General features: G+C 41.8%; 1 protein-coding gene and 2 long non-coding RNA genes across 3 annotated transcripts; all 3 read left to right on the forward strand.

Annotated features, from left to right (window-relative positions):
• Nucleotides 1-31,984: 31,984 nt before the first annotated feature.
• LOC308103959 (mitochondrial ornithine transporter 1-like) lies at nucleotides 31,985-35,214 on the forward strand (the record flags this gene model as incomplete). The annotated part of the gene is made up of 6 exons (XM_080454185.1): nucleotides 31,985-32,066; nucleotides 32,963-33,221; nucleotides 33,545-33,685; nucleotides 33,867-34,042; nucleotides 34,731-34,889; nucleotides 35,093-35,214. The coding sequence occupies exons 1-6, from the start codon at nucleotides 32,012-32,014 to the stop codon at nucleotides 35,212-35,214; spliced, it is 912 nt and encodes a 303-aa protein (XP_080310311.1). The 5' UTR covers nucleotides 31,985-32,011.
• A 737-nt stretch (nucleotides 35,215-35,951) lies between these two features.
• On the forward strand, nucleotides 35,952-36,848 carry LOC308103416. Its single transcript, XR_013934737.1, has 3 exons — nucleotides 35,952-36,059; nucleotides 36,547-36,650; nucleotides 36,776-36,848. It is a non-coding gene; the product is annotated as an uncharacterized lncRNA (long non-coding RNA).
• A 15,554-nt stretch (nucleotides 36,849-52,402) lies between these two features.
• LOC308103197 lies at nucleotides 52,403-54,149 on the forward strand. Its single transcript, XR_013934710.1, has 3 exons — nucleotides 52,403-52,572; nucleotides 52,807-52,863; nucleotides 53,255-54,149. It is a non-coding gene; the product is annotated as an uncharacterized lncRNA (long non-coding RNA).
• Nucleotides 54,150-68,096: the final 13,947 nt, after the last annotated feature.

Here is a 68,096-nt window from a genome sequence, read left to right on the forward strand (position 1 = left end):
ATACACCTGTACAAAATGTGATAATAAACTTGAGGTTGAAGTTAGGATGGGATAGGATATAGGATAGGATAATACTTTTATAAATCCCCCAAGGAGGACGTTGGAGTTGAATCACACAGCAACTCTGCTGTTGGTGGCTAAGCAGCTCCAGGAGGAGAGCAACTGCCTTGCTGAAAGGTACCTCGAACACAGTGGTTGTTGAAGAATAGGAGAGCGTTTACTAATGGTCTTTCCCTACGTTTTGCCGACTTTCCCATACCGTAGTGCCTTCCCGTAACGTATTTTCCCTTCATACTCTGGAATTCTACCCTCCGTGTACCCATAGCACCATAGCCTCCTCTCTCTCTCTCTCTCTCTCTCTCTTCTAAACAGTCTGAATAGAGAGCAAAATAATACAAAAGGGGAGTGGAGAGTGTTCACTTGCAAAATAAATAAACTTTACTGGTCTTACTGTAAGTTCCCTTTACACAAGTCAGAACACATAAACAACATGGTCCCGCCAAAACACCAGACCATGTATGTCTTACGTAACACGCTTGTCCCATCCAGAGAGAGAGAGAGAGGGTGACTCAGAGTCACCACAGGGAATTTAGGACTGGCTCTCATTTCGCTTTATCCTTCCCTCTTTTCTCCACCCGTCCCATTCCTCTCTTCCTCTCATCCGTCTCTCTTTCTCCTCCTTTCCAATGCCTCTCTCCATCCCTCCCTCTCTCTTCTATTGCATCCTTCTCTCCATCCTGCCTTTTCTCCGCTGCCTCAATTTCAGCCCTGTCATTTCTCCATTCCAATCTTCTCCACCCCTCTCTTTCTCTCTCTCTCTCCATCACTCTTCTCCTCTCTTCTTGCCCCCTTCTCCCCATCCCTCCTTCTCTCTTATACAACAGTGGGAGAGGCTGGAGAGGAAAACAAAGAGAGAAACGAGAAGGAACCCCAGTGCCAAAATAAAGAGGGAGAAGGAGAAACAGAGAAAAACTGAAATAGAGGGAGTAAGAGAGCAACAGAAAAAGAGAAAAAGAGTACAGTACAGTTTGTGCTTTTTTTTTAAGGGGAGAAAAGGAAATACGGAAAAGGAACAAGTGACAGGCAGGAGAAATATGAGTTAACATGTCAGCTACGTTCAACGTCTGCATCAGACACACTGTAAAGTCCCTGAGAGGGTAGAAATTGACCCATAAGTTAACGTTCAGTATTTTGCTGTGAGTGTGCGCCCGTCCGTCCACACATTGAACTACACACTTGATAGATTCAAACTCTGTTTTAGTGCTGCAGTGGACAACATTGCAGATGTGTCTATGCCAGGGGTCTTCAACCTTTTCAGGCCAGGGACCCCCAAACTGATGGGGAGATGGAGCAGGGACCCCCTACCTCGTAGGGTAGGGGGGGCTACCACATATATTGTATATTTATGTATACAATTGTGTTTTATATTGCCTGCTCCTATACGCACCTGCCCCAGTAGGTGTGCAAAATAAAAATTCTCTACAAAATATGAATAAACATACCATGTTATTGTGCATAGTGCCTCCATTTATCTGTTTGCTATGGATTCATGTTATGTTTAAAGACGATTTGACATTTTGGGGGAAAAATTTATTTTTCCCCAAACAAAAATATTTTTTTCCCAAACAAAAATATTGTTTAATCAAACAACAATTTCGCGGACCCCCTGCAGTACCTCTGCGGACCCCCTAGGGGTCGCGGACCCCCTGTTGAAGACCTCTGGTCTATGCCATAACCCTCGTCTTGTGTTCACAATCATTTTAACATCTTCATCAGACATTATTTTAACAATGCCCCCAAAATATCATGAGGGCAGTTTAACCCATTAAAACCGGAACGCATCTGTGTAACCACTTTAAAGCATTATTTTATACTTTGGCTATTTAAAAATAGCAGATATACAAGCTCATAAGTGCCACGCTATGAGCTTGTAGATCTGCTATTTTTGAAAAATCTTGAAGATTTGTGCAATATATGTATATTTTTAAAGCAAACATTTTTAACTCAAATCTTTGCTTCTAGGGGGTCCCTGGAACAACATTTTTTGAGATGGGGGTCCGTGGCCAAATACATATCATTTGGGGGGTCCTTGACATGAAAAATATTGAGAACCACTGATTACAGCAACATACGTTTTTTTTTTAAACTGTTAGGATTTAGGAGACATTTGAAGAATCCCCAGAAGGAAAGATTTGAGTTACAAAGGTTCGCTTAAAAAAAATATATATATATATATATATATATAATATATATATAAGATTTGCACAAATTTTCACGATTTTTCAAAAAAATCTGATCTACAAATGACACACAGATGCGTTCCCGGTCTTAATGGGTTAAATAGAAACCACTTGCTTTTTTTTTGTCATTCCAACCGAATCACAAAATGCATATAATAAAGTAATAAAGGCATCCAGCCGTTCAACCCGCAGCAATTTTATGTAGCCGTGTAAAACACGGGTGATAGATCTCGTGTCAGGAAAGGCTCTCACAGCGAAGCTCGGTTCTGCACATATGAAGCCCTGCATGCAGAGGGCCCGCCGTGCACACACAGACACCCGTAGGGCTACAAGCTGCACTAAATGAGGTTTAGTCGGAGACCCAGACATAATAGTTCATTCCTAACCCCCCTGTGCACCCTTGAGCAAAGTGCAGCAGGACATGTACACCCCGTAGGGCTACATAACTGTTAAATGATTATGAGACAACACACATCGCTCCCCGTGCTAGGCGCTTTGTGCACTTGAATCCCAGTTCATCTGTGAAAATCCGGGTGGAAGAAGTAAATGAGAGACGAAGGGCTCTCCACTTTGGAGGCTGTTCTCACTCGCCGTTCTTACTTCTACCAAATGAAACGCACATTTATATTCGTTTCACATTTACAAAGGCTGGTTTAAAGGTTTGTTTGAAAAATATTCGGGAGCAGAAATAAGTTTAATATATAAAAATGTCTAGATGCGGACGTCGCCGATTTTGTCTCGTTTACTTACAGTACATTCTCAATTACTATACTGTATGTGCAATTTTGAAATAGATTATTATAAGTGATTACCACCCTATCGGCAAATCAGATGGTCCATAGCACAGCCATCGCACCACTCAGCTTGGCACTGTCTCGGGTGTCGCCTTGCTCATGATCACGTTCACAAAGTTTTACCAAACTATTTTTGTTGTACTAAAGAACTGATGGTCGTCCATCCATGGTTGTCTTCCGGTTTTGACTATACCTAGCTAAGTTCAGTCCCTTTGGGGAATAATATGGTTATTTCGTAGAATTATGCACAAAAACTGTACTTAACCTTTTATGAAAATAAAAATGTTGCCCCTCTATCTCTATCTATAGACAAGCTAGGAAGAGCGCATGAATTCAATTAGTTTTTGATTTGACCACAATAGGAGGTCTGGATGAACAGGATGTGTCTTTTGGGACGGGTGGAGAAAACAGGATATGAACAATTTGAACAAATCCACTTAAGAAGGAAATTAATGTTGGGACTGTGTTATTCGTGCATTATCTACCACTGGGGGGGACATAATTCATAACAACAGTATAATAATAGCAAAATGATTGTTTGTATTTGCTTTAACATGAAATATTGTACTATGGTTTTGAGCACACGCACACACACACACACACACACACACACACACACACACACACACACACACACACACACACACACACACACAAGGAGGTTCATGCGTGTTCTCTCACATTAGACTGGACTGTGATCGTGTGACCGACGTCAGCAAGGATCATTTGTGGGAGCCAGTAACGAGGAACAGGGACACACAAAGAAAAGAGACATATTAAGTGAAAGAGAGAGTAGAAATATAGTGAAATAGAGTGAGTGAGGAAGAAAAGAAAAACAGAGAGAGAGAGATTGAGCGAGGGAGGGAGACTAAAGCCTAATTTATATTTCCCAGTACGATGGTGTTGCGCGCTGAAAATAGCCGACTTATACTCAAGCTCACAAAGCGTTGCATCCGCGGTGCTTTGACAGCTTGTAGGTCGGCTATATTTTCGGCGTGCGGCACCGTGGTACAGTGGTGTAAAGTAGCTAAGTACATTTACTCAAGTACTGTACTTAAGTAGGTACTTTTACTTTACTGGAGTATTTCCAGTTTTCACTACTTTTACTTCTACTCCACTACATCTCAGAGGCAAATATTGTACTTTTACTCCACTACAATTATTTGAAAACTTAAGTTACTAGTTACTTTGAAGATTTTGATTATTATTACAAAACATACATTACCCACTTCAGCCCTATATACATTTCGGCCATTAGAAAATAGCCGATCTACTCTAAATGGGACATTCTGCATAATGAGTATACTTTCTACTTTCAGTACTTTAAATACATTTTGATACCACTACTTTTGCACTTTTACTCAAGTACATTTTGAATTCCGGACTTTTACTTGTAACAGAGTATTTCTGCATTGAATAGTATCGATACTTTTACTTAAGTAAAAAATGTGAGTACTTCTTCCACCACTGGCGACGGAGCATACATACATTTGGCTGAGGCAATAATAATAATAATGAGAAGCAGATGTTAGAGGAGGAATAGGAATACATCAGGTCCTGCAGGGAGACGCTGGGAACGGCCTGGTTGTGACATCGTCAGCCAACTAGCCTGATGATGATGATGTCATCGGCCAACAAGGAAGGACACTGCAGCTTTTTAGAACACTAAACTTCAATTGCCTTTATTTTACAGCCATTTAAGTATAGGGCTATCACGATTATTAGGACATTTTACTTGACGATTAATTGTCACTCAAACAAATAAACAATTGCGATTAACGATTTCATTGTTGAACGTTATTAATGAAAATTACATTTATGTTTGGCTTTTAGGGCAGATATAAGAAATGACACTTATTTAATTACTTTATAGTTAAAAAATAAACATTAATAGTGGAAATAGCCAATCTACAAGCTTAAAACGTGTCGCATCGCGACACGTTTTAAGCTTGTAGATCTGCTATTTCCACTATTTTAGAAAATTTAGAAAATATATTGACATTTTTAACATGGAAATGATTATGATGATTATGACAATTATAAAAATCCATGCCTCTGCTTTTGATATCCCCCTCTCTGGTCATTAATTTTTTATGGCCGGTGAGGATATGCTTCATCCCGGCTTCTGGTCTGGACTGAATTAAACATATTTATTTATTTCATTTAGAAATTTCACTAGAGGATAAGCCCCTTGAGGTGCAGCATCACGTTTTCTAGGGGGTCCTCATCCTGTCTGATATGTACAGTAGATCGGCTATTTTTGCTATTTGCCATACGACGAAGTAAAGTTTACAGGTGTAAAACAGTGGGTGAAATTAGTTGTGACAATGATTCTGATTCTGATTCTGAAGCTTAAATGGTTAAGAAATTGCCACCCCACCCTCTGTTTTTCTTCCCCCAAATCAAACCCTGGCCTGGTTAAAGGTGTTTTCAGTGAATGTATAGTTCACACCGGACCACACCGGTCTTTAACTGGACCACACTAGGGCTTTAACTGGACCAGACTGGGCCTTTAACTGAACCACACCGGGCCTGGGCTGCTGATAAGATCGACTGTGAAACGGCATCAGACAAGTCCCTGGGCTCCATGGTGGAGTGTGTGGTCGCTATTTTCCACCGCCGTCAGGGAAACAAATACCCCCTTAGAAAACCCTGCACTGTGCCACACACGCACACACGCACACACACACACACACACACACACTCACACTCACACACTCACACACACACACACACACACACACACACACACACACACACACACACACACACTTACCCATACTCTGCCACCACTCATGCATGCACAGACCCCCACCCCCTTACAACACGAGCATGCATACATATACAAACACAGACACGTGTGCATGTGCGCGCGCACACACAAACACACACACACACACGCACACGCACACACACACACACACACACACACACACACACACACACACACACACAAGCCTCCACGATCACACACACCCAGACCCTGTCTTTCAGCCGCAGATTTCCAGCGCAGACCATTTGGTCCGGCGGTGGAGACAGAGGTTCCGAAAATTACAGCTGCGAAGTCGACGTTATGTACTGTAGGGCTTCATTGAGGGCATGTATACACAAAAGGAATGTATGCATTTATCAGTGTGTGTGTGTGTGTGTGTGTGTGTGTGTGTGTGTGTGTGTGTGTGTGTGTGTGTGTGTGTGTGTGTGTGTGTGTGTGCGTGTGCGTGTGCGTGTGCGTTTGTGTGTGTGTGCGTTTGTGTGCGTGAGTGTGTTTTTTGCTGATGTTGCAGGATTATCTTGTGGATATAAGGCATTGCTACTGATTGCACTCACATGCTGATCTAGTAGAAATCAAGGTCGATTCTACACGACTCACTGTAAAAAACAGCATGTGCTATAGGCTTTTATATAGGCCTACAAATGGGTTACAAATTACAGAAAAACCCTGACTAAAATGTAAACGAGTGGAGAAACATGATTAATACAGATGATTCCATACAGGTGTACTGCTTGGCACAATTAAGCAATTAACATCTTATACTTTTATGAGGCATGTAATCATTCTGAGCAGGCCCAGTTGACCTCGAAATTAGAGGAAAATATCTGAGTGACTATGAAAGAGGTCTTGTTACTGGGGCGGAGATGGCGAGAGCTTCGGTCACAAAGTCCCAATAGGAACAGTGACTTAAGTCAAGTGACATCTGCACTTCAATATATGGAAATTGGGAAAGACATCAGAAGACACACATTGTGGTTGAAAGCGCACATTCGATGGACAGTGCTCGCTAATACTTGTGCATCGAAGTGATATATGAGGACAAACAGAAGGCAATCTCTTCCACGGGCGACTGAGAAAATCAATGCAGGCCACGATCGGACAATCAGACTGCAAGAACAGCCTGTCGACAGGAGTCAGGACAGCTACATAAAGAAGGATTGTATAGTAGGGGTAGCAGTGCATAAACCCCTCATCGTGCTGCGTTTACACTGGCAGCTACAAAGATACAGGCTACCATTCATTTCCAATGGAAGCCGGCGACATGAAGATACAAAGACACATCCAACTTGTGTAGCTGCTACAAAAGCTACAACAGGTACAAAGCTACAAAAAAGTTGAGCTGGTTTCAACTTCAGCAAACAAAGAAGCTACAAAGATACAAAGCAACAAATATACTGTGTATCTTTGTATCTGCCAGACAGTACTAAGAACATTTGAGAGTTCAGTTGCGCAAAAAGGCAACTGTGTGGCCAAATCACAACTGGGTGAGTGCATGTGTGGTACACCAAAGCGGCACTAAAAGCGAGGAGGCAGAAATTTGGGTATTGGAATTCAGCTCAAGAGAACGGTGCAGGTCTGAATACTAAATCCCCTACAGTGAGGGGGTCTGGTGGCTCTGTATTATGCTGTGCGGGCATTTTCCTGGAATTATTTGGGTCCACTTGACCCCTTAGAGAGGGAAGGGTCACTGCAAAATCAATACAAAGTTATTCCGAGTCATCATCTTTATCCTTATGGGAGGGTGCCATGCAATTAGTCCGTCGTAATAATGGGAAGCCCCCAATGGAAGTGCTCTCTCGTCTAGGATGACATTGCCCTCAACGATCCACAGGGAATGAGGGGGTCACTGAATGGTTTGAAAATCATGTGAATTATATTTTATAGCCTTCATAGTCACCAGACCTCAACCCAGTTGTACAAGGAGGATTTTGAACCAACGTTTCAGTAAGCGCTCTCTCCAGCACCATCATCACCAAGACACCAAATTAGGGAATACAGTATCTTTTGTTAGAATGGCGTTCCAGTCCATCCCTCCTGTAGAGGGATGGAACACCCTATGAGTTGTACAATCTATATCATGAGTCTTCAACAGGGGGTCGGTCAGAGTAACTACAGGGGTCCGCCAAAATATTTGTGTGATGGGGAATATTTGCCGAAAATAGCAGATCCACAAGCTGCGAGGCGTTGTGAGCTTGTAGATCGTCTATTTTCGGAGAGTTGGTGTAGAGGGGAAGAAGAAAAAGCCAACGGTCAAGTTGACTAAATATTGACGGTTTAAAAGGTTAACTGTATGAAAATACACATTAACACGAATCAAATGTATTAACAGAAAAGATAATGTATGTCAAACAAGTCTATGAAGCTATGAAAACTATTAAAAGGTGCACTGAAGCTGTGTTCTGGCAGCTCGTAGTGGCCCAACAACACCTTACTAAGACAGTTTTTTCTTTCATTTGTCACCATTTGTCTGTACATTCAATGCTGGATAAAGCTGGAGAGTAAAAAGATATCACACCAACCACCAGATAACCTTGTTAAAAACAACTCTGATTCCTATCACGCTCTGCACATGACTCTGTCACTGCAGGACAAAGAAAAACAACTCAATTTAACCCTAAAGTGTATCTCTCGCACACACACACACACACACACACACACACACACACACACACACACACACACACACACACACACACACACACACACACACACACACACACACACACACACACACACACACACACACACACACACACACACACACACACACACACACGGCCGCCAACAATGAAAACTCTATAACTGCCCAGATGGGATCCAATTAACTTTATTGGCCAGAAGGCATTTTAAATGGTGCTGCTGCCATAATGAAGTTACACTCCAGTGAGGTAGACTATGTCAGGTCACTCCCTTTACATTTTAGGCATTTAGCCGAAGAATAAAGGTTTACAGCGTCGTTAGCACGCTCAGCGTAAATTCAATTCACCCTTCTCAAATCACCAGGAATTGTTATTTAGACCGTTTTAATGACTTACAATGAGTGAACGGTACTAGGAGGGTCATTGTCTTTTCATATTGGCTTTATTAACCACTTTAAGTCTGATTTATACTTCATCGTACGGCGGAGTCGCATGGCGAAAATGGCCGATTTACAAGCTCACAGCGCAGCAGGTGATGCAACAGGTGGTGAGCTCGATCGGCTATGTTCGCTGGCCAACTGCGTTGTGCGACTGATTCCGGTATTATTGAACATTTTCAACGATGTTTCACCTATAGTGGACATGTCCAAAATAGGGATGCCAGGTTGAAAGTGGTTAAGGCAGAAGGAGAGCTCAAGGTTCAAGTTTTCAAAGAGTTTTATTGTCATTCCATACAAGTGCAGAACGAAATGTGTTACCCAGGTCCTTGGTCATGGCAGAATAAAATAAATTACACCTAAACACTACATAAGAACGCTGCATAATACCTATAGTGCAATAAAGAGCTTTAGGAGAGAACGCTGGTAATATTTCAACCAAGCCCCCTTACGGGTGAATTCTCACACTCTCAAATCTTTGTTGAACCTTTAGAATTTAAACGATTCCGGTTCCTTAACGCTTCCCTCTATAGCAGTCCGATTCCTTAACGGTTCCCCCGTTAACGATTCCTAAAGGGGGGTTCCAAATGGACCCTTACAGGTCTGTAACTCTGAGAGTGTACAAATGGAACCAAATGGACCCTTACGGGTCCATTTGGTTCCATTTGTACACTGAGAGTGTACAAATGAGAGTGTACAAATGGAACCAAATGGACCCGTAAGGGTCCATTTGGTTCCATTTGTACACTCTCAAGAGTTATGGCGGTCCTTGAACTAAAGTCCACACACCAGCTCTGACAGTGGGATGAAAACCGGTTCTGGAAAGAAACTGGTTTCAAATGTGATGGAACCGATTTCCTGGTTCCTCAACGGTGGATCCGGTTCCTCCAGTTCCTCCGGTTTCCGGAACCCAACCCTAAGCACTAATAGGGCATGATGATGGGACGGTTTACGGGGGATTGGACCTGTGACCTTGCAGTGATGGACACGGTCACTCCGACCACTATGGCCAACACACCTCGTTGCACTCTCAAACACCTCAAACACAAAGCCGGGGCGTCAACCCGGGATTAGATGGTCCTCTTTTGAACGCTTGGCTAACGCTGTTAAGACTTTGTGTGCGCTGGACGGCTTAAAGAGTCAAAACAACACAGGACCCCGGGAGCGGCTAAGCCCTATCGCATTTTTCCATCGCGCAAAAAGAAAATAAGTGCTGGCCCGCGGCTCGCGGGAGAGAAAATAGAGAGTTAATTAGGTAGAAAATCCATTGGCGCATTCCTAGACGGGAGCTGCTTGTGACAGCTGAACAGAAGGTCTGTTCTTCTGCGCTTGGAACCACAAGACATCAAGGAACCTCCAACACACTGGACCAGCAGCTCTGAGCTGGAGGTGTGTGTGTGTGTGCGTGTGTGTGTGTGTGTGTGTGTGTGTGTGTGTGTGTGTGTGTGTGCGACGGGGGGGGGGTAATGGTGTGGATGTTGGCACTATAGGTATTGGAAGTTGGGGTGTGTGTGTGTGTGTGTGTGTGGGTGTGTGCACGTGCGTGCGTGCATGTGCGTGCATGTGTGTGTGTGTGTGTGCATGTGTGTGTGTGTGTGTGTGTGTGTGTGCGTGCAAGGGTGCGTTTGTGCGTGCATGTGTGTGTGTCTGGGCAAGGAGCCCGTGATGACTGCTACCAGTGGAAAAACAAACTGCTGGATTCCTCCTCTTGGCTTGGCTTCTTGTGCTTATACCCACAGCTGAGGTAAAGTAATATTTTGCAAAAAACGATTATTAGCACTGGGAGTGCCAGATGGTTGGTGTTTTGCAGTACCAGGGACAATTTGGTAATGGTCAAGTAATGTGTGAATTCATGAAGAACTGAGCTCCATCCAGTTCAGTCCCATGCTGGTTGCAGTGAACTCCCACAGACTTGATTTTTATCTCATCTTTTTCACTTTCTTTTCATGCTGAGTGTAAAAATGGGCTAGTACTTTAAACCTGGTGGACCTATCTATGGGCATGTCAATATACGCCTAGTCACAAAGGGTGATCGGGCTTTTGCCGTGCAAGCACCTAGACCAGGGGTCTTCGACAGGGGGTCCGGGACCCCTAGGGGGTCCTCAGAGTTACTACAGGGGGTCCGCCAAATCTTTGTGTGATAGGATCTTATTTTTTACATGAACAACTTGAACCCTAGAATCCCTGTTCTGAGGGGAACATTCGCCGAAAATAGCTGATCTACAAGCTCACAACGCCTCGCAGATTTTCGGCCAAGAGGTTTGGTGTAGAGGGGCGAAAAGAGCCATGTATAGAGCCAAAGGTCAAGTTTACTATTGACGGTTTAAGTGGTTAAATGTCTGAAAATACAGTATATGAAGCTATCTATGAAATCTATGGAGAATTTTAATCTGCAACACAATTTTATACAATATGTACTGTAGTGAGGGTCCCTACTTCATCTCTCTCTCAGCTAAGGGGTCCTTGGCCTGAAAACGTTGAAGACCCCTGACCTAGGCTATGGAACGCCCTACCCGTGGCAATCAGAAAAGCCAATTCTCTGGCATCTTTTAAATCACTTCTAAAAACACATCTGTTCAGGAAAGCCTTCCCCTAGATCACCTCATTTGCCATAATTGTGTTACGTATGTCTGTATCTGTTTGTTTGTTGATGTGGGCAACGAGACCAAAGTTCTTATGGTCTCCTTTTAGTTTGCTTAAATGTGTTTTCTTTATTGCTTGTCAGAATTAACTTACTTGTTAACTAAGTTATTGACGAAGATTTAGAATGTTTTTGTAAAAAAAAAAACGATCTATACGTTCACGAAGCAATTTTTGAATAGCCGAAATATAAAATGTGGTTAAACTGATTTTGATGCTGTATTAGCTAATTTTGCCGGGCACCCCCTGGAATCCCCTGAAGGACCCCTGGGGGTCCCCGGACCCCACTTTGAGAACCACTGGGTTATGGGACGTGCTGCCATAGTGTTAGGAGTGTAATTGGCGTTGCCTCTTTCCTCCTAAAAGGCCTAAGGAAGTGAACTTAACTGATGCTTTTTACAGACTGAGGGGTAAACAATCACAGAGGTGATTAACATTGTCACCATTTGTTGTCACACCTCCAGCACAGCATGCTGGCGTGTCCCTGTTAAACGTTAAACGTTGTTAACTCCTTCTCCAAACCTAACAAACAGCTCTCTGTTTAAAGCAACCATGGCTTTCAACTACCTGTTCCAACAACAACAACTGGCCAGCGTTTAACGCCTACCGATGAAGCCACTGTCGAATTCACGCTTTCCGCTGAATGCACGGTCGTTAAAGACTATATACTGCAATTTAGTTCCAAGAGGAAATGTTTGGAAAATTCTATACTTTTGCTCTCCTTTTAGGTGCTCAATGGGGACTTTCAACTTTTTGGGAATATGGCTCAAGTGGTTAAAATGTTTTAGTTCAGCTTGTGTTCATTTTGTTTATCAATCAAGTTATTTGTGTTACTTTTGTTTATTTGCTTGTTAAATGGTCTCAAATAGACACTTTAATCAAATCTAAGTTTTTCTAATTGAATAGAAACTTTTGCACGTCTTGACAAAATATCGGTCAAGACAGCAGTAATCAATGGTCTAGGACACTGGTTCTCAACCAGTGGTCCGGGGACCACCAGTGGTCCTTGGGGGGGGTACCAGGGGGTCCCCAGCGTAATTAGTTAACATAGCATCACAATCATTTTAACCACTTAGCTTTGGCTATTCAAAAATAGCAGATATACAAGCTCATAGCGCGGCACGAGCTTGCAGGTCTGCTATTTTTGAAAAATCTTGATAATGTGTGCATATCTTTGAATACATGTTAACTAAAATCTTTGCTTCTGGGGGTTCCTGGCACAAAACATTTTCAGATGGGGGTCCGCGGCCAAATGGATATCAATTTAGGGGTCCTTGGCATGAAAAAGGTTAAAAACCATTGGTCTAGGACTATCCAAAATCGTTGTTGGCATCGGTCCCATAAACTCTGCCATCGGTCTAAACGGCGGCCTAAACGTCTTTGATCGCTGGCATCACGAAGCAGACGATGAATGCTCCTTTGGTAGGCTCATTAGCACACAACTGACAGTAATGAAGGGCCAGTCATGGATCAATTAACTCTCTATTCAGTAGCTTGCAGCAGGCTGTTAAGTCATTAAGAAGACATATGGCAAAGCAAGGCTTCACACATGACTGAAGGAGCCTCTCTTTCTTCCCTGACCACTTACAAGAAGCTGCCATTGTTTAACAAACTAGACAAACGTGGCATTGTTTATTAGGACCAATAAGGTCTAATGTGCCATCTTCTTCCTCACTCAATCTTTGATCTTTTTATAACCTTTATATTCTCCCGGGGAGAGTTGAATGATGCAGGCATGTTGTTTTACAGCCTATAGTATCATAACACAACTTAATAGATGTACAGTACACAGATACAACATTGTTTCTTCTTATGTCCCATTATAATAAGTAAAAAGACATTTCTTGGGTCTTGACTAGGCAGGATTATGAGAAAGTTGAAAAACAGTATGAAAAAAATAACAATAGATTAAAAGAAGAAGTACTAAAGACAAACAATAGCAATATTATAAGACAAGCCAGAGGTCTTGCATTTAAAAAAGTGGTTACAATGCCAACACAGAAAACACAACGTAGACTACATCACACACACACATCCATTCATACTGTATGGTACTAGACCGTCACAATAGTATCTGATCACCAGGGGCGTAGCACCAAATTCTGGGCCCTGGGGACAAAGATTCACTGTGGGCCCCCCTATGATCAGTGGTGTGTTCTAGGTTTTTTCGGAGGGCATACGATAATCATTCCCTGCACGACATGCGTGGCCAATCGATGAAATGGTTAGTAGAGGGCCACGCTTTTTTTCAAAAAAATCGGCACGTCAAACTACATATACAGCGTAACACGGTCATTACAAACAACTTTAAACATAAAAACACAGTGATTGATGCTGGTTGTCCGGTTTAGGTCTGGAGTTCACAAACTTTTTCATGCCAAGAAGCCACCCAAAAACTACACATGAAAGCTGGGTCTGCACTTAATCAAAGTTCACAGAGATCACTCTCTCTCTCTCTCTCTCTCTCTCTCTCTCTCTCTCTCTCTCTCTCTCTCTCTCTCTCTCTCTCTCTCTCTCTCTCTCTCTCTCTCTCTCTCTCTCTCTCTCTCTCTCGTCTCTCCTCTCCCTCTCCTCTCTCTCTCTCTCTCTCTCTCTCTCTCTCTCTCTGTCTCTCTCTCTCGCTTCAAATTTCACCATAATATTTATATTTATTTGCTTTGAAGCAAAATGCAGTCAAAATAGAAAATGTGTGTGTACATGCATACCTGTGGGGGATGTGTGTGTGTGTGTGTGTGTGTGTGTGTGTGTGTGTGTGTGTGTGTGTGTGTGTGTGTGTGTGTGTGTGTGTGTGTGTGTGTGTGTGTGTGTGTGTGTGTGTGTGTGTGTGTGTGTGTGTGTGTACATATGCATACATGTGTTTCTGGGTAGGAAAATGGGTCTAATTTTCATACAACAATAACAGCTATTGACATAAATGTTAAAAGTCAACCACAGCACTTCCAGCTGAAAGCCTGCCAGGCCCAAAACAAACACACACCTCCACGGCCACTTGGATACAAGTCACTAGTGTAATGATGTGTGTTGGACCAGGTGGGCATGCTGTGGCTACCCGCTACACCAGGGGCCTTCAACAGGGGGTCCGGGACCCCTACCTAGGGGGTCCTCAGAGTTACTACAAGGGGTCCACCAAATCGTTGTGTAATGGGGAACATGAGCTGAAAATAGCAGATCTACAAGCTCACAACGTGAGGCGTTGTGAGCTTGTTTTTTGGTGGCTATTTTTGGAGATGGAAAAAGAGCAGACCAAGTACAGAGCCAACGGTCAAGTTGACCAAATATTGAGTGTTTAAAAGGTTAGTTGTCTGAAAATATACATTAACATGAATCCAACATATTAATAGAAAATATAAACAAGTCAAACAAGTCTATGAAATCTATGAAAAAGTTTAATCTGCAACACAATTTTATATAATATGCAGTGGGGGTCCCTGCTTCATCGCTCTCTCAGTTAAGGGGTCCTTGGGCTGAAAAACGTTGAAGACCCCTGCAAAGACGCAGGGATCCCGGATTGAATGGGTTTGAACCCCCATGAGTCATTTTAGATTCAAGCTATAACCATTATTTTATACTTTGGCTATTCAAAAAAAGCTTGTCGCGCTATGAGCTTTTATATCTGCTATTTTTGAATAGCCAAAGAAATCTAAAATGACACAGATGCTTTCCGGGATTGCATGGGTTAATACTAGTCATACTTGGTTACTATACTTGGAGGTAGGGACCAAAATAATTGGTGGTTATAATGATTGGACGAGCGTGTCAGTCTTTAATTAAACAAAGACAGGCTGTATAATGATCTGCTGTCATGCTAAACTGAAGCTACGACGCCTGAACTCCACGACCTGCAATCAACTTTACACCAAAACAAAACAATTTTCAAAGCTTGGTTTTATCAAGGGAAATCTGAGTGAATATGGAGGCTCTTATTCAGCCAGGCAAAGCTCTGTTTCCACATTCACATGGATTAAAGCAAAAATAAAATCTCACGATTGAAAAAAAATTGCGTCCTCCAATGTGCGATTTGTGAAACAGTATGAAAGGAGCGCCCCCCACACTAGCGCTGTTTCCTAAACAATTAGCACAATGTGTAAAATTATGATGTTTTGGCAATATTGTTCCTGCTGTTCTACATACTGCCAACCAGGTGAAGAAATCACAGACTGAGGCTTTAACATTACATTTTGCTTTTATGAAATATCCCAGACCATTAGGATTTTGATGCTTCTGCTTCACTTCAAATGCTCTAATCTTAAAATATTAACCTAAAATAGCCTGTCTACAAGCTCTCAATGCATTAGCAGACGCATTGAGAGCTTGTAGATCGGCTACTTTCGCTGCGCAACATGCTTCCATAGAAGACATGCTGACTTTTATGGAAGTTCCAAATGACTAATCAGTGGTGGCGACTGAATACTTTAATCCATGCATTCATACCTGGGAGCAGAGAGGTGTTTTGAGCTTGTAGATCTGCTATTTTCACACTACTTTTGACAGTTTTAGGGACGCTGCAGTTGATGTGGTTAAATGCCTTGCTCAAGGACACTTTGACTATTCAGGGAAGAGACTAGCTGGTCTGGGATTGAAACCAACAATACTCCAGCCTGTGTTCACACTACAAGAATCCAACATTCAACAATCGCCGGATAAAACCCAATAAACCCCTCATTCTCAACTGCTGTACCACCTATCCAAGAAAAAAATATTTATTTAAATTATTATTATAAAGAAATGTTTGCATAGAAATATGATTCATGGTGGCTTATTTGCTCAAAAGGCAGAGCGATTTGCATCTCACACACACACACACACACACACACACACACACACACACACACACACACACACACACACACACACACACACACACACACACACACACACACACACACACACACACACACACACACACACACACACACACACACACACACAGGCATTCAGAGAGACCTGGCTGTGGGTGTTGTATTGATGCTGTAATTAGAAGCTCCATTCAGACAGACCTCCAGTTAAAGGGTTAAAGGAACGTCTCTATGTTCAAAGAGGATGCAATAATAACACAACTACAACAACGGGAAACAACGTGCGTGTACATTACTATACTTGCGAGGGCCAAATACCGCCACAAGTAAGTAGTATTTGAGAAATGTATATTGTTTTATGGTCAGAATAAAAACTGTTATGGTAAAGATTACAGTGAGGAAATTATTCAGGTTGGTTTTAAGGTTACAGTAGGTATTTAAAGGTTAGGGTTGGAGTTACGATAATAATTAGTTTCTGTGCCACTGTGTCATGTACCAAAAATAGCCAAACTACAAGCTCAGCGCGTCACGCTGCGTAAATCAGCTATTTGGGGGTTTGGGGTTAGGATTAAAAATGGCAAACATATTGTGAAAATGGCCGTAGTAATACAAACGTGTGTGTGTGTGTGTGTGTGTGTGTGTGTGTGTGTGTGTGTGTGTGTGTGTGTGTGTGTGTGTGTGTGTGTGTGTGTGTGTGTTTGTTCATGTGAATTAGGGGGGCAGAGCATCAAACCAAATCCCACTGAACGAACAGAAGATAATAATTAGCCTGCTATTGGCTTGGGGGTTACTATGACAACAGAGACACCGCGCCCAGTCACTCAGATTATTATACCACCATCTCCTTGCAACAGCAGTGTTTAGATCTGCCCTCCGACACACTCCAGGACACCACTTATCCTTTTGTCTGCTGCTCTTTTACCACACACACACACACACACACACACACACACACACACACACACACACACACACACACACACACACACACACACACACACACACACACACACACACACACCTCCCATTGTCTAATTGTAGTGGCAGTGGTGCACATCTGTGTGTGTGTGTGTGTGTGTGTGTGTGTGTGTGTGTGTGTGTGTGTGTGTGTGTGTGTGTGTGTGTGTGTGTGTGTGTGTGTGTGTGTGTGTGTGTGTGTGTGTGTGTGTGTGTGTGTGTGTGTGTGTGTGTGTGTGTGTGTGTGTGCACGCGCGCACTTCTGTATCCCAGCATAATAAAAGGCTGAGGAAAGACCGCTTCAGTGCGAAAGATTTCACAGTGGATTCTCCCGGCTCTGTGAATGGACAGAAATATGTGCTGTGTTTACTGTACGATGACGCACGCGCGGATCAAATTCACTCAAACAATCGACTTCAAAAAGACAAGTTTCACAGCATCAGCAACATCGGTTCTCAGTGTGTGAATCAAGACAGCAGAAGAAAACCATTTGATGAAAACTAAGTTTGGCATAGGAGGAATATTTGAAAACCTAACTAGTTCTTGTCTTTGTTCTTCTATATACAGCATCATAGTAATATGTTCTTAAACCCACAGTGGTTTCTTATCATCTCCCAACCTTCATATATACAGGAGGACACCAGAATCTTACAAATAACCTTTAGAGTCGGTTGGTGGCACACGACGGACGGGTGTTCTGTGGCCAGCGAGCCATCACAAGATGCTTGAAGTCAGTGATTCTATGAACCCCTAGTCAGTGGTGGAAAAAGTACTACATTTCTTTACTTGAGTAAAAGTATCAATACTGCAAAAGTATCAATACTGCAATGTAGCTATATACTCTATACTCAACGCCTCACGCTGCGAGGTGTTGTGTGCTTGTAGATCGGCAATTTTCGTAGAGTTGGTGTAGAGGGAAAAAGAGCGGACCAAGTACGGACCAAGGACAGAGCCAACGGTGAAGTTGACTAAATATTGAGGGTTTGAAAGGTTAACTGTCGGAAAATACAAGCAACTCTATGAAGCTATCTATGAAATCTATGAAAAAGTTTCATCTGCAACACAATTTTCTACAATATGTAGTGGGGGTCCCCGCTTCATCTCTCTCTCAGCAAAGGGGTCCTTGGCCTGAAAAGGGTTGAAGACCCCTGCCCTACATACCATAGGATAGAGATAGTCCAAGTTCAAAGTCTGCAGCATGCAGGCTATTCTACCGAATATGGTCACCTTGTCCTGTTGCTGGGGTAATGCTTCAAAAGTCTAAACAGAGTGGGAATTAGTCAAACATATCATACACACAATGGTGTAAAAAAGTAACTAAGTACATGTACTCAAGTACTGTATGTTGAAAACTTAAGTTACTACTAGTTATAGATATAAATGATTATATTATAAAACATACGTTTAACCACTTTAGCCCTTTTTTATACATAGGCTATTTTCGAACATTTTAGTACTTTTACTTTTGATACCATTACCTTTGTACTTTTACTCAAGTAACATTTTGAACACAGGCCCTTTTACTTGTAACAGAGCATTTCTACATTGTGGTATTGCTATACTTTTACTTAAGTAAAATATCTGAGTACATCTTCCGCCACTGCATACACATCATCAATAATCATGTAATTTCCTCACTATGTAATTGGGTTTATTATTATGGGGGCTGGTGGACTGGTGCTGTTGAACTAATGATGCCATGACAACAAGGAGACATGGGGAAGATGAGGCATTTACTACCAGTGGTGTAAAGTAACTAAAGTACATGTACTCAAGTACTGTACTTGACAATTTTTTGCTTTAGGTATTTTTTACTTTACTGGAGTATTTCCAGTTTTCAGTACTTTTACTTCTACTCCACTACATCTCAGAGGCAAATATTGTACTTTTACTCCACTACAATTATTTGAAAACTTTAGTTACTAGTTACTTTGTAGATTTAGATTACTATTTACAAAACATACATTAACCACTTCAGCCCTATGTACATTTCGGCCATTTGAAAATAGCAGACTTAGTATTTCTATATAATATTGCAGTATTGATACTTTTACTTAAGTAAAACATGTGAGTACTTTTTCCACCACTGTTTACTACTCTGTCTGTCTGTCTGTCTGTCTGTATATTCATTAATTAATTAATTAATTAATCAATTAATTAATAGCACCTGCGATAACGATGCTCATCATAACATGTGTGTAAAAGCGGCAGCAGTCGCATATAGTCTACTTTTTTAAAGTAATACGGTCAAGACATTAAATTCAAACACAACCATTAAGAGACAAAATGAAAACAAAAACAAAACAAAACAATTAATTAGAGAAAAGAACAAAACGCAGATGCACATGCACATTAATTATGCATGCAGTGTGAAACGTAAAAAAAAACGTTAGAAACACTCACTCACTCACCAACAGGTTGCTCAGACAGCAAAGCAGTTAGTTCTCGTTCAGAAAGATGTTTCCTTCTCTTCTCTCCGTACGGTAGATGTTTTCTCTTAATAATGGACTATTGTTAGTAGTTTTATCATCTTTATCAATGTGATTCTGTCTGTTCCACGTCTTCTTTACAATGTTACAGTTGTCTACTCTTCATCCTCACTGGGCGGAGCGGATTCTATACAGTAGAAACCTTTCGGGCTATGGCAACTCTGTGGCGTACTGTACTGCACCCGTCTACTACATCCCATAGTTTGGAAGGACGATCGCGCTGTGACTGGTTCGTTGGTTGCCAGTGGCAACCGCTCACATGCGTAAACCATGGCGTAAACATCATGGTAAAGGGCAATATTATGATGTTTAAGAAGTGAGACCACCTGGCTAACACAAGCAATAAACAATAAACAAACAAACAAAAAATAAGTACGTACGTACATAAATAATAATAATATTTTTTAAGTTAAAGGGATACTTCACTTTCACATAAAATAAACATTAAAAATATATATTAAAAAAAAATGAAAGAAGTTATGGCAAAATAAAGGCCCCCTCACACATTAGTAGGACACTCTAATGCGTGAGGGGGCCATGAATTTTCCATTACTTTTTTCATTTATTTTTAATATATTTTTTAAATGTTTCCCCCTGCCGGGGGTGAAGTATCCCTTTAATAAGTTTTAAAAACAAAAGCAGACCATTGCATTTCTGAATAAAATGGTGCTCAAGTTTGAAGTTGCCTGCAAATCATTTCATGATGATCATGATCCTTGATAGAATAGAATCTATTCTATCAAGGATCTATTCATCAAGTTCATCTCGCCTGCCTAGTGCGACAGCGAACAGCAGGTAACATACTGTACAATGGAACCACTGTAAGTTATAATTGACCGTCGAGGAACTCACGTTTCTGTCACCAAATTTCACAGCTTGTGACCGATCAGAAAGATGACTCCAGAATCACTCCACTGCACCATCACCACAAGCCACAGTAATGTGCCACTGAATGGTCCGCAGTATCAAAAACCTTACTGAGATCAATAAACATAATCTAAAACCTTACGAGTAACAGTTACTGTACTGTACTGTGCTTAGTTCTAAAACCCAAAGTATGTTATATGATCTATTAGTCTAGGACCAGCTCACTTTTTTTTTATCAATAAGAAACCAAACTATTACCATCATTGTAGCATTTTGGAAAAGTATCACCTTTTTAAGTGTTGATAATTTTAAGGCTTTTAAAAGTCTCTGCTTTGTCTATAAGTGTCTACATGGACGGGCTCCTCTGTGTGTGATTTTTTATCCACAGGAAGAGAGACACACTGGACGTGGCACTAGGTCAGACACCAGAGGGGACTGTGAGGTCCATCATAGGCAGACCACTTTTGGACAGAATGTCCTCTCCAACATGGGAAGCCTACAATGGAATAGCCTCCCAGTCACTCTAAGGGAAAGCCCCACCTTGTGTAGCCTACTTTTAAAACACAACTAAAACGATGGTTAAAAATGTCTCAAACATGTGACCATTGATACTTTTTAAATCTTAGATATTTCAAATTAGGCTTTAGATATTCTATTGTTTAGGTATTAGACTTTGGTAGGTATGCTGATTTTTTGTTGGGTTTAAACTGTATGGCATTCTTAAAATTCGTTTTTAAGCAGTTGTATGTTCTCTCTGTTTTGTCATGTTGTAGCTGTAGTGTATGTTTATGTGGAACTACGGATGTAAATTAACTTATACTGTAGCTATATTCGGCATATTTACATTATATCATTTTTATTGATTGAAATGTTCATTAATGTGCACTGTCCCGAAAATAAATAAATAAAGTAAATTGCTTGAAAGCATCAAACACATCCACAACTTGAAATGATTCAAGTTCAAAGCTGGGAAATGGGGAGAGGGGCCTATGTAGTACATCGCTAAGTCATTAGCTGTACGGTTTGCTGGAATAATGTCCCACCCTCTGACACTTAGTCTGCATTATTGTTACAGGAAATCAATAAGTAAGTGAGAAAGCCCCCCCCCCCCACCCCCCCTTCCCCCATTGATTAGTGTTATTTCATTAATGTGTCCTATTCGTCCATAACGCACCCCAAAAATGTATCCTCCTATAATTAGAGTAACCTCTGTCTGTCCGTCCGTCTTGGGGTGTCTTCGTCTGTGTCGCGCCTGTGTTGCGCATGCGTCGCATCCACAGAGGGTGGAACTGCGCATGCGTCGCATCCAATCCAACACACTGCGACACACTGTTGCCCGTGTGTGTGCGCACACGCTGGCTCTGTGTGTGCGTGTGCGCGCACGAGACGACTCGCGCTAAACGTTGTGTGTGTGTGTGTGTGTGTTTGCGACGGGACCCGGGGGTTTCCGCGACGGGGGGGTGTGTGGGGGGTTGCCCGTGGGGGTTGCCCGTGGGGAGGGGTGACCGCGGGGGGTGCCGCGGGGGGACCCGCGGGGGGACCGCGCTACAGGACGTGCAATAACCTTCACCGGGTATGGTCTAGTTACAATAATTCTCCTTTCCTTGTTTCGTTTTTTTCATTCATGATGCATCTATGTGTAGGCCTACTGGCATAATTGTATTGCTGATATATTGCTGATATGATGAATACAAACAATTGATAACAAACCAAAATAAAACTTTCCTCTTCTCCTTTTTCATTTATCATTTATAGACTACAAAGCACCAGCAGGTATTATGAATTAAGGTACCTACGACCAGGTACCAGAAAGTTGATGAGAGAAGAGAAGAGAAGAGAAGAGAAGAGAAGAGAAGAGAAGAGAAGAGAAGAGAAGAGAAGAGAAGGTTTTTTTTAAGGAGATACGTTTTAATTAGAGAGGAACATTAGGGCCAATTCATGGTGGTTATACATTACTCAGGGCTAAGAAAAGCAGGGAAAGTCCACACCACACTTAAGACTGCAGTGTCAGTCTGAAAATGAATCATGAATCAAGTCAAGAACCTCTCGTAATCTGCTAACTAGAGAAGCCTGACCTCAATGCAGCTTTTGTCCTCAACCCTCAATTCCCACCTTCTACAATATCCATGGTCTGTTCTCTGTTCTGTTCAGAGGCAAATACAGAAAAGATACCCCAAAACATAAAAATAATTATATTATAATTTGATTCTCATGATAATGTGTGTGTATTAGTGGATGATGACTGAAGGAAGCATTAGTAAACCAGTTCTAACGGTCAAATTTACAGCTCAGATGTACAGCTCATATACATGATCGCAAGTTTACCAGCTGTTCCTAATGATTTGTAAAAAAAATACTCCAAAATCCATGTTCTTTGGGGATGCTTTTCATAGGTGAGCCATGCAACACTGCATTACTAGATTTAGGTATCAGTCTAGCTGTTCTTTAGACAGCAACAACAATAACTAAGTATCTAAGCTAATACTAGTTTGCATTAATTGCTATAGAAAATCAACAAGCTTTCAGATTATTATTTCGCAGAATGTTTGCCCTCGGAATAGGGATGCTACGGTACATAGCTAAAAAGGCTGGGCTGGATGTCAATTCCATCTGACTTTTGTCCTTCACTAAACCTGGTCTTGTATAAGTCATACCATCTGTGATGGCGGAGAAATGTGCCCGTCAAAAAATCCCAATGGATTCACAAAATTCCTCAAAGAAAGTTTTGTGAAAGAAGGCAATGGAAAGAGAGTAGCTTGAAGATGCAGATGATTTTCCGCCATCTGTCGCCTGCCTTTTGTTGTCAGAACGCACAAAGAGGATTTCTCCCCCTTGTCTGATCTGAATGACAATGGGAAAGAGAAGTTCTCATAATCATAGCATCCCTATTCTGGGATGTACATTCGGCGAGAATAGCAGATCTACAAAGTTATGATGTGTTGTGAGCTTGTAGATGGGCTATTTCCAGCGAATATAGCCTTTTTATTGTAGAGCGAAAACAGGAGAGTGCCTGGTATAAAGCTCTGTTGGACTCCGGTCAACCAAGGATCCAAATGGACCCTTACGAGTCCATTTGGTTCTATTTGAGTTAAATTAACACTGAGGATTCTTCAGCGTAGACTGGGGTCCAAAGATAAACAATGGCATTAAATTGAGGATCCTTGAAATTAAAAACGTTGAGAATCACAGTCACTGGTTTAAGTGGTTGAGAAGATTTTACACTCTTTTGACTTTACCCATGATGCATTATAATATTCCTATGAAGTTCTCTTCAAAGCAAATGACAGTGCAAACAAACCTAGATCTTTCTGAAAACACTCCTTCAGCCCCACTTTGAACCTGTTCTTTATACCAGAGTCCTATTACTTTTTTTTTTACCTGAGGCTATGAGTGCACTGTGCTTTCTGTGGAGGATAATTCTGTTTACTAGGCCCTAGTAAACAGAATTAGCCCCTAGTAACTAGGGGACCAGTGACATCTATGGGTGTGCGTGTGCATGTGTGCATGCACGTGTGTGTGTGTGTGTGTGTGTGTGTGTGTGTGTGTGTGTGTGTGTGTGTGTGTGTGTGTGTGTGTGTGTGTGTGTGTGTGTGTGTGTGTGTGTGTGTGTGTGTGTGTGTGCACGCTTGTGTGTAAGTGTGTGTGAGTTGTCTCTGGATTATGGTCCTGTGTGTTACACGCTGAGGTCAAACTGAGAGCAGAGACAGGGAAAAAGACAGAGAGAGATAGAATGAAAGAACAATATAAAATAGATGCAATTTAGAGAGAACATACAAAGTGCATACAATTAAAAAGACACTGTAAAAAGCAGGTTTTTTATCAGGTTTACAACATATGGGATAAGTATAACAACTATAATAATGGCAGTACAATAATTTTGTATTTATATTGGTTTAGAACTTGTCTCTACACTGTCTCCACTTAACTCTGTTGCCTTGCCTATAATCCTCCTACTAGCATAATGCCAGTCTGTAGAGAACCATTGTGTTCGTACATTACATAAAAAAAACACTTGTTTTGTCTAGTCTGAACGTAAGCTTAAGACAGAGACTGCTGTTTGTTCACATTAGCACATTCACATTCACATTCTTGAATTGAAAAGGTGATTTTTTAATAAAATAAAATAATTGACTACCAGTAAAAGTCATATTAAAAGATTTTTTTTTTTATTATACGAATTTCTGACTTTTTCCAAAAGGCAAAATAATTTCCATACATTTTCAGAAAACAGGTAGTGGAAACAGCCTACAAACTCACAACTTTGAAAGTTGAACTTTGAACGTAGTGAACTCAACTTGAAATAGGGCTTCATAATAATATTTTTGCCCGTCTGGGCCCCGGGGAGAACCCAAATTTATCTTTTGGGTCTCAAGCTGGTCTGACATAAAATCTCCCCCCTCCCCTGATGACAATGTCTCCTCACTCCCCGTCTCGTCTGTGGTTTATGTCTGTCCCTGCCATCCTATCACCACCACTGTTGAGGTCAAGACAAACTATGCTTCCCGCTTGGAGGCAGAACAGAGGCACAATAAAGACACTCTTCATCTACATTCCATGACTTTGAGCAACATTCCAGAAGCTCCAATAAAAGTATATGAGTAACCAGTCTGCCAGAAATCCACCATCTTGGATAGTTTCAACTACAGCATTTTGTCAAGAGTGTGGAGAATGAGAGACTACAGTTTTGATGAAAATAATGATCATTCTGTGTCATTGCTTTAACCACATGAACCCTAGCATCCCTATACACTATACAGTATACTAGGCATGAGAAAATAGACAAACATTTGGCGAAAATAATATATGCGAATATCCAATAGCCAAAAAATAAGCTGATCTACAAGCTCACGTATCACGTAGATCAGCTTATTATTTGGCTATTGACATAACAAAGTTTGTGTTATGGTTTGAGTGTTAAGTGCCTTTGTTTTTTTTATTAAAATATATGAATGTAATATTATTTTCACTCTGTCATCATGTAACTACATCTGATCGCTTGTGCACACTTTTCATAAAACATGTATTATATTAGAGCTTATATTCCCTCTGGTAGACTGACCTCTCCAGTAAAAGTAAGCATTGCAGAGCCATGAGGCCCATAGGGTAGGAGTCTATCTCCTGCTTCCTTAGCGTGAGGCAGGTTGATGTACAAGTTCACCCCCTGGACATGAGGCTAGTATGTCGCAAGGACTTAACACCAATTCAACCCTTGATGCTGAATGCCAAGCAGGGAGGCACTGGGTCTTTGGTGTGACCCGGCCGGAGATCGAACCCCGACCTCCCAGTCTCAAGGTGGACACTCTAACCACACAAGGCCACTGAGCGTGACAGCCTGACCTCTCCCAGGCTGTCCCAAAATCCTCGAGAGACCTCATTCTGGTCTCATCCTCTGAAACAGTATCGCCTCTGGCTCTGATGCTGTTTAAATGCTTGACACATGTATATAAATGTGGGTTGTTTCTCCGCTTCGTTTGCCAACGGGCAGTCCTCACTCCCCACCCGCACCAGACACATTTCATGCCCCACAATTTGTAGATCTAAAACAAGATTGTATTGCCTGCCTTGTTTGGCCCCCAGGGTGCCTGCCACGTTTTCTCTTCAATCTGAACGTTACAGCTCCAGCTCTCACTCTGCAGTGTGTGTGTCAGCCTTGAACCCAGGTCCAGCACTACTAAACATAGGGAACCTCATTAGACAATTGGGAACACCTGCCAATAAGCCCTGGCACTGCTCCTGTGAGCCACTAGCCTCGGAAACCCAGGCTTTTTTTTTTGTTAGTGAGCCACTGACCCCATCTCCAGCCACAGCAGAGCCCTCACAACCCACTACCATGGGATTTTACAAACAGTGGGTTAGTGTGATAATTGTGCTTTGAATATAAACTGATACATGAGTTCTGAAAACTTCCATAGATGGACTGATATTATTAATGACTGATTGGATTCAGGCAATTGTTTCCTTAGGTTTAGGAGATAGTATCAAGATAGGCTGACAAGGAGACTCGCTCACTGCACGAAATTATAGGAAATACTCCTTAGACGAGACTTAAAGAAAAAGTTTTTCTTTATTTTGTGATGCCCATCATGTGCTCGGTGCTCAGTGAATTAAAAAAGCAAAACGTTTTCGGTCCTCCTAGGACCTTCGTCAGTGCTATAATGGTCGACACAGACAAAGACACTGCTTATGTATGGTGCTTGATCACCTCAGCTCAGGTGCTGAGGATCACTACTCAGGTTCATCACCATGGTTACCATAGGGCATGGACAGATCAATTGCAGACAGGAAAAAAACAGGATTATACATTTGTGTTACATTTGAATCATGGAGTACACTTTGCAAGCAGTTTATGCATCCTATCCAGTCATGTCAGCATTCTTTTGATACACATTTTTGAAAAACATTTGTTAAAACAGTCACATTAGTAACAATTAAGGATTTTTTTAAAAATAAATTATACAAAATTAGTACAGAATACTATATGCAGGGTTCCTATAGGTAGCATTGGAGGGAAAGGTCTTCATTCATGCCACCCGGATTAACAGATTGCAAGTGAAAAATCCATCTGGATTCAGTTTGTAAGAGTTTGGTGTCTAAATCACCACCTCTTCTGGATTTTTTGACTTGGTCTATCACTGAAAATGACAGATCTGCTACAGAGTGACCGGCTTCCATAAAGTGTCTGGCAATAGGAGATTTAATGTCCTTGCGTCTGATGGCACTCATGTGTTCTATAATGCGTGTGCGGACTGGTCTGGATGTTTTGCCTACATACTGGAGATTACATTTACAGGAAATCATATAGACTACATTGGAAGAACTACAGTTGACAAACTGTCTGATCGTGTATTGTTTGTTAGTGACTGCACTTTTAAATGTGTTCATTTTCTTAGAATATTTACATGCTACACAGTGTAGACAAGGGTAGAAGCCGGTGACTCCATCAAGCCGCCCGTGTGTTGTTGGGGGGGTATGTAGCAGTCTGCTTTCACCATATAGTCCCTGATGCTTCGAGATCTATAGTGGGAGAAGAGAGGAGGGTCAGTGAACAGTTTGGCCCCTTCAGGATCAGCTGACAAAACATGCCAGTGTTTCTCTATAATACTGCGTACATCGTTACTCGATGGATTGTAAGTGGTGATGCAGGCACATGAATGTTTCTTTTTGGTCTGCATAACCTGGTTCTGGTTGTTTAATTTAGTTAAGGCAGAGTCCAGCCACTTTTGAGGGTAACCTCTCTCAATAAAGTGTGCGTACATGATATCTCTTTCTTTCTCAAAATCAGTAGGACTACTGCAAATTCGTTTTAGTCTAAGGAATTGAGAATATGGTTGGCCTTTTTTCAAAGCAGGGGGGTGTGCACTAGTGGCATGCAACAGGCTGTTCTTGTCTGTAGGTTTGGTGTACAAAGTAGTGGACAATTTACCTTCCTGTAAAAGTACCCGGGTGTCTAGAAAAGGAATATCACTTTTGCTGAACTCCATGGTGAATTTGAGGGTGGGGGTCAGATTGTTTAGGTAAGACACAAATTTGTGTAACTCCTCCTCAGTTCCCTGCCAGATGAGAAAAATATCATCAATATATCTCTTAAATAACAGCATGTTATGAGTAAATTGATTGTTGTGCCACACTGAATTATGCTCTAGAAAGCCCAAGGCAATGCCTGCATAATCTGGACTGAATACTGAGCCCATTGGAGCCCCCTGCAGTTGGAGATAGAAGGAGTTTTCAAACAGAAAAAAGTTTTTCTGTAGAATCATGGATGTCATTTCCACCAAAAAGTTGGTTGTAGGTGTTGGTGTAAAGGGAGACCACATCAAGGGTAACCAAATAAATGTTGGTGGTGGAATTGGGAATATTTACCTCTGAAAGCTGTTGAATGAAGTCTCCTGTGTCTTTTAAATAGGAGGGTAATTTGATTACAATGGGTCTCATGTGGCGATCAACAAACAGAGAGAGGCTCTGTGAGGCTATCATTAGAGGCCACTATGGGTCTACCTGGAGGGTGAGAGAGATTCTAATTTATTTTTTGAATTGATTTATCAAGCAAATAATAGTACATGTTAACAAAGAAGCCCAGAAAAAAAAGAGACAGATATCTAATCTAACCCAAATCACTGTGATACAGCAGCTTCATTAAAACCCTAGGGCGGTCTAGGCTCGCTGATTCTATGAGGCGAGTTATGGAGTGGGCTGACACCTAAAGGTGATTGCATGACACTACATCATACGAATATGTACGTATGTAGTCAGTGTATGTATATGAACTACTATGAAACATACTAGCTCTGAGAAAGCTCTGAGAAAGTTCCCCTTTCATGACTTTTCCTAAATATTTGTTTCAAATCATCTCCTTTTTTCTTTTCTTCTGAAACGTATTATAAATATGAAATATATACCATATATACCATCCCAACCGTTATATTTCGGCTAAATTGACCGCTCTCCGCCTCTCCCCCAGGCAAGAGCAGTTGACACCTCTAGACCCCCCGCAGAGCGGCCCGTAGACGAGCTGCGAAGCGAGTCTATGCAAGTCTATGTTGCCATGTCTGCTTATTATAAGCGACTTTGGGCTTGTTTTTCACGTCTTTCTATTATTATTAATATTATAATTATATATATAATTACATTATAATGGTAATACTTTTCTACTCCACTACAGCTCAGAGGCAAATCTTGTACTTTTACTTCACTACAATTATTTGAAAACTAGTTACTAGTTACTTTGCAGATATAAATATCTTTTCATACTTGTTTAGATTAGAACTTATGCATTTTTATTAGGTATATATTTATATAGAAAGGTCTAACCAGGGACTGGTGTTGCAAATTAGCCTCGGCATGCAGTATGCAGTAACATTTTCATAGACCTGCTTATTTCTCTCGCAAAATTTGGCGACCCATTTTCCACTTTCCCTTTCACTGCAAAGCGGTGGAAAAAGATAGGATCTACAAGCATACAGCTTGTCACGCAGCAACTGTTTTATGCTTGAAGATCAGATATTTTGCGCAGGATTGAGCACATTTGTGGAACATAGCATTGTGTTCACTTGTTGCACTGAGGGAGGAGGAGAGAATCAGAATCAGAGGAGACGCGTTTGTCAGCGACGTGGACAGCTTTACGCTCAGACAATAATGTGAATATTATTATTATGAATAATAATAATATAGGTTTGTCACTGGGTTGTTTACAAGTTACTATAGTTCGCTTGCTGCTACTAAATTTAAAGCAGCATCACATGACGGTCATATTATGACAGTCATGACGAAACTTCAACCTGTTTTTTGCACTTTCTCCATTTACAGCCCGTACATCTACATAAACGTTCGGATTTCAAATATAAAGTTTTTATTCCGTGGCCACGGATGTTACAATTGACTTCGGGTGGGTATAAGTAACCGTAACTTCTGTATTGTTCAATAAAAAGCATTCTAATCCGATTGGCGGTCATTTTCTCATAGAGTTATAGTGTATCAGGGTGCAATTACACCTACCAACCGATAGGGTCACGTAGTTGAAAGCATGGAGAAAATACGGAGAAAATGGCCACCGATCGGATTAAAATGTTTTTTATTGGACAATACGGAAAATATGGGTACTTATGGGTTACCCGAATATAATTGTAACATCCCTGGCCATGAGGTAAGCACTTTATATTTGAAATCTGAACGTTTGTGTAGATGTACGGGCTGTAAATGGAGAAAGTGCAAACACCAGGTGTAAGTTTATCGCTACATGCTAAGAAGCTAATGTAAGTTCGTCAGCATTAGTTTGGGCACTTTGGGGTCGGATTAGTGTTTTTGTTGGAACATTAAGCCGACACGCAACACCACGTTTAATGTTACGTTGTAAACAACCACCACCAAACCTTTTGTTAACTTATAACTCGATCTCTTTGTGGTGAACGCTTGTGTCTCTTCAAGTTGTTGTGTTTTCCCCACATTGCTTGCCTTAGGATAAAATCAAGCATTGTGTTTTGTTCTCCACATCGATGTAGCGAAAATGTGTCCATCCATATCACCTCTTCTCTTTCTCCCGAGCCCCGTGCAAAGCATTTTACCGTTTTATTTTGTAAAGTTTCGCTCTGAAATCTGAATCCTCCTGCCATTCATTTGACGGTGGTGTGACTGTGTGTGTGCGTGCGCGGCTGCAACTTTAAAAGGGGGTGTGTGTGTGAGTGTGCACAACGCATGCAGTAACACTTTCATAGACCTGCCTGCTTATTTCTCTCTCAAAATTTGGCAACCCATTTTCAACTCTCAGCTGAATTAGGTGAGTTGGCATTTACAGTATTACTCTGTTTTAAAATTATATGACCATACGGTAACTGAAAACAAGTCTAAACTACAACCGGTTGGGTCGCTTTGTTTACCTGGAATTTTGATTAAAAATACAAATTAAACGTAAACAAACTAAAAGAAACAAATCAGATTAATCTATCTGCTGGATCTATGAATTGGTCTGTTAAATTCACAATGGGTGGGCATAAATAACCTGGTGCATGGTAGTCCAAGTTATGAGCAGGAGAGATAGGCATACAACCTTGTGACCTGCAGTGACAAATGAGTTGACAATGTTCCACTTACATGACTCATTCCAATTACTCATTCCAATTACTCATTCCGTCATACAGTCTGTGTAACGGAAGTGCTGAAAATCATTCTGTGGTAAAGCTCACAATGTGTCACATCACGAGCTTCTAGATTGGCTATTTAAAAAAAATCTTGAATACTTTTTAAATATTTAACACAAATTGTGTATCGGGGTCCCTATAGCGCAGAATATTTTCATGAATTTGGGGGTCCCTGGGAAATTACATATTCATTTGGGGGTCCTTGATATGAAAAAGTTTGAAAACCACTGATTTAGGTGACTTATGTTGCAGTTCTGAACAATATGTGAGTTATTATAGAATAGCCCTCTATATGTGTGTGTGTGTGTGTGTGTGTGTGTGTGTGTGTGTGTGTGTGTGTGTGTGTGTGTGTGTGTGTGTGTGTGTGTGTGTGTGTGTGTGTGTGTGTGTGTGTGTGTGTGTGTGTGTGTGTGTGTGTGTGTGTGTGTGTGTGCGCCTGTCTGTCTGTCTGTCTGTATTGTATGAGTATCTGTAAGTATTTTGCAGAGCCTGAACGCCAAGATAAAATATATCCACACTTGTATTCACATTCTATTATAAAATATTGGTTCATTCTATTCACGAGTTATCTGACTGAACTTATACTAACAAATTCACTTTGACACATTGTGACAACCAACCCCATCACGGGGTTGCTTGTCACAGTGTAGGGGGTTGGTTGTCCCTATAGTTATCAATCGGGTTTCAGTGAACAAATGTCATATTTTGTTGTCTTTATCAACAGGTTCACCAAATCTGTTGAGTCATCATGGCTCCAAATCCTGTCATTCAGTCAATCATCGATTTCTCGGCTGGGGCAATAGGTAGGATAACTTTGTTTATGTCCTTATGCAGGGCTGGGGGACAACAGTCAGAGACCTCTGCACCTCCCCCCCCTCATATGTTAATTCAGAAACGCCATGACAAATTAGTATTACTAATGTGACTTTAACTGAAAGCACATTCTTTTACATACATTAATATTAGGCAGTTAGGCACACATGAGGTGGTGTACTGCTTTAGATTTCCATGTTATAGAGTACAGAAGTCCTGACATCACGCGTTCATCGCCTGGTTCGTAAAGTAATTTCTCTATGGAGAGTAACATTGGGTCATCATAGAATCGTCTCATATAAGAATTGTGGTCCAAAAATAAACAAACTGTCTCGGCGATATTGTCAAGGAGGTGGCTCTGTATCGTTTATGATAGTCAGTCACTTATATTTAAAACAGTCCGTTTCTGGCAAAAATTTATTAACTAATTTGGCGGAAGTAACATTAGCGTTTTCTCACCGTCAGTTGATGCTTCATATCCATAAGAGTCAAACCGCCGGGGTCATTTGTTTATTTTTGGAACACAGTTCTTATTTGACGCGATATATATTACGTCAGACTTCGGTGCTCTATAAAATCGCATGCTACCACAGAAAATAAACATAACTCAATAGCCAATACAGTAGCGTTCACCTTTCATCATAATTTGGTTTCTTAAAAACTCAGGAAGTGGCAAGTTGTCATAAATAAATTGAGCACAGATCCCAGTTGACAAAATATAGCTTCTTACCAGATTTCTCATGGGCCCAGTTATACCATCAACATCCATGCCAAAGTCTCCACATACCACCAAATTGGGGCTACTTGTGCCCAGGGATTGTTGCTTACTATGGTAGTCACAATGTGAAATGTTCACTCTTGTATACTGCACTTCTGCTGCTCACAGGTGGCACAGCTTGTGTGCTGAGCGGTCAACGCTTTGACGCTGTAAAAGTGAAGATGCAGACATTCCCTTCTATGTACCGGAACTTCGTCCACTGCTTTGCATCAACCTACAGACAGGTGGGGCTACGTGGCTTCTACCAAGGCACCACGCCAGCCCTCATGGCCAGCATAGCTGAGAACACTGTATTGTTCTTTAGCTATGGTTGGTGTCAAAAAGTTGTCCGCAAGCTGTGGAGGATGGATAGAGGTGCCGCCCTAAGGTTAGAAAATTGTGCTCACTTCTCTGCAAAATGAGACACATTAGCTATCATTTACTGTGTGATGTTGTGTAAGCTATAACTGAACACACACACACACGCGCGCGCACGCACGCACGCGCACACACACACACACACACACACACACACACACACACACACACACACACACACACACACACACACACACACACACACACACACACACACACACACACACACACACACACACACACACACACACACACACACACACACACACACACACACACGTGATGTTAAGCGTGACATTTTGTTTCCCGTCTCTTGTTGTTCCTCTTCATCAGTGATCTACAGAAGGCCTGTGCAGGGTCCCTTGCCTCCATCTTCTCCTCCTTCGCAGTGTGCCCCACTGGGCTGGTCAAATGTCGCATGCAGGCCATGCATGAAATGACGGCATCTGGCATGATAGCAAGCGGGCAGAGGAGGTCAGTGAGCTCAGAATGAGAGACTGGAAGTGTTCATATGAGTGAACATATGTACATATGAGTGAACATATGTACATATGTGCCCATATACATATACAGTATATGGTCAGGGATGTAGATGTCCAGTTCCAAACAATGTTGTTGTGCTAATTCTGTTTTGATTCCCTGGTTTTCACTTCAGCACAGTGTGGACAGTAGTAAAGACAGTGCTGAAGAACGACGGCCCTCTGGGTTTCTACCGAGGTCTGACCCCCAACATTGTGAGGGATGTACCAGGGTACTTTTTCTTCTTCGGAGGATATGAAGTTAGCCGCTCTGCATTCGCCCAGTACCTGGACACCGACAAGGATGGAATAGGTACTGTTTATTTCTTTATTCAGATCCCTATTAGCTTCCACAAAGTGGTCGCTAGTCTTGCTGGGGTCCACACAAAAACAACAATAAAAACAAACAATAATAAAAATCGCACTATATCAATAAAACAAAAAAAGCAAAGCAATCCAAATATAAAGATCAGTAAATAAGTGAAATCCCTCTACATATGAAAAAACAATAATAACAAATAGCAATCAGAAAAAAAGTTTTCACAAAATACACAATAAAAAGATACAAATGATCAAAGGTTCCAAAAAAGTGAAAAGGGGACAATTACATACATGTACTGTATATGAGATTTATAAATTTGTGTTTAACTAAAAGAAAATCAGCTGTTTGTGTCATTGTGCGTGATGTTGACGAGGTGCATCTTTCAAACAGGTGAAGCTCTAAGATGAACTAATTTATATGGCTTAGAATTTTCCAAATCAACATTTGAGAATGTAACAGGTTATTGCAGTTTGTGATAAGTTTGTAGTACTTCAGCCTCAGCATCTACACCTAAAACTGCAACTAAAGCCTGATTCATACTGGTTGTGCATTGTGTCTCGCACCACGCGTCGGGCTGTGACACATTGTGAGCTTATTGATCAGTTATTATCAGTATAAATCAGGTGTAACATCACTTCTAAGGAAAGGTTCTCATGTGCTCCTGTTCTTCTATTAACAGGACCTTTTCCAACCATGTTAAGTGGTGGGTTTGGGGGAGCCTGCCTTTGGCTTGTGGTCTACCCCATAGACTGCGTTAAGTCCAGGATCCAGGTGCTTTCCCTGGCTGGTAGACAAAAAGGTTTCCTGAAGACCTTCATGGGTATCATAAGGAGTGAAGGTAAGATTGCAGAACATGGATGCTACTGGAGAAGACCATCTATAATGTTATTGCATCTTAGCTGCTCAACACTAAACAATATCAGTTAATGTTTATTAACATATTCAATCAATGTCTTTCTATACATGCCCTTAAATCCACAGTTCAATGCATTTTGCTGTTATCTCCTACTGTAATTATTTCACTGCTGTGTTATTCCACAGGAGTTGCCCCTCTTTATTCAGGCCTTACCCCCACCATGATACGAACTTTCCCAGCCAATGGAGCACTGTTCTTGGCTATGGAGCTGAGTCGCAAGATGATGATGGAGAGGTTTGATAGTTGACATGGAGTCTTTCTGCGTGAGAACTGTATTCTGCCTTTCTGATCAGTAACTGCACCTTTAGAGGGTACATTCTCATAAGCTACATACTGTTATTCAATGTGCCCCAAAAGGTATGGTGACTGCTTCTATACAATTCTATGAATTAAAGCACATGAAGCCTTAAATTGTTCAGTACAGTATGGACACTATCTGACATGCTTATTTAATTTTTTTTACCTGACACTCATTTAAAATGTGGTCAGGTTTAGTTATTGAGGAGTCACACTAAAATAGCCAATCTACAAGCTTATAGATCTGCTATTTTCATTGAATGCTATCCCCATAGGGATGCTAGGGTTCAAGTGGTTAAACAGAGAAAAATACCAAGGAGAGAAATTGCGACACATGATCCCATCATCCTGCGCCTGTAGGGACTATCGTGTTTCCTCAGCCTGGTGTCAAGATACCATGTATTGTTTATTCATAAACTGCACTCATCAAATGTCTGATGTCTCGGAAGTAAAACTATACTTAATATTAGTTCTCTAATATAAGAGCGATGTGGAGCATATTTAGGATCAGTGTTGATGGCAACCCGTTTCCTGCCTAACACTAGTCTCATGCCAGTGAGTGGGAGCATCCCTGACGCAGCCCGTCTCTCATGGACGTCAGCAGACCACGAGGGACGGAGATAGACCACACCCTTGTGGGAGAGAGAACAGGTGCAGGTAAATAAGCCCATCGCTGTCTTCGGTGCAGCACCACAGTACCTGAAACACCCTCGCTAATGCTATCCACAGCGTCCAGCACCGCAGAGATGGTAACGCAGGGTAAGATTCAGATAAGTTCCCCAGAGAACATAGAAGGTACGTGAACGCTCTTGTCTGGTTTTCTAATATGTAAATGTTTCACTGGAATAACTAAATAATTCACTGTCAGCTCGGACTGTTGTAAAACACCACAATGTATTGCTTAATGATGACAGTTCTAAACTTGATGTCAGGATGATGTGGGATAAGGGAATGTTGAGGGTTGAATCCTCAGTTCAACAGCTTTGATAATATCAGACAGGCAACACTTCCTTTCTCAACAGACAACAGTGACTCTGTAGAACTACTGTATAAGTAATCAAAGTAACATGAGGACCAGATGCATTATTGTGCAGGAGTCAGGTCTATTATTACTCAACAAATGAGTTTGTTGTTGGTAATTGCCTGGCATTTATAAATGAATGTGTGCAAGGAGAACGGCTCATCAGAGTGAGAGGGAGAATTTTAAAGTGTCTGTGTGTACAGTTGTTGCCACAGAGAATATGCAAAGATGACATCATGCTGTTCTTTACTTCCTGTACAGATAAAAACTCTGGGACACTGGGATGTTTTGGTTGGACTATAGTCATCATATCGATGATCTTTATTATAGCAACCTTCCCCGTGTCAATATTCATTTGTCTTAAGGTAGAGTATTATGAAGTAAACTGCATCATATCTTGCATATTGTTCCAAAAAATCTCAAGCCACTCATTATGAACTGAATTGTAATTCCATCACTTCTGCTCATGACGTCTATCCATCACCTCCAGATAGTGAACGAATATGAACGAGCTGTTATTTTCAGGCTTGGTCGGATTACAGGCAAGAAACCCAAAGGTCCAGGTACGTTGCTAAATCTATTGTTTACTATAGGATACAATGTGGAGTGCTTCTCCAGTTAGAGTCAAAATGCTTGTCGGAAATAGTATGCAAATAAGAACAAGAGATCTGAAATATTATCCAACTGGAATTCTATTTGATTCTGTACATGTTTTTTGTTTTGTTTTTCCTGACATTTTATTTGTTGTTTATTTTTTGTAAACAATACTATAACCATCCAATTGGACAAGCTAATTGGATTTGTTACAATCCCATAACATTGAAATATGATTCTGGCAGTATTCTTACATTTGAAAAATAATATCAAGATGTACTGTAGTACAGTACAGTATTAGTTAAATTACATTAAAATTAATGTTAAATATAATATAAATATGGAGTTTGCATGTTCTCCCCGTGTCTCCTAGGGTAGTTAATACCCTCACAAAAAACATGTAGTAATCCTGGTCACTATACCGCCTCCCCCATGACAGCCGGGGCGCCTGATGGAGGGGAAGGGAACTGGTTGGAATAACGTGTTCCTTCCACGCGCTACGTCCTACCGGGGAAACTCTCCCCTGTCAGGTGACAAGAAGGTCAGTTGGCTCTTATGTATTGAAGGAAGCATGAGCTCGGCCCTGGCCTCCCTGGCTGTGGGGGACTGGTGTAGCGCTGGTGTAGGGCTGGTGTAGCGCCCAGGATCACTTAGGAAATTGGCACTGGGTGAAAAAAATGGGTTACAAAAATTGCGGGATAAAAAAAATATATATATATATAATATAAATATAATTTTAAATAATATATATTTTTAGATAACCCTTTATGATCATTAGTTTCCTAATTCCCCATATGTTCAGCTTACATGAATGCAATGGTTATTGTAAAGGGATCCCATATTTTTTGCAGGACTTTTCTTCGTCCTGCCCTGTACCGACAGCTTTGTGAAAGTGGATCTGAGAACAGTATCTTTTGACATCCCTCCTCAAGAGGTAATGATTTTCTCAACGTTTCATTTTCACAAAGCATTATAAGTTACTCTGAAAAACTCAGAAACTGCCTTATCGCACCACTAGAGTACACTGACAAACCACAGTAAAAGCATCATTGTGTAACTCAGGCACCGTTCCTCATAGTCCTGTACCTGGCCTGTAGACCCGTTCGCAACTTGGTGTGAGGGGAGTTTCTCACTTGAACTGAGTCAATGGGTACCTAGACATGAAAAATCAAAGAGGTGCTCGTCCGCCATAGTGCCACGAATGGCGCAATGGCCAAATCAAATATGGCCGCCATCGGCTATGATGAAAATCATGCAATACCTCCATTTGGACTAATTATGGGGTGGGGAATTCATTTCTGATATTGTTATGACCATTTTGGGTGAATTTGACCTTAATTGACCTAATGTGACCTAATAGGGTGTTGAAATGAGCAAATAAAAGTGATATAGACCTACAAAATGATATACAAATAAAATCATAACACAAAATCAGATAAATTCTCAAGGTGCACCATATGTGTGCATGCAGGTTAGTGTGATGGATTTTTACAGGAGGGATTTTCAAATTTTCCATGGCAGAATATGATGCACGGAACTCCAGCAGCACGGCACCCACATCGGCGAGTGTCACACTTGCCTGCACACTTGCATACTGTGAGCAGACTTGGTGGTAAGGCCTTCAGACACTTTGATGGCAGGAGTGTGCCAAAGTGCTCCTCCCACCCATGTTCCATTGGTGCTAGTCTTGCCTCGGGTTCCTTGGCTGTCGAAAGCAGGTGGCAAGCCCTATGCACCAGAAAGGCACCTCTTTGGATGTGTCCTCTGATCACACTACTTGTGGGAGGGAGAGCATCAATTCCAGCACTGGCACTAGTATAATTTTCTACCCTGAGGTCATCAAATGTCTTGGCTGTTGTACCTCCCCATGCCAAGCCAGTAGTTCGACCTGCCCTGCCACCAGACATGTTGCTGCATCCTGAAAACAAGCAAGCAACATTACTCAACATGCCAACTGCCCGAAGTGTATCTGCAAAGAGAGAATTCTTGATCAGTTTGATCCGCTGTGGTGCACCAGCAGGAGACCCTCTTATATGGGCCGCTGTGCACACACTTGTCTCATCTACTGTGGTGCCGATAATGCGTGTTGGCTTTCTCCCGGTCATACCAAGACCCATCACTGAGCGTGCTACCGTCAGGCATTGCCTCACCAACTTCCAGAGTGTTCGTAGACAATTAAATCACGTATCAATGGCGATATGGTGCGATGAAGGCGTGTTCGCCCCAGCTGTAGATATTTACCTGCACGAGACAGAACAGTTCAAGGATCTCTTCCTCTGCATGGGCCCTTTCCATTGGACTCGTGTTCTGCTCAGATGCCAGGGAAAACTGCTTCGAGGTTCTGGCCCGGATGACGCACTGGTTGAGTGTGCCGAGTTTGGACCTGGTGTGATAGAATCAGTGTTAAACGGCAGCCATTATGTCCGGGCTCTCACTGGGATGCTGATTGTGGAGGATGTGATCAGGTCACTCCAGTGGCACAACAAGGACAAAGCTGCATATCCAGTGCTAGCACAGGTAGAGGCACTGCACTCTACGCTGGCTACAAATCAACATTTCCCAGAGCAGTTTGAGGCCCTAATTGGACAAGTAGAGAAGTTGAATCAGGACTTTCTGGAGTTTGAGAAGGAGTGTGAGGCCAAGTCAGAGCTCTGCCAATTTTTTGGAGTTTGGCTGGAGTTGGTGGCCGTCATCAAGAATGCTGTAGTCTCTGAAAGAGAAGGAAACTGGAATCTACATGCTGCTACTGTCGAGGACTCTATGCCGATCTTTGCAGAATGTGACGCCATAAACTACCTGCGTCATGGCTCATGGTATCTTGAACAAATCAAGGTGCTAGAGTTCACACATCCTGAGCTCTACCGGCGCTTTTCTATAGGCCAGTGGGTTGTTCAGGATCGCCAAGGCTGGTTCTGTGCTGTAGGAGGTGACATGAAGGTCGAGCAGACCATTCAGCGAGTGTCGAAGGGTCCTGGAGGTCACTATGTAGTAGGAGCCACACACAATGCAAATGCTGTGGCAGAGTTCGAGCTCTTGTTCCACGAGATTGGGTCGATCACCAATGTCCTCAACCTTCTCACCAACAACCACACCATGAAACAGACAGAATGCCATCTCCAGCATGCACTGAGCACCACTCGCCGCCTTACATTCAATCAGAATGTGGCGAAGCTGCTGGACTTCGTGCTAGAGCGGCAGAACCCATACTCAATAACGGTCAATGTGCCTGTGCAACTGCACAATCTGCTCACAAAGCAGGCTGTTGACAGAAGGGTCGCTCCACGCTTGCTCAACTGTCTCAGAAATGGGGAACGTGTCTACTGTTCATACAGGCAGGAGAGGTTAGTCGAGATCGAGAAGACCAAGAAAATTAGCACAACCATATCAAAGAGGAAGCTACCTCAATTCAACGAGCAACCACAGAAGACACCAACAACCATTATGAAAGAGCAGAAGTTGGTCTCACCCAAAGACATGGCTGAGGCACATAGGAGTGTGGACATTGCTAAGGAGCGGGGCATGAACATCCGGCAGGTACTTACCCATGATGTGCTTCCAGCATCTCCCCTGTTTGATGGTGACCTTCCGGCTCATGTCAACAGGTCAAAACTTGTCAGTGAGATTGAGCCTGGACTTGACCTCACCCAATGGAGTCCGAAGTCTACTCTTGCCACTCACGTTGTGGTAGACTTCATGTCGAAGATGCGGCAGATGCCACTAGGACGATTCCCTACTTTAGGTGCTGTCATCAACGCCATCATCAGCTCAACATTATCCCTCTGCCAAGAGCCAGAGTTCATGCATCTCGTGCTTGATTCCTACATTGAGAGGTCTCTAAAGGAAGGGGAGCGCATGCGGCGTACAGACTCAACAGGCATCGACATCATTGGCATGAACAGAGACACACCCATCCCTCAGCAACTTGACAAGTTCTGGGCATCTGAGCAGAACAAACGGAATCTCCAGCTGTTAGTTCGGGATATGGTGTGCAATCAAGCCTGTGGCAATGCTACCATCATTGTCAGCTCTGTTGTCTCTGATGATGAGGTGCTCCCAGCAAAGGCGGCTGGTGGCAAAGAGATCCCTGACCTCTTGAACTGGATTGAGGAGGCTGACACCAGGCTGGTGGTGCATGTGGAGTGGGCTGTTCGTGTGAAAAGGTGCAAGAGAGTTGTCGTAGTCTCCAATGACACAGACACCTTTGCATTACTTTTATACTACACCCCATACTTCCAAGCACTGGGGATGAAGGAGATCTGGCAGCAGTATGGCACTGGTGAGAAGCGGCGCATGCTTCCACTACATCAAGCAGTCTCTCGTCTTGGAGCACCACTAGCCAAGACAGTGATCAAGGCACATATCCTGACTGGAGATGACTGCATGAGCAAGGTGGGGACCAAACATGCAGCTATGGCTTCTGACCCAGTGCAATACCTGACAAATTTTGGAGAGGCAGACACCTTGACCGAACAAGACGCAGCGTTGGCAGAGAAGTACTTGGTACGTGTCTGGGCAGGGGCCAGGTCAAGTACAACAGCCAAGACATTTGATGACCTCAGGGTAGAAAATTATACTAGTGCCAGTGCTGGAATTGATGCTCTCCCTCCCACAAGTAGTGTGATCAGAGGACACATCCAAAGAGGTGCCTTTCTGGTGCATAGGGCTTGCCACCTGCTTTCGACAGCCAAGGAACCCGAGGCAAGACTAGCACCAATGGAACATAGGTGGGAGGAGCACTTTGGCACACTCCTGCCATCAAAGTGTCTGAAGGCCTTACCACCCAGTCTGCTCACAGTATGCAAGTGTGCAGGCAAGTGTGCAGGCAAGTGTGACACTCGCCGATGTGGGTGCCGTGCTGCTGGAGTTCCGTGCATCATATTCTGCCATGGAAAAATTGAAAATCCCTCCTGTAAAAATCCATCACACTAACCTGCATGCACACATATGGTGCACCTTGAGAGAATTTATCTGATTTTGTGTTATGATTTTATTTGTATATCATTTTGTAGGTCTATATCACTTTTATTTGCTCATTTCAACACCCTATTAGGTCACATTAGGTCAATTAAGGTCATAATCACCCCAAATGGTCATAACAATATCAGAAATGAATTCCCCACCCCATAATTAGTCCAAATGGAGGTATTGCATGTGTATATACACTCAGAAACAAAAAAGTTTGATTTTCATCATAGCCGATGGCGGCCATATTTGATTTGGCCATTGTGCCATTCGTGGCACTATGGCGGACGAGCACCTCTTTGATTTTTCATGTCTAGGTACCCATTGACTCATTTCAAGTGAGAAACTCCCCTCACACCAAGTTGCGAACGGGTCTACAGGCCAGGTACAGGACTATGTCTGCAATTGATCTGTCCATGCCCTATGGTAACCATGGTGATGAACCTGAGTAGTGATCCTCAGCACCTGAGCTGAGGTGATCAAGCACCATACATAAGCAGTGTCTTTGTCGACCATTATAGCACTGACGAAGGTCCTAGGAGGACCGAAAACGTTTTGCTTTTTTAATTCACTGAGCACCGAGCACATGATGGGCATCACAAAATAAATAAAAACTTTTTCTTTAAGTCTCGTCTAAGGAGTATTTCCTATAATTTCATGCAGTGAGCGAGTCTCCTTGTCAGCCTATCTTTATATTTTTCGAGACCACCGCACCTGCAGTTAAACTTTATCAAAAGGACAAAGTAAGGCGCAACAGTTCTCCTGTTCTTTGGAGATAGTATCAAAAAAGGTTTTTAAATGTTCAAGAATATTTTCTGCTGATAGCACTTCAAAACAATCATCAAAACAGATCTTTGTAGCTACAGTTACTACCTTAGCCATGGGTGCCTGGTGGAATTGTGATGGGAATTCTCTGTTGGTTCTGGAACAACACGACTTTTGTGTGTTAGCAGGTTCTCCAGGAACGCATATAATATCCATGTCTGCTGTAGTCCATCCTGATTCAGTTCAGCTCGTTGCCTGTCCTGAACTTACCTGACTGAGAGTGAACAGCTAAATTAATCACCTCAATCAAGTGCAGGCAATTCAAACTTGTCACTTGTTTTGTGTGAAAACATACAATATAAGAAAAACCTACATGTAGGCATGGATCTCATCGGGAGAGAGGACATACCGGTAGTCCCACATAATATGCACATCTGTTATCATTCCAACATATGATTGAGAGGCATGAAATCCTCCACCATGGGAGTCTTGGTCCTGTCCTATGATGATGACAGGAGTAGAGAGAGAGCCACCTGCATTCATAGACTTCCTAACACTTGCTTTGCCATTTAGCCACACCTGAACCAGTCCCTGTACCAGAGTCCCATGTGGCACACAGGGAGTTCCACTCGTTTAAATCTGCTATCATCACATTAAAAGGCACGATGCCATTTCCTACCCAGACTACTGTTTTTCCTTCATGTGGATAAGAAGCCATTTCGAACACCAGGATAGGACAGAGAGAAAATATGTTGATGATCCAGTGATCTAAAAAAGAACCTGCTGTCACTGACTGATGCACACTGCCACCTACTGGTCAAATATATGACAGTAAGTATAACAACAATACAGTACTTTCTTATGACATAATTGTTTCAAATAAATTTGGTTGTAGGTCATACACGTTTGTCAACAACTATTTGTCTTAAAGGGACAGTTCACCCCCCAAATTTTTTTTCTATCGATTAGTTACCCCATGGAGAATTGAATTCATGGATATTTTTTAGATTTTGTCGCATTCCTAAGCCAATAATTTGATGACCAGTGGACCGGTAGGCAGCGGAGACTCTTTGTGTCTCCTACCGAAACCACTGCCGGTCATCAAATTATTGGCTTATCCTAGGAATGCGACAAAAAATCCATGAATTCAAGTCTCCATGGGGTGACTAATAGATATTATTTGGGGTGAACTATCCCTTTAATATATGTCTACAGTACTTAGATTTAAAAAAGATATATATATATATTATTAATCTTTAATAAATTATTTCATATCTAAAATTCACTCATCCGTTCATTAAATTCCATCAGGTACACAACACTTTTTATCCATTGAAAAGAAAATTCTCAATTCACCATCTATTCCATCCTCAGGAGTTAGGTACAATGTTCTACACTCCAATTAGGCCTGCAGTACCTGACAGCACTTTTAAATGTTACCAGTATTTATTTTATTAATAAAATAATTTAGAGAAGCCCATATATAATGTAGTCGTTATGCCTCCCCACACACATTTCTGGGGTGTCACTGCTGCTGTACCCTACTGACAGTGAGAAGCCCCCACCGGGAGGACGTATAGGGCCTTCGTGCTACTCCTCCTGCCTTCGTGCTACTCCTCCCAACACTCCCTGCTGACAGGTGCCGCCCCAGCCTGTAGGAGTACATGCAATGAGCAGTATCACCCTCCCCGAACACAGGCCAGTTGTATTCGCATAGACGCCCGACAAAGCCGGATGTACCACGGTGGATTCGAACCCACAACGTCCGTGGTGGTGGGCAGGGAGTCAGGGACTTTGCCACTGCGCCACCCGAGCGCCCTGAAAAAGCTTTTCTTAGGGTGCTTGGCACTTGCTTGGCTCAAATATTTTTTGATTGATTGAATGCTTTCTTGTCAGAAATGTAAACAGCACGTGGTACAGTAAAAGGATAACACAAGAAAGTCCTGGGGACTTGTTTCAATCGATTCCTTAGATCAGATTCCTTACTGTCCCGTATCTTTTTAAGAATGGGGATGACAGTGCGGTAAGTACTGGGAGCTGATGGTAGGTGTTGCGCTCCACCTCAGCAATACAGTACATCTCCCACCAGGGGTTAGCACAAACAGGGATTAGACTCCCGTGTTCTCGGCTGGTACCGACAACAAGCCTCTCCGACCTACTTACTTATATACACACACACTGTATACAACCTAATTCACACTCCCAACAGCCAAGATTTTGTTTGCTGTTTATGTCCTCAAACTAGTACTCAATTTGACTGATGTGTCCATGCAGTTCCATTGAGTAGTACTAATGTAACTCTAGTAAAGATATTGTGTGCGTCCCTGACCTGAGTTGTTCAGTATATAGGGACCTCTCCATGGATAATCTTGTGGATCATGGTCAGCCTGGTCACAGTGACCCTGGATTCCATTGGAAGCCAATTGAGCTCTCTAAAATACATTCTTCTGACCTATGTGAGATCGAGGGCCCAAACCTAGTGTGGCCCCAATTATTCTATTCTGCTCTCCAGTGTGGATTGTTCTTTATGTGACAGAGTAAAACACAAACAGGTGTCCCTGCATGTAATTTATATAAACTAAAAAGTCAAATGGGACCTAGAATGCTATACCCGGTTTAACACCACATTCCCAAAGTATTTTGAACAGACGAAACAATTCAATTTAAATTAAAAAGAGCTTTATTGGCATGAGAAAACGTACACGTTTACATTGCCAAAGCAATATACAAACACCATTACCATTGACATAAACAGTTTGTTCTTTCCCAGACAAGTAGGACATGAACAATTTGCATGAGTTGCTGTCTGCCCCAAGGCCTCAAGCTTACTGAGCAGTCAGTTGTGGTTGAATAAGATTTTTGGAGATATATACCACATGCGACACAAATTCCCTTTGTCTATCTCTTTACTTATTTTATCGTAAACATACATCTGTTGAGTAAGACTCCTCCTGCAAATCTGACTGGAATTTATGCATAAGGTCTGTTTAAATAATCGTTTAGTTCATTTTTAAACTGTACCCAGTGTTGACACGGGTCTGTAGTTCCCTGGGTAATTCTTCAGGCCTTTTTTGTGTTTATGACAGGTGTCATGTCAGTAAAGTGTTACCCTCATAGTAAGCCATTCAGGAATCAACCTTTTGTGACCATGCTGTAACTAGAAACAACCACCAGGTGTCCTCATTTATACATTCTGAGCAGAGGATTTCTAACTGAGGGCCAGCAGTAGCTTTTAGAACATCAATCACTGTCACTAAAACACTTGTAGCTGTCATCTGCATTTACATGATTATTTACAAATCTTTTTAAAGTTTTATTGGAGGAGGTGATCCAGGGGTCTCCCTGGATCCTTGATCTTTTTCCAGACAAAGTTTCAAAAAGTACTGACCACCTGGAAAGAATGTGTGAGAGCAAGCATGTTTGCATACACATCCATACACATCCAATACCTGGGCACTTCAAAAGAGTCACTGGAGCACCCGACTGGGTCTGCACGTTTTATTAATTTGCAGGGGTGAGAATACCCCTGCAAAATAATGAAACGTGCAGACCCAGTCCAGTGCTCCAGTATGTATTTGATTTGGGTAGTCTCTTTTGAAGTGAACAGGTATTTTCAGATAAATAAAATAACTTCCTACAGTCTGAAAGAAGTTGCTTTGATTTAGCACTGAACATTATTAGCATTATTTTATACTATACCATGTCACTCAATTTCAGTGTAGCACAATCAGTTGCTACTGAGGGTTTGCTTCTCAACTATTCAGACAGATTGATGCAGTTTATAACTTTATTGGCCTTACACGGACACATACAATTTACACACACACTGTCAGTGCTGTTCTCTATATACAGTACAGCCAAGCTGCGGTGGGCCTGTTGCCTGCCACGCATTCTCTTCAATCTGAACGTTACACCTCCAGCTCTCTCTCTGCAGTGTCCACAGCGTGTGTCAGCCTCGAACTCAGGTCCAGCATGCTACTAAGCAGAGAGAACCTCATCAGTCAATTGGAAACACCTGACATTAAACCCTGGCACTTCTCCCATGAGCCACTGCCCCCATCTCCACCCACAGTAGAGCCCTCACACCCCACTACCACATTCATAGGGTTTTATAAACCGTGGATTAGTGTGATCATAGAAGTTGTGCTTTGAATATAAACTGAAACTTGCAAGATATTATATAGATCAATTATTTCAATGTTTCCTTAGGTTTAGGAGATAGTATCAAAACTAATTTAAAATGTTCAAGAAAATCGCAAATTGTTCAATATTTTTCTTGCTATGCTTCAAACAATATTTGCACAAATCAACAGATTTTAGCAACATTTCTGCTGATAGCACTTCAAAACAATCAGATCATAACAGATCTTTGTAGCTACAGCCACTACCTAGTGTGTTAGCAGGTTCTCCAGGAACACATGTCCATGTCTGCTGTAGTCCATCCGGATCCAGTTCAGTGCGTTTCCAGGCCTGAATTTACCTGACTGAGAGAATGAACAGCTAAATTAATCACCTCAATCATTCATTAAAGTGCAGGCAATTCAAACTCTTCTTTACAAAGTATAAGAAAAGCCATCAAACCTGCATGTAGGCGTGGATCTCTTCGGGAGAGAGGACATAGTCCCACATATGCACATCTGTTATCATTCCAACAAATGATTGAGTGGCATCAAATCCTCCACCATGGGAGTCTTGATCCTGTCCTAGGATGATGAGAGGAGTAGAGAGAGAGCCACCTGCATGCATAGACTTCCTAACACTTGCTTTGCCATTTAGCCACACCTGAACCAGTCCTCCTGTACCAGAGTCCCATGTGGCACACAGGGAGTTCCACTCGTTTAATTTAGCTATCATCGCATTAAAATGCAGGATGCCATTTCCAACCCAGACTACTGTTTTTTTTCATGTGGATACAATAAGAAGCCATTGTGAACACCGGGACTGGACAGAGAGAAAATATGTTGGTGTGGGTTTTGATTTGGAAGGTCATCTATAAAGAACCGAGCACAGACAGTGACTGAGAAGAGGGTTTTTTGCTGCTGCTGAGGGTAAAGTCTGACGAGGGAACGTAAACATTCTCCCACTCAAATCTGTAAAGACAAAACACAGGCGATATCACAATTACAGTTATTCTATATTCTGAGTCATCATAATCAAGAGAGAACTGTCATCAAGGTATTTCTTTCATGTTATGTGGAGGCCTCATTTACACGGTTGCCAGATTTTATGAGAGAAATAAGCAGCCAGGTCTATGAAAACAAGCCCAAAAGAAGCGACTAGGCCGAGAATAGACGATCTACAACGCTTTCGCAACGCATACAACCTTTACAGGAAAAACAAGCCCAAAGTCGCTTATAATAAGCAGACATGGCGACACTTATCATTTACCTTCCTGTACGGCAGTCCCACACACGAACAAAGACACCAGATAGAACAACGTCTTCATCTTTCCGGTCCTGTAGTCAAAACAGTGAGAGGAGGAAATGATTATCTCTGCCACAGTCATAAACCCTGCTTATGTAGCAGGAAGCAGTGTACTTTATGAGCTCATTGTCTTATCAAGGAAATTGATTTATCTTTCAAGGCTTTATCTTTATAGTCAGCATTTATTGAAATCAGGGTTCAATTTGCATGTGTGTGTGTGTGTGTGTGTGTGTGTGTGTGTGTGTGTGTGTGTGTGTGTGTGTGTGTGTGTGTGTGTGTGTGTGTGTGTGTGTGTGTGTGTGTGTGTGTGTGTGTGTGTGTGTGTGTGTGTGTGTGCAGCGTGTGCAAGCATTGTGCAGTGTATTCTGGCCTGTCTATAGCACACATTAAGCGTTAGATGTCTACACTCCAACTGAATGAAAAACAGACTGACATAATTGTATTTGTCCCATCAGAACTAAGATGTATTAGTATTATTCAGGCTAATCTTGGTACGGTACTACCTTGTCCTCCATCGTATATATATCTGTTCATGATGTAATACTTCATCCCCCTAAATCATGAAGGCTGATTTGACCTTTGAGACAAACAAATAAGTCAATGTATCCAAAAAACACAGTAACTGCACTTTGGCTTTGTAGGGCAGAATACTTCTGTGTGGTCTGCCTGACATAGTAAGTCCTACTCAACAGTTTGATTTGAATGATTTTTGTCCACTGAAACAAGATAATAAGCAGGTCAGGGTTGATAGGCATGACACACGCACGCACGCACGCACACACACTGTGTAGACACACGCACTTGTAAACATGCATATTGAACCCTGATTTCAATAAATGACAGTGTAGTGGTAATTTCCCGCCCTTACTGCAAACAACACACACCACACACACACACACACACGCACACACACACACACACACACACACACACACACACACACACACACACACACACACACACACACACACACACACACACACACACAATAGCAGTCAGTATATAGTAGCAGCAAAAAGAGACAGTGTGATTCTTCACCTAACCACAGACATTCTGTCAGCATGTCGAATGGTGTTTGCAGTGGTGGAAAGTAAGTAAGTGCACATACTCAAGTACTGTACTTAAGAGCAATTCTGAGGTATTTTTCACTTTGATGGAGTACTTCCAATTTTCAATAATTGTACTTCTACTCCACTACATCTCAATGGCAAATATTGTACTTTTACTCCACTATAATTATTTGAAAACATTAGTTACTAGTTACTTTGTAGATTTTGATTATTATTACAAAACCACTTCAGACCTATTATACTATCTGCTACTTTCAAAGGATTTTAATACATTTTATACATTTGAAAACTTGTGAAATGGAACCTTCTGCATAATGAGTAGCCTACATTTACTTTTGGTACTTTAAGTAGACCTATATTTTTGTACTTTTTTTAAGTTGTACGTTTTTTTACTTGTGACAAAGTGTTTCTACATTGCAGTGTTGCACTCAAACAATTGAGTATTTTTCCACCACTGATTCTACACCTAACCGCAAACATTCTGTCAGCATGTAGAATGCTGCACGCTTCTCTCCAGACAAGAGGTACTTCTCTAAATGTGAACTTAAACAGGATGTGGTCTATGTTGTGTTGCAGCTCTGCACAATACAAAAGATAAGATACAAAATAAAAACAATAAAAATGAATAAAATGCAACGGTAAGAGACCCCCATCCCCATCTATATCCTACACAGCTAAGAACATTTTCAACTTAAGTTTAAAAACACACAAAGGCATCAATAATTCCATCTAGGCAAAATGCCTTGTGAAAAAGAAAGGCTTTTAGTGCCATTTTTAAAAGCGTCAACGGACTGTGGTGCTCTCAGATGTTAAGGATGGAGCTTCGTCATTGGGGGTTTCAGTGTGTCCCTGAACAAAGGACAACGAAGGGTGCAACAGTTTACCCTGTACTTAAAGTTTAGGGTTTCAGTGTGTCGGACTTTTGGAGGTATCAGTGGAGGAAAAAGTACTCACCTTTTTTACTTAAGTAAAAGTATCAATACTGCAATGTAGAACTATACTCTGTTACAAGTATACGTCCGGAATTCAAAATTTACTTGAGTAAAAGTACAAAAGTATTATAGAAAGTACTCATTATGCATTATGTCCCATTTCACAAGTTTTCAAATGTATAAAATGTATGAAAATCTTTTGAAAATAGTCGATCTACAACCTCACAATGTGTCGAGCTTGTAGATCTGCTATTTTCAAATGGCCGAAATGTATATTGGGCTGAAGTGGGTAATGTATGTTTTGTAATAATAATCAAAATCTCCAAAGTAACTAGTAACTAAATTTTTCAAATAATTGTAGTGGAGTAAAAGGATAATATTTGCCTCTGAGATGTAGTGGAGTATAGTAAAAGTACCAAAAAATGGAAATACTCCAGTTAAGTACAAATACCTCAAAATTGTACTTAAGTACAGTACTTAAGTAAATGTACTTAGCTACTTTACACCACTGGGTATGATAAATTACATGAGTCTGGACAGACACAGACATAAACTGCAACTGGTTGGCGGGCCGGTTCATGCAGCCACAGTGTGGTACTGACTGTATTTGTAGTTGTTTGTTTGTGATAATAATGTATAACATTGTATTGGGTACAGCATGCTTTCCACACACTATTAAGACAGGGCAGTGAGCTAAAAAAGGAGGAAGTTAACACGTAGTTCTTCTGTTAAGCGACTATCTAATGTGTGAAGGGAAGGGAGGAAACAACACATTCTAGTGGTTCTTCTCACCTTGACTTCCCTTTTTTGTTTTGGCTGTGTGTTCTTGATCTAGTTATGAGTATGTAAGTAAACTTTATGTCTAGCTCATGGGCGTACGTTTCCCTATTACATTGTAGCGGGCCGGGGGGCACTTGTCTTTACACTACCCCTCACCCCTCACCCCTGCAACAGTCCTTGAATTTGTCTGCAATTTAAGAAAAGAGACCACAGTTTTTCTTCATCTTTTCAAGACTTTTATTTTTAATATAAGAGATTTAAGATTCCAGAGGGTTGAAGCATTCAAGTATCGGTATCGGAACAACTCTAGATCAAACAGATTAAATTAAATGTGTCAAATCCTCCTGGACAAATTGCAAAGCATCAGCACACACAATCTACACAGGTCAGGGTACAAAAGTATAATTCGTTTCCTGCAGAATTCAAGTGGTTTTCTCGTTTTTGCCACTGTGGACATCATGAAGGAAACAGAAACATGAGTGGTTTTCTCATGTTTGCAGCCGTGTGCTTCATGCAGGAAACAAATTATACTTTAATACCCTGACCTACACACATCAAGATTCAACAGTTCAACAAATGAACCGTTGCTGAAAATGTAGGGTGCGTACTGCATAGGGAAAGCAGAAAGATCAAAAGAATGTTATTTGTTGGTGTCGGCTCGTCCGTATACCCTCGCATTGCATTGTTGTTTTACCATAATAACTGTAACATAGACCACATCCTGAAGATGACATTCAGAGACGCATGCAGCTGCTACCTCTTGTCTGGAGACAAACACTTGTAGCCTAATACCTCTTCTTAGAAACAGTGAAAAACCAACTAATTCTCACTCTCAACTTGTAGATATGCTTAGTCAGACATCACTTATTTTTTAAATATATTTTTAGGGCGTTTCTGCCTTTATTTATAGGTATAGTGGAGATGGATAGGAAACAGGCAGAGAGAGATGGGGAGAGACATGCAATAAAGATCGTCGGGAACGGGACTCGAACCCACGATGCACTGTCAGGCTACATTGGAGCCTAGGTGCCCGGACCACTGGCCCAGGCATTGCTTTTTAATGCACAACCCCCATCTCAACATACACCTGTATTCAATGACAGCCTTATTTGGTAATGGGCTGTCTTTTATCAGTTGAGTGTAGAGGGGTAACACGGGGGGTTTGTGTTCAAAATAGTATCTGGAAACTACGTGTAAAGTCCCAGTATACAGTAACAGGAAGCATCTGCCACAGGCGCGTGTGTGTGTGTGTGTGTGTGTGTGTGTGTGTGTGTGTGTGTGTGTGTGTGTGTGTGTGTGTGTGTGTGTGTGTGTGTGTGTGTGTGTGTGTGTGTGCGCGCGTGCGTGCGTGCGCGTGCGCGCGTGTGTGTGAGAGAGAGGGGAGTAACTCCATCTGCTCTCTGTGTGCCATGATGATTGGCTGCTTTAGCATGAAATTACAATACAATGGTACTCTGTAAGATGCTATAGGCCGAAATGGATTTATGTAAACAGGATTGGTCAGATAGGAGAAAATAGGAGGGGGAATGAGCCACCAAAGAGGATATAAGGATGCTGAGAAGAAGAAAGTACGGAGAATTATCATTCAGAACTGAATGCCACCACAATGATGCCTGTCTTTTCTGAGACAAATAGACTTGTGGCTAATGTTTGGTTTTATTATTGCCATCTTCACACAGCAAATGCATATTATGCTTGCAGGTAATGATGCACAGAAGACTAAATACTTGGGCACAACGACAGAGGAGCCACTTATGAGTGTAAGTATTTTAATCTGTTGTGTGTGTAGGATTTTCATGAAGGGCAAATGATGCAGGGCTACTGTTACATGAAGAAAAACTAGGTCCACAGTCCAGCTGCTGAGCTTCCAGCCGAGATGACGTCAAAAGTGATGATGATTTGACTATCTGAGATAGACCAGTGCTGCATCGTTACATTTATCCTGTGTTTTCATTGCCCTTTTTATGATAATAAGTTGGATCGTTTGTCCACAGGCTCCACGCGCAAAACCAGGGTCCTCTCCTCTGGGACACAAGAAGGAAGCCAAGCTGGTATGTGGAGTAGGGTTGAAACAATTGATTATTTTCTTAGTGATTAGTCTATTGATTACTTTTTTATTATTATTCTTTTTTTTTAAGATCTACAAATTAATGCAAAAAATATTATAATTTATTATTTATAATTGACTAAATCAATTAGTTTGATTATTAATGTGTATTGTGTAGGCTTTTCATATAGGGCAAATGATGCAGGGCTTACATGTCTTTCTGTGATTATAACTAATAAGTCAGGCAAACAAGCTGCTGAGCTTCCAGCCGAGATGACTTCAAATGTGATGACGTACTGAGATCTCTGAGATAGACCAGTCCTGCATTGTTACATTTATCCTGTGTATTCATTGCCCTTTTTATGATAATAATAAGCAGAATCGTTTGTCCACAGCCTGCAGGGGCAAAACCAGGGTCACTGATGTGGTCTACAAGGAGCTGGTGAGAACCAGGTCTCTGGTCTCTGGTGAACTATCATCCTTGTGGACAGCCTGTCATTCAAGCAGTGGTATGAGCAGTGGTGGAAAAAGTACTAACATTTTTTACTTCAGTAAAAGTATCAATACTGCTGTGTAGAAATACTCTGTCACAAGTAAAAGTCCGGTAATCAAAATTTACTTGAGTAAAAGTACAAAAGTATCGGCATCAAAATATACTTAAAGAACCAAAAGTGAAAGTATATACTCATTATGCAGAATGTCCCATTTCACAAGTTCAACGTGTATAAAAATCTTTTGAAAATAGCAGATCTACAAGCTCGCAATGCGTCGCATTTCAAATGGCCGAAATGTATATAGGGCTGAAGTGGTTCATGCATGTTTTGTGATAATAACCTAAATCTGCCAAGTAACTAGTAACTAAAGTTGTCAAATAATTGTAGTGGAGTAAAAGCATTCACCCATTCTCACTCACATTCATACACCGATGGTGGAGGAAACCATGCAAGGCACCAACCTGCTCATCAGGAGCAATTAGGGGTTCAGCGTCTTGCTCAAGGACACTTCGACACTAACTCTGGGGGAGCCGCCCAGCCCGGGATCGAACTGGAAACCTTGCGGTTTTCCAGTTCACTCTAACCGGCCACTCTACCCCTGAGCCACTGCCGCCCCCTGTTAGTACATTTTGAATTCCGGACTTTTACTTGTAACAGAGTACTTCTACATTGCAGTATTGATACTTTTACTTAGGTAAAACTGGAAAATTTGAATCATGTGAGGGTGTTGTACTGTACATAAAAAAAATTTGCTAACCCATGCATGCCTGTCTTAATAAACCAAGCTAAGAATGATTCTTGACTCCAGTCTATTTGTTCTCAGAACCACGACCACCAAAGTTTTGTATTATCACCTATACTTTGTTTGAAACGTCAATAAAAATCCAGTGTTTTGGTGTTATCTTCTATCATAGGATTGGAAAGCAGGGCCACATGCATGACTCCCTTGTATTTGAGCACACTTTGAGAAATGATTGTTAAATGGTCCATCACACAGCAAAAACAGCTTATCTACAAGCTCACAATGCATTGTATTGTGACCAGTTGTGAGTTTGTAGATATGCTATTTTCACCATTAGAAAAATACAATACATTCACATTTAATTACTAATGAGTAATGACATGCCAAAAATAGGAAACTAAATATTAACATAAATATTTTTAGTGGAGCTGGAGGAAGTGGCATAGGCCTACTTGTGTAGTCAGTTATGTTTCTTCTTGGGAAACCTAAACTAAAGAGTCAGAACACTGTGTTCACATAATCACAATTGTATGGGTTTATATATCAGACAGTCAAAACTATATAGAGAAAACTGGCTCTGCCAGGGCCAGGGATGGGCAACGTTTTTTAGGCACATGATCACCCAGTCCCAGACAATGTAAACTACCATGGCTTTTTACATTTTAATATAAACTGCCTAATCCCAGCATAGAAATAAATCAGTCATTTCACAATAAAACCTAAAAAGGACCAAGGTAATAATTTGATATGAATAATAAATACATTCTAACTATTTGGGGAGAGATGTTTTGTGCACATCAAATAATGGTTAATAATGGCTCTTTTTGATCAACTCAGTTGATCACCTGGTAATCTCTCAAGAACAGATTCTGCTCTGCGTAGTCAAAAACAGCAGAGGGCGCTGTTTTTCCTTTTAATTTGGTGCTGGGTTCCCAGATTGATCACCTGGTAGATCAAAAAGAGGTGGTGACCTACTACTAGACCACATGATGTGAGCACTCAGCGCCATCTGCTGGCAAGTATGGTACAAACATTCTCCATGGATAAAATGTGAAGAAAAAAATCCCCTTTCTTATATTTTGCTGTAGACAGTCAGACCCATCCTTCATTTGTGAATAATTGTCAATAGTTCATTTCCAAGATTATTGATAAAGTTCTTCTGCGCAATTATGTTTAGAACATAAAAAGTTGTGAATATATATATATATATATATATATATATATATATTTATTTATTTTTAAGTTAAAGATTTAAAAGTGTTTGTTGGATGTTAAGATGATACGCCATCATGCCAGCCTTTTTCATTTTTGAACATGTGCATAATATTTTTGGATCAGTAGCATAATGGCAATTCATTTTCTTAGATTTCAAATTCATAACTGCACAATTTTGCAATCAATACCAATATTTAAAAATTATTATATAGGAGTAATAGCCTAACTGTATGGACATATTTTGTCATGATCTGTATGCCATTAGTGGTAATCAAACAGTTTTCATGCCAAGGACCCACAGATTGATTTGTATTTGGAGGCGGCCCCCATTTGAAAAGCTCACATTGCAAGGCATTGTGAGCTTGTAGATCAGCTATTTTCAAAGATCACCTGCACTAGGAAGCATTTGCTAACGAACGTCACAGTACTTTTAGACGTGGAGTTTAATTCTTGACCTACCACACATGAGATGCAAACAGATTTCTTTAATTTCAATAAAATATTCAGTGCAACATTTTGTGCCGATAGTTCATGCAATAATTTGAGACAAAGAGTCTCCTTTGTGTCTCGCACCTCAACAGCTGGTCATCAAATTATTGGCTTAGGAATGCGACAAAAATAAAAAAATATCCATGCATTCAAGTCTCCATGAGGTGACTAATCAATTGAAAATAAATACTTTTTTTGGTTAACTATTCCCTTAAAGCTACTAATAATGCCACCAGATGTATATTTCTGTATTTGACATCTCTTGTTAGTTCTTATTTTGCCATGAAGTATTTGTGTAGATCAGTGGTTCTCATTGTCGGGTCTGGGGACCCCCAGGGGTCCTTGAGGGGGTTCCCAGCTAAATGACTAATGGTTAATCTTCACCATTATCAGTTAATCTTCACCATTACCATTACCATTATGTAAGTAAATACAACATACAGGAATGGCCTGGGTAGGTTTGTCTGCATTGTTCAAGAAGACAGAGATGCATTCAGAAACATTCTTTAATTATTTTCCACTTAAGGAAATATTACATATTTACACTCATCCTTATACAAAAAGGCATATTTTTAAAATCTTCTCATTTTTCACTAGAACACAATTGCCACCAGTGCAGGGAGTTACAAAAACACCAATAAAACAAATGAAAAACTATATTCATACAAAATAAAGACCACTAACTTCAAACGTGCCATCAATAATAATGACAATATCGCTACATCCCTGCTTTCCCAGAGGTCTCTTCGTATACAAAAACAATTTAGCTTTCACTGATCAAATCTCTGTTTGTTTTTTGACCTCTCTTCCATGCCTAGTTCGAGTTGTGTCTGTGGGGTTGTGTCTGCTTGACGACGTAGTCTCTGGATGAGTGGGTTCTCCCTGAAAACCAGGTCAATACGTTAGTTTGTTGGATGGGCGATGTGCTTAGAGGGCCAATTCACCCGGTTGTCATCCGACATGGTATTTAAAGATCAAATTTGTTGAATCATTTGTAACTCAGAGTTTACAAATGGGTCCATTTGGTTCCATTTGTACACTCTCAGAGTAAAACTAACACAACAAGAGTTAACTGTGTACTAATGTCTACTACCTGTGCATGTGCCTCAGAATCCGTTTTATCCTTCATCCTGAGAGACACACAGCTGAAGCTGGAGGAAGCGGTGGGCATCTCTCCCACAATTTCCCACAAGGCTGTTTCTTCATCGTACCGTTCGATGCTACGGTGATACCTACATTAAGAGAGACCAATAGCCATGAGAGAAATGTCTGGTGTGAGCAAGCAAAAGCTACTTTCACTTTCTTTAGAATATTCATATTAGAATTGTTTTCAAAATACAGGATAAAGACAAGAAAACAAAAGGCAAATTTTAAGAAAGAACTGAAAAAATCATAAGAAACATATTTCAAGGAAATGAGTTACGCTGCAGAGTCTTTTGCCAGGCTTTCACAGAGCAGAAGCCACTTACTCGCCCATTTTCAAATCCATCCCTCCTGATCCTCCTAGTACGTAGATCTTTCCATCTACCACAGCCACGTGAGGCCTGATGCGTCGCTTTTTCATGGGGGCACACATGGTCCACTGGTCGGTCTCTGGGTCGTAGCACTTCACGTGGTTTGCGGTGCGTGCGTACGTCTCCTGTATAATATCCTCACCACCTAACAGATCAACAGGAATTAACAGGACAGTGACTGTTAGTGGGCTCTACTATGTGCTCAAACTACAGTCTATTATGGAACTAAGAGCCATGAAGAACAGGTATGATACCGTACCTACAACGTAGATCCTTCCTTTGAGCGTACAGGCCGCTGAACCAGCACGTGGATCTAGCAAAGGAGCACCTTCTGTCCATTCAGATGTTTTAGGGTTGTACTTGAACTTGATCTGGTCATCGCCTGTGATAACGGCGACACCAAGGGATAAGGAGGACACATGAAAAAACATTCCTTGTCAACAGGAAAAGGCTGAACCACACAGGCGTTTGGACATTTTCAGTTAACCATTAAGTTTTACACAAGCTACATTAAAAACATCCTCTTGAAACCAAGCAGGCTGAACCTGCAGGTATATACACCTGTTCCTTACCAATAGCATAGATCAGTCCATCTAGTGCAACCACTTGGCCCAGTGGGCCGGAGCAAAAGGCTGCTATGCCGACAGACATGAGCTGCCAGGTGTTGTTGCTGGGGTCATAGCGTTCCACTGACCTCACATATGGTTCCCTACTGTCCCCATTATAACCACCCACAGCATACAAATAGCTGTCCAGCATCACCAGGCCTGTGGGCCATGTGGGTTGTGCAAGGGGAGAAAAAAGAAAAGAAAAACCTGATCATTAGAACTGAGGATCTTTGCCATGTGCAGCCTCTCCTTGGGTAACCAAGACAACAATGTATAACAGTTATTCCAAAACAAAGTTAACTTGAATGCCATTGTTTGACAGTCTTACCAAAATGACTGCGTGCCTCATTCATGGAAGCCATCTTCAACCATGAGTCACGGGAAGAGTCATAGCGCCACACATCTGTTCTATCACATCTGATAGAACGCTCAGGGAAATGTGCCACAGCCAAATACACTAAAGTCCCTATATGGTGAGAGCAGAATTAAAAACAAGAACAAATTACATAAGTAATGTCATTGTGACTGGGATACAGGGTTGTTTGATGAACTCATCAAAATAGGGTCAAGTGTGTTCTTATGATATAAGCTGCCAGGTGGGCTATATACCTACCTCACCACCGGCTGCAGTGGGCAACATTCTTGAAGTAACATTAATTTTGTTAAAATGTGAGCTGTAATCAGCAATTACAATGGTGCAATCTCACTGCACCCGGTATACTGTACCTCGGCCAATCACGCTGCTCTGTGAGGGGACGTGCCTACTGCCTGCCAATTAAATCATATGCACACGCTCATCACTGGCTGTAGTGGTTTGGGTTTCTATGCCACGTTACCCCTTACAATGCTTACAATGGCCGTAAAGCCATCTTCTAGACTAGAGCTTGTAAAAACAGAGCCAAGCATGGCATTAAGTATTGAATGATAGTATTGATAAATGTATCAGCGATGGTTAACCTATGATCAATGTCGCTAATTACTCTCAAATTGCTCATCACACTTTTAAAAAGTGGTTATACTTTTAATGGCTTCATAAATGAACCATCACAATAATACCAATCAAAAATGTTAAGTGACTTTCCAGCACAACATTGCTACAGCTCAATTCAGGGGCAAAACAGAGTGGGATCCATTACAGGTCAACACATTGATTGATCTCTACTCCTTCTCACCTAAAACAACCAGACGACGATCGCTGGAGGGAGAACTGAAAGGCAGACATGCCAGAGTCTTCCAACGATTGGTCACAGGATCAAAGCTCTCAACGCTGGAAAGATCATTCTTGTCATCCCGACCTCCCAACACCAGGATCTCTTCACGTAATACTATAAAGAGAAGATCAACACAGAACTAAATAAAACATTTATGAAAGTGCACAAATCTTAATCAAACTTGATTGATGAAATAAATACAAATAATAATAATATTAATAATGATGCAAAAAACGATTATTAAGCCCAAATAGCAAAGAAATCCCAAATAGGAAATTATTTTTTGTTGGGAAATCCTAACAAAAAAAAATATTGTTTCCCCCATCATCAGTTGCATCATACAGTACATGCAAGTGTGAGGCAGGGTACCTGTGAACCTGCGCGGTGGAGCTCTGCGGCTGTAGGGCAGGAGATACTGGTCCTTGGCCTCAGAGATGAGCCTCTGGCAGGCCTGGGATTCTTTCACCACATCCAGAGACTCTATCTCATCATGGAGGTAGGATGTGCTGATAAGAGACAGCCGGATATGCTCTAGCAGCTTACAAAAAGAAGAAAAAAGTTTTACCATTTACTAGGCCAATGGGATATTGGGCGAACAACATTTAACATTGCTTTTAAAATCTCTACATGTGCCTCAAGACAAGGTGAGGAACCCAGCTAGAAAAGATAAGGAGACCTGAATGTCATTACCCTTCCACTAAGATATAAAACCATCTGATTCAGCACTAGTAGGTGTCCATGAGGAGCTGGTTTGACGAACCCTTCTCTAATATGCAGCCTTGTGATTTGATGTGTGATGACAAATAAAGTTGCAATAAAGATGAATAGGGCTTCAACTACTGATTATTTACTGGATTACTTTTTGATTTTCTAATAATAGAGAAGTGCATATTTTTCTTTTGGGGGGGGGGGGTATTTTTATATACTGTATACATCAGAGAATCGACACAAATATCGTAATTGATTTTTTTAAAATAATCAATTAGTCTGATTAACCACTTATTAAGCCCTATATCATACTTTGTCGTACGATGGTGTCGCACAATGAAAATAGTGAAAATAACCAATATGCAAGCTCACAATATATCTTATGTGTTGTGAGCTTGTAGATTGGCTATTTTCACTAAAAAGTCAAATTGTTATTATTTATCGATTAAATCATTTAGTTCAATTAACAGTTCGATCAACTCTAATGGTACTGTGTATTGCAGTTTCTGTAGACGACAGATCCCATTGTCAATTAACCCAGAAAAGTGTACGAGCGGAAACCAGATGAACATTGAGGATTTTATTGTGTGCGAGGACTATCAACAGTTATGTGAAATGCTCATTAAAATCATGATAGCATCCCTTTAAGCTTGCCTTTAGCCAGTCGCATTGCTTTGACTTCTCCGTGGTCTTTCATCAGGTGAAACACTGAGAAGGGTGCATTACCTTTTCATAAGCTCTGCCTACGGGTAGGACACTTGTTTAACCACAACATGGCAGCCACAAACACCACCTCCTCCTCGCACACACGGAGATCATCACTGGCAAGAATTTCTGTCAGCTTGTCCACAGAGAGAGTGAGGAACTCTTCCTAGGAGCAAAGATAAATTACACAGAAGATTAGCTGATATATTACATCACTGTTCCCCAGTGGTGTAAAGTAACTAAGTACATTTACTTAAGTACTGTACTTAAGTACAATGTTGAGGTATTTGTGCTTTACTTGAGTATTTCCAATTGCCAATACTTTTACTTCTACTCCACTACATCTCAGAGGCAAATATTGTACTTTTACTCCACTACAATTATTTTAAAACTTTAGTTACTAGTTACTTTGCAGATATAAATTATGATATTATGAAACATACATTAACCACTTTAGCTCTATTTTATGCCTAGCCTATTTGAAAATAGCAGATCTACAAGCTCACAACGCTGTGAGCTTGTAGATCTGCAATTTTCAAACATTAGTACTTTTACTTTTAGTACATTTTGATACTAATACTTTTGTTCTTTTACTCAAGTAAATTTTGCATTGAGGACTTTTACTTGTAACAGAGTACTTCTACATTGCGGTATTGATACTTTTACTTAAGTAAAACATTTGAGTACTTTTTCCACCGCCGTAATTTACACACCTGCTCCCAATAAATTACATCACCACAGCGCAAAAGTAGGTCAAATCAATCAATCTCTCTCTCTCTGGGAGCAACAACAAGAAACAGTGAATGTAGGTTTTCATAGACATGGTCGCTTGTTTCTCTCACATAATCTGGCAACACCGACAGCCCTCTGTTGCCACTTCTCTACCAGTCGGCTAAAAAGCTGAACATGTTCGGTCGGCTCTGGGTCGGCCGAAAAGGTCCCGACGGACCCCCCGACGGACCCCTAACCGACTGGCCGACGCTTCCCGAAGCCAATTCGGCCCAAAATCGGGCCGACTAGGATTGGTCTGGAGAGGGCTTAAAGTGCACTTGCTTATTTAGGCTTGTTTCTAAATTCTTTAATTAGTATTTAAACGAGTGTTCTAAAATATTGTCATGAAAATGTTTTGTGCCAGGGATTTCATTGCAAGTTTTTGAAAATAGCAGATCTACAGTAACAGGCTCACAACGCGTTGCATCACGACGCGTTGTGTGAGCTTGTAGATCGGCTATTGAAAAAGGTTAAAAGTGCTCATGTGGTCTTCTTTTGGGCTTGTTTTCCTAGACCTGATTGCTTATTTCTCTCACAGAAAATGGCAACACTGATCCTTTCCCGTTCAAAAATGTAGTAAGCAGCAGACAGTCGTGAATAAAAATATAATTTAAACTTTTGCAAACTAACAATTCATGCATTTAACAGACACTCTTCTCCTGAGACAAGTGTGTGCAACATCAGAGTAAATGTCATGAATCCTAGTCCAAATGACAGGGTAAAGAATAGTCACATAAGTAGAATGCTTGCTTAGTGATCAGACTACACGTTTATGTGGAGTAGTTTTCTACAAATACTGACATGTTTAGTGGGAAAGAGGATTACCAGGTCCTTTATCATGACTTATCATATCACAATATTCCATACCTGTATCTTGGGATATCTGTACAGGAATGTTTCTCAGACGGTCACTAGGAAGAAGCTGCGGCCTGAAAGTTGAACTGGACTACTAGTCGACTGTTCGTCATCACTCCAATGCGCGCGAGCAGTGTTCAGTCAGCAAATATAACGGAGCAAATATAAGACTTCCGGTGGACGATCTCTTCAGAATAAGAGTACCCTCTAGAGTAAAAAGAAACCATTGAAAACCATTGAAAAACGGTTCATTTGCACATTAAAACTATAAATTAAGCATTTAAACGAAGCTATATATCACATATTATGTTTCTGTGTAACAAAAACGGATTTAAAACATTAATTATTTATCTAAATTGATAGATGCTGTTCAAAGGAGTGCATAGCCTATACAAATTGGACACTGGACAGGAGACGGTGCTTAGTGCCGGAACTTCTGAGGTACGCACGCGTTCGGGGAGACCCCCTCTACACAGCCACACTCTCCGCTAAGCGGCACTAAGGTGTAAAAAAAAGTGGCGGGCCGTCCAGTGAGGTCAAGGGTCAGAAAAGGGCCCTTTTCAGTGCATAGCCTATACAAATTGGACACTGGACAGGAGACGGTGCTTAGTGCCGGAACTTCTGAGGTACGCACGCGTTCGGGGAGACCCCCTCTACACAGCCACACTCTCCGCTAAGCGGCACTAAGGTGTAAAAAAAAGTGGCGGGCCGTCCAGTGAGGTCAAGGGTCAGAAAAGGGCCCTTTTCAGTGCATAGCCTATACAAATTGGACACTGGACAGGAGACGGTGCTTAGTGCCGGAACTTCTGAGGTACGCACGCGTTCGGGGAGACCCCCTCTACACAGCCACACTCTCCGCTAAGCGGCACTAAGGTGTAAAAAAAAGTGGCTAGCTGTCCAGTGCGGTCAAGGGTCAGAAAAGGGCCCTTTTCAGTGCATAGCCTATACAAATTGGACACTGGACAGGAGACGGTGCTTAGTGCCGGAACTTCTGAGGTACGCACGCGTTCGGGGAGACCCCCTCTACACAGCCACACTCTCCGCTAAGCGGCACTAAGGTGTAAAAAAAAGTGGCGGGCCGTCCAGTGAGGTCAAGGGTCAGAAAAGGGCCCTTTTCAGTGCATAGCCTATACAAATTGGACACTGGACAGGAGACGGTGCTTAGTGCCGGAACTTCTGAGGTACGCACGCGTTCGGGGAGACCCCCTCTACACAGCCACACTCTCCGCTAAGCGGCACTAAGGTGTAAAAAAAAGTGGCGGGCCGTCCAGTGAGGTCAAGGGTCAGAAAAGGGCCCTTTTCAGTGCATAGCCTATACAAATTGGACACTGGACAGGAGACGGTGCTTAGTGCCGGAACTTCTGAGGTACGCACGCGTTCGGGGAGACCCCCTCTACACAGCCACACTCTCCGCTAAGCGGCACTAAGGTGTAAAAAAAAGTGGCGGGCCGTCCAGTGAGGTCAAGGGTCAGAAAAGGGCCCTTTTCAGTGCATAGCCTATACAAATTGGACACTGGACAGGAGACGGTGCTTAGTGCCGGAACTTCTGAGGTACGCACGCGTTCGGGGAGACCCCCTCTACACAGCCACACTCTCCGCTAAGCGGCACTAAGGTGTAAAAAAAAGTGGCGGGCCGTCCAGTGAGGTCAAGGGTCAGAAAAGGGCCCTTTTCAGTGCATAGCCTATACAAATTGGACACTGGACAGGAGACGGTGCTTAGTGCCGGAACTTCTGAGGTACGCACGCGTTCGGGGAGACCCCCTCTACACAGCCACACTCTCCGCTAAGCGGCACTAAGGTGTAAAAAAAAGTGGCGGGCCGTCCAGTGAGGTCAAGGGTCAGAAAAGGGCCCTTTTCAGTGCATAGCCTATACAAATTGGACACTGGACAGGAGACGGTGCTTAGTGCCGGAACTTCTGAGGTACGCACGCGTTCGGGGAGACCCCCTCTACACAGCCACACTCTCCGCTAAGCGGCACTAAGGTGTAAAAAAAAGTGGCGGGCCGTCCAGTGAGGTCAAGGGTCAGAAAAGGGCCCTTTTCAGTGCATAGCCTATACAAATTGGACACTGGACAGGAGACGGTGCTTAGTGCCGGAACTTCTGAGGTACGCACGCGTTCGGGGAGACCCCCTCTACACAGCCACACTCTCCGCTAAGCGGCACTAAGGTGTAAAAAAAAGTGGCGGGCCGTCCAGTGAGGTCAAGGGTCAGAAAAGGGCCCTTTTCAGTGCATAGCCTATACAAATTGGACACTGGACAGGAGACGGTGCTTAGTGCCGGAACTTCTGAGGTACGCACGCGTTCGGGGAGACCCCCTCTACACAGCCACACTCTCCGCTAAGCGGCACTAAGGTGTAAAAAAAAGTGGCGGGCCGTCCAGTGAGGTCAAGGGTCAGAAAAGGGCCCTTTTCAGTGCATAGCCTATACAAATTGGACACTGGACAGGAGACGGTGCTTAGTGCCGGAACTTCTGAGGTACGCACGCGTTCGGGGAGACCCCCTCTACACAGCCACACTCTCCGCTAAGCGGCACTAAGGTGTAAAAAAAAGTGGCGGGCCGTCCAGTGAGGTCAAGGGTCAGAAAAGGGCCCTTTTCAGTGCATAGCCTATACAAATTGGACACTGGACAGGAGACGGTGCTTAGTGCCGGAACTTCTGAGGTACGCACGCGTTCGGGGAGACCCCCTCTACACAGCCACACTCTCCGCTAAGCGGCACTAAGGTGTAAAAAAAAGTGGCGGGCCGTCCAGTGAGGTCAAGGGTCAGAAAAGGGCCCTTTTCAGTGCATAGCCTATACAAATTGGACACTGGACAGGAGACGGTGCTTAGTGCCGGAACTTCTGAGGTACGCACGCGTTCGGGGAGACCCCCTCTACACAGCCACATTGTGATAACAGCATTAAGTGATGCATCATTACATTTCACATAGAAATAAATGTACCCATGTGGTTTTGCCAATTGCAATGCATTTGCTGGTTGAAGGATGTCTATATTTGTATCATCTGCTCTAATTACAACATTGTCATAAAGCAAATGTGCCCAGAAGTGTCCGGCTTTGGCCACTGAGCCTACATGACAAATGATTGAGCCCAACTTATACTTAATTTTACTGCTGTCACGAATGGGAATTTCGATTATATCAGATGGGACTACAGGCGTGTGGAGCACCGTCCCACCATTATCAACACGGGACACAGAAAGAGTAATGACATCAGGAGCATCAATCCAACATATTTGTCTCTTCATTTCTGAACCACATGCTGTACATCTCTGTTGACCTTCACCTTCCATGATTGTGTGTTCGAAAAGAGAATTGAGGGACTCACATTTCTGTGTCAGCGGTAATGCAAAAACAGTAGGCGCGCATGAAATGCTTTCAACTTTCGATGCACATTTTTTACAGATGTCTGTATGTTTTGCCATAGCAGTTGTTTGGACACTACAATCATGCAACCAGATTAATAATTTGTGTATCAAATCTAGTGGGTCATTGTGCATTGACAAGGACAACGCTGGGATGCTCTTGACTAATTCTTGAGTGACACCATGGATTGTTTTAGCATCAAATGTGTGCCCTGGATTTTGAAAAAACGCTTGGATGAGAGCTGCTAAATTCCCTGGCATTGATGACATCGCAACCATATAAGTAGGTGTCAACTGTTTCAATTTATCTTGTACTACTTGCAGATGCAGTATCGATTGTAGGGTTGCATTTAGCCAACAATTACTCTCATTATTTGCAAACCTGCATATACTATTGCATATTTCCTCATTTGTGCCTCTGTTTTGTGCCTTTGTTTTGTCTGGCACACTTGCTGAGCTGTCATTTTGTAAGAAAATCTTTGAATTTGCTTGTGGCTTATTTTGATAAGAGCGTCTCAGCTGTGGCGGCAGAGTTCTCTTTTTGTTCCACTCTTCTACAGGTGGTGGGTGTGGACGCTGTGATGCCTGTGATATCCTGTAGCCTACTTTGGCAATGAAATCTATGGCTGACTGCTTGTATAGTGAGCGTATGCGCTGTATACATTCGTCAATTCTGTGTTTCTCATTTCGTAAAAGCAACACTTTTGTGTTTTTGAACATGGCCTCACTAATAGCTGTGCTTTTCTTACCATGGTTTATTTGTGCAGCATAGGCTCCAGAGAATCGCTGCAAATCACCTGAGAGTAGATCTGACCATATTGGAATAGTTGGGAGGAAGTTTGAGAACAGTTTGTTTAAAATAGTTTCTCCATGGTATTGATTTTCACCTGTGTCATTGCTGGTTTTAATTGTATTATTGGCTGTAGCCCTTAGTTGTTCAAAATAGTCTTTGAAGGGAGATGTACCTTCACAAACATCAGCAGTCAAGTCAAATATATCATCAACCGCAGTGTCATATGAATTGTCTTGTCGATCATGCTCTTTATCAATAATTCCTGCAATTCCTGGCAGCTTCTGTGTTTCATCCTCAATGCGGCCAAGACTAGCTGCCACCTCGCTGGAGTTCCTTTTGCTACCAAGTACAATACAAGCAGCAGATACTATATTACCTGCTTGTTTCAGTGTTTTGGCATTAACTAAAGCGCTGAAGATGAACATAGCCAACTTAAACCTACAATCTCTAGTATTGTACTGTTGTTTGCAAATGTGACTTGCCTGTTTCATCAGATGACTCTTACATGCTCTTATGGTACAAAAATTCAAATCTTTGCTATCTGCCTTTCCATTCACTATTCTCCAGCAGCGTAACAAGTACATTTTCATGCTATCTCCATTGAAGATATGCATACTGGCTTTCAAAAGCACTATGGACCTATCACTATTAATCTGCATGGGTGTTGTGTTGGCACCAAATATCTCCTTCTCTTTGCACCTCAATTCCGTGAGGAGCTCCTCTACAGCAGTCTGGGTGTGTTGTTCACTGATCATAAATGCTACAGGAGTTGAAGCGGACGAAGTGGATGAACTTACTACAATCTCATAATACAAAATCCTTTTCTTTGTTAGTTTACTCTTAATGATTCCCCCAGTGGCATCCCATGATGCAGCGCTGTCCTTAATCACATCGTGCCACAGTCTCACTCCTGCTTCACTAAAACATATAACCTTAAGGGGACTAACTTTAATAAGTTGAATGAATCCTTTTACAACTACACTTTCTGTGTCTTCATCTTCCCAGTCAGCTTTCAGTAGGCGCAGAGCTGTAATCTCATCATCATTCATCCAGCTTAGTTTGCGATGTTCATGTTTGACCTTTCTAAACGGAGCGGAGTCTCTACCCACTCCACTTCGATTACCAGCTATTAAAGACCTAGGATCTGCCTTTCCTACTGCATCGACGTAAGCACAATATGGCGATTTGTCCTTCATTGATATCCCTAACTCCTTACGTTCTTGGCCCCTAATATATCTACTTCTCAATCTGTCCTTTGTGTGATATAGGTTGCCAGTGTAAACTATATGAAATATGCCCTCTTCGACTGAATGGAGAAGTATTTTGAAAGTCATCTCACATGAAGTATGCCGGCAGGAGCCATTGATCGTGAGACATGGCTTGTATGTTTTTCTGGTGGTAGCAATAGAAAAGTTGTGATTAGCAAAACGTATTATACAGTAAGGATTTGATTCCTTCAGCTTTCTGGCAAATAACTCTTGCCATTCAAACCTCGTAAAATGTTTACTTCCTTTGGGTCTGTAGGAGTGAAACATTTTCCAATCAGAAGCCTGCAAAGTAAAGCTAGCAGGTTCAAGGGCATCGTGTTTGAAGGGTCCTAATGTTGCACCAGGTCCCATGACACTCTGAACAGTACTAATATCTAGAGTCTGCATTTGTATGTCATCCTGTTCATCTAAAGGGCTCTCACTAAGTGCATAGGCGTGATCTACCGGTATTTCCACAACAAGAACTTCATCTACAGGGCTCTCATGAAGTGCAGGAGAGT

This window comes from Gymnoscopelus braueri, assembly GCF_963280865.1.
Source record: "Gymnoscopelus braueri genome assembly, chromosome: 16".
NCBI classification, from domain to species: Eukaryota; Metazoa; Chordata; class Actinopteri; order Myctophiformes; family Myctophidae; genus Gymnoscopelus; species Gymnoscopelus braueri.